Source organism: Erithacus rubecula (genome assembly GCF_903797595.1).
Source record: "Erithacus rubecula genome assembly, chromosome: 20".
In the NCBI taxonomy this organism is placed as follows: domain Eukaryota; kingdom Metazoa; phylum Chordata; class Aves; order Passeriformes; family Muscicapidae; genus Erithacus; species Erithacus rubecula.
Window position 1 is genome coordinate 7,363,077 of NC_136672.1, and position 71,647 is coordinate 7,434,723.

Below are 71,647 nucleotides of genomic sequence, written 5' to 3' on the forward strand. Positions count from 1 at the left end.
CTGCTCTTTTGAGGGGTGTCCTGCAGGCTGCAGCTCCCAGCCCCATCCCACACAGCACTTACAAGCTGAGACAAATTAAAATACCCCCCATTTCCAGGGTATTTTCCTTCCTCTGGGAAGCCAAACTTTGCTCTCTTTTAGCCTTGGTTTGTGTCAGCATCCAAACTGCAAACCATCCCCCTGCAGGACACGCTCACCTCAGGTGTCAAACTCCTAAATCCCCTGAACTGAGAAGTCCCTCCTGAATCTGAGCTGCCAGGGACAAGCAGTGTCCCTCCTGGAGCAGGTCTGGCAGCCACCCCCAAGGGATGGAGTTCCACAGAGCCTGGCCTGAGCTGCTGCTGGAGCACAACCTTGCAGAGCATGATGCTCTCCTGGTTTATTCCTGGGCTGGAGCAATCCTGCTGGGGCCATGCTTCCCACAGGATGCTAAAAGGTGCCACGTTAGGGGCAACATCTGTGGAGTTTTTGACACAGAGATCATGTTCAGCCCTTGTTTTTGCCCCAAGAAAAAATCAGGCTTATAGCTTCATTAACACAGACTAAAGGCAGAGCTTAACTCTGTGTGGGCTGGTGGCTTCATGTTGGAACCAATTCTGTTTCTTATTACATAAATCTTGAGTGATGGCACTGCAAGCAGTGTTTTCCATATTTTCACCAGTTTAATGAAAACCACAATTTGGTTCTACATCTTAAGAGATAACACTCTCTGTACTCGTGGCCAATATATTAATGTCTTCCAGAATTGTGCATCTCCCTCCAAAACCCTTGTAAGCTTTCCTTTATAGGTTATCCAGGGATCAAGGACTGAAAATCCATAAAATACACGGGCTGTGCAATATTTGCATTTAATTTAGCATGCCTTTTCTTATCACTAGGCAGTCTTGTTTCACTGAAAACCTCCATTTGTTATTTAGGGGATTAGGAACGTTCAACAAGAGAGGAGAAGGGGCTGTGGGACTTGAATTCAGTAAAACACAGAATTATAATTGTTCCTCCAGATTTACAGCAGACTAACATCAACCCCTGGTTCAGAGAAGGAATATAAATTAGTTGGTTAATAAGAACTAGATTCCAACCAGCTGGATTAGGATCCTGTAACATTCATGTATTCTCCCCTTGCCCTGTTAGTTGACTGCAGGCCACCCAGGGTAACAAAGACATATGACAGAAATATGGTGTATATTTATGTTGGCTCATCTTGCTGTAATCTCCTTCAGGGTATGACCTGATTTTAATAACTCAGACTTACTCTACCACTTTCTGGCTCATTTCCTTATGTGCTTATAGCTTATATAGTTCTTTTTGGTTTATTCTTTCAGCACATTTGGACAAAAAAAAATTAGAAAGAAACAAGAAAATAAAAGGAGAGAGGAAGAAGGAACCTGGCTACAAAAAATTTGTTAAAATCCATCTCTATCCTAAAAAAATGTATTAGCACAGATCACCTCCTGACAATGTTCCCCCAGAGCCAGTAAGAGCATTTTCAGAACAACTGGAAGATGTGAGCACTGCCATCTGTTCCACCCTCAGTGAACTGAGAACTATAAACATCTCCAAGGCTGGGTCATTTATCATTACAAGAAAGTATACAAAGAGGCAGGAGTTGAAGTAAAATCAGATTCATCGTGGGAAGAAATCTGATTGTAAAGGCATACCAAAATATCCTCCAATGTATCAGCCTGCCTAAAAGCTTGCAATGGCTTGTACATTCAGTTCTCTGGAGAAGAGACTGCTTAAATTAATTGAAACCTGCCTGTTTGCAATCTTTATGTACTTCTGATATTATTAGATTAATATGTGGCATTGATATAGTTATGCTGCTAGAGTACATTCAGAGCAATTATGAGCTTTAATGGGAATTTCAAATATGTTACTGAGATAAAGAGGAAGAAAAACTTACAGAGCCTCAGTTATTCAGGATGGAGCAGAGAGGTATTTGGGTGGAAATCTGCAATCAGTGATTTTACCTCAAGACCTTTTAGTTTCCCCATCTTGTGTTTCACACTGCTTGTTCTCCCTGTCTTAAAGCTCATCCCAAAGAGAGGAATGGGAACTGCCAGCCCAAGAAAGGGAAAAAGCAGCTGAGAGCAGATTGAAGGAGAGATCCTCAGGCACAGTTGTGCCTCCACGATGCGACAAAGGGTCCAAAGGAGCCAAACATCTTGAGGAAAGAAAACAAAAGGACTGGCCTCACGTGAACTTCAATCTTGTGCAGAAATTCCACTCTGGATCAAAGAGCTACAGTGAAAGTTAGTTGGAACCAGCACTTTCCTGCACAGAAGTTCAGCTTCAGCAAGTGGAAAACTTTTCCAGTTCTCATGAAAGTTTTGTCAAAGTCCCAGCCTGTTCTAGCCTAAGTCCAAAGGCATCTTTTGAGCAAAAAAAACCCCCAAAAACAAATGCAAGCCATGTTTGAACTGTTATCTGGGCAGGCAGGCAAGAACAGAGGAACATTGGGCAACAACCCCTTTAGCAACTGCTCTGCCAAAGTCTGGAAGTTAATTGTGGGCTGCAAAGAGCCAGGAAAGAAAGTGGCTGATCCACAGGGAGAGGTGGATGGGTCCCTGGGCTGAACTGGGAGGATGGGAAGCACAAGGGCACCTAGAGACAGAGTGATGAGCTGCTGAGAGTGTCTGCTGAGTTTGGTGCTGCTCCAGTGAGGAAAGGAGTCCTGGATGATGCTGAGGGAAGAAGATTCTGCAAACACTGAGGAGAGAACAGCAAGCAGAGACAGCTGAGTCTTGAGTTCCTCCTGTTGAGTCATTCCAGTACAAAAGGAGCACCTGGACACACCTGGGAGTTGTGTTCCATTGTGGGAAGAAATTTCACATTTCAGAACAGCAAGAGCTATACCAGCACTGAGTATTAACCACCCATGCTGCCCTCTGATGAGGATTTAATCATTTGGTTTATAAAGATGAGACATGATAGATTTACTACCTTCTCCCCACTGTTTATTATCTATTGACATGGTTCTCTTTGTAAATTTGAGTTTCCTATGCCTTGCTAGTGTTAGCACTGGAAAAGCAAAGTGCTTTTGGAATGATGTCAGTGAGCTCAGCTCGATGTGCTGTGAATCACTCTGGCTGCTGCTCTCAGTTCTTCTGAAGAGACTCAAAAAGTTATTGGAAATCCAAAGACTTTTGTCCAAAGCTGCAATTACTATCACATGGGTTTTCAAGGAGCTGCACAGAGGCTCTTTACAAAAAATAACTGACAAAAATCTTCCTTTATTCTTTGAAATAGGAGCACAGCTCAGGAAGGGATCCTCAGTGCTGCAGACACATAATTGTTCATACACATATTGTAAACTTCATCTTAGGGGGCAAAAACCCCAACCAACAGTTTATTACCCACACTCCTTGAATGAAAGAAATACTCTCTGATGGCTAGAGAGACCTTCTTCCAAGAACATTCCACCGGGAATATTTAAGGCCAGTCTACACTTATTTGTTCTTGTGCCAAAGTTGCCCTGTTTAAATAGTTGTTTCCCCTTGGTGCTTTACCCCTCCACAACATTTATTACCTTCCTGATACAATCCAGCAAGGATGGTTTGTACTCAGAAAGCTTTTACACCCTTCCCTTTGGTTTCTCTCCTGCCCCAGGGGTCACTGCTCCTGGTGGCTCACCCCAAGGTGACAGAGTGGCAACAACTGGATCAACTCACAGGTTACAAAGAGTTATTGAGCACCTTCCTATAATATCCTGTTTGTTCCCTGTTAACTTCTCTGAAAATGGATACAGGAAGGAATCTGACTTTTAATCACAAGGCTACCATTGTCACTACACCTCAGCTTCTGGAAGTCAGAGCAGTGAAAGAGCCCACGGAGGTAGAAATGCACATCTTAATCCAAACATCATTAAAACTTAATTTATACCTTCACAACAGTGACCACAACTGGAGACAGGACCTGATGGATCAGAATCCCAGCCCACAGCATCTCCCCAGGGTGCTGCAGGTGCTCAGGGCTCTGGCAGATGACACTTCAGGAGCCCAGAAAGTCATGTGTGTGTCATCCTTGCAAAAATCAGGTTACAAACATAAAGAAATGCCCGAAAAAAGTCACAGATTTGAATGTGAGTTCTGCCCACCTCAGGATCTGTGGATGTTTTCTCCTGAATGTTTTTGCTCAAGCTGAGGTTGGAAAGGAATCAGCTTGGCACGTTCACACTTGGTGTCTTTCTTTTGCAGTGATCCCATTGTTCTGAAACATAATGGGGCAAAGTTTTCTATAGTCCCACTGGGACTGTATCAAAATTGAAATCAGCACTGAAAAGTGTGCTGTGTAATGCTGCTGCCTGCTCTTAACACCATGATTTCAGCCAAGAAACAGTAAGTTATTCACATTTACACCCAGTGAACTGGAAGGTCTTTTATCCAGGCTCCACATTAAATTTCAGCTGCCAAAAATGGTCTCATTCTTATTCAGGTCAATACTTCTGACTTCTTAGGCTTGTACAGTTCCCAGGGCAGCTCAGGGCTGCAGCAGCTCTGAGGAGCTCTGTTCTCATGGTGTTTTACTTGACAGCATGTTGATTTTAGGACACTGCTTTCCTTCAGACTCCTTCAATCAATACCCAGTAAAGGACGATGGAAAACAAGCTAGTCAAAGGCATTGTATCCTCCCCAAAATTCTGAATTCTTATCAACATCCTCACCTTTGGCATTAAATCTTGAGGCTATACCTGATGTCCAAGTATTTTGAACTTTTCTCCTTACACCACACCCATGTGTTCAGCTGAGGTGGAACCACAGCAAGTCAGAATTAACAGCCATTCTTCAGTACCAGTGTTGAGCACAAACCCTCCTCACAGTGCCTCATTTTACAGATTGCATTTCTTTAGAAAAGCCACTGAGGAACCTTTTCCTGCCATTTTCACTGGTGACATTCACTCAAGGACTGAATTCATGCTGAGGAACAGAAGAGAACCAGGAGCCCGGGGAGGATGCTGGAAGAGTTCCCATTCAGGGCTCCTACCCTAATGAGAAAGGGTTCACAAACCTGAAGAGGCTGCAGGTGCTCTGGATCTAGAGGGACTTCAAATTAAAAGCTTAAAAATAGGGGAAAAAAGAGGGTCCATGGGAATCATGATAAATGATGAAAAATTAACAGACTGCTTCCCTCTGAGGAAATTATGTTTCTTCTCAGTGATCTGAGATGAGCTTCAGGAATATCCAAATGCCTCTTCCCTCAAGCAGGTAGGGACTGAAAGCTCCTGGATATGCCTCATGATGGTAAAATCCATTTCAGCACAGCATCTTCCCCCCAGCTTACACAGGCTATTTCCAGGCTCCTTTCCCTGTGCCCAGGGGCTCTGCTGGCAGCTCTGCTGCTGTGGCCAGCACAATTCCCTGCTGGGCCAAACCTGGGGGACATTTGGCACCTTGACACAAAGCACCAGCCAAAACTGAGCAAAACCCACATTCACACCAACCAAGGGCAGAAGGTGCTTTGCTTCCTTCCAAAGCCCAGCCAAGGTGGCATTTCAAACCAGCCTGATGTTGTGTGACACGCCTGCAAGGATGAAGAGCAGCACACCTGAGCTCACTGCTCCACAGGTATGGCTGCTGGCAACCCCAAAGCTGCACACTGAGGAATTTGGGGGACCTGTGCATGGTTCTGCACCTGTTTGTAAATGCAGCTAATCCAAAATTAGCCAGGAGAAGTGGAAGAATCATTTGTCAGCTCCTGGTCTCCTCAGCCATCTTGGAAAAAAATGTCACAGCTACATTGGCACTGCTGCTGCTGATTTAAATAGCAGCCACGGGCCAGGACCCGCTGCTGGGCGAGGGGCAGCCTGGAGTCCTGTCTCAGATGTCTCACCAACATGCCTGAGAAACTCCCTGAGACCACAGGCTCCAGTAGCAACCCCACAACAAACACAGTGCAGGGCCTGCAGCCACCCCTGGGGCTTGGGACAGGTCCTGGCAGGGCTCAGGAGAGGAGGGAGGTGGCAGAGCTCTGCTCCCTGCTGCTGCTGCCTCCTGGCACTCAGGTGACATGGAAACCACCACTTTGCCATCATTTCCTTTGCCCTTCAGTAAGCTGTTCAGTCTCTCAGTCCTGTTTTTTCATGGGTGACAGTAAAATCTCCTCCCCAAACTTTGCAGTGAGCTCCTTGAACAAGAGTAGGCTCCTGCTCACATTATTGCTGACGGTGGTGGCTGGGCCCTGGTGCTGCCCCCCTTTTGTAGGGCTCCACTGGAGTGTCCTGATGCACAAATGCATCCTCAGAGCACTGGGTTTGTGAAGCACAAGAAGCCCCAAGCAGCTCCTGCCTGCACACAGGCTGAGGAGGGGTTTCTGCACCAGCCCGTGTTCTGCCAAGCCTGCCTTTCCCACATGGAAATGCAGAGCTCCTAGGAGTGACTTGGACAATCATCCCCCCTCCACCTCTCATGCTGAGGGCAGGAGTTTGATTGCAGTGCTCCCAGCCCTTCCCCAGGAGAGCTGGAGCTCTTTCCAAAATGCAAGCTGAGCGTTCTGCCTGCACAGCTCCCCAGCTCTGCAGAGGACACTCCTAAAAACACACTGCTCATGTGGACCAAGAGAAACCACAGAGCTTCCCATTAGCTCATTGTGATCTGCACCCTGACCCTCTGCAGCTGCACCAGACACACCTTCAGCCTCCTCTGGAAGCAATTCTTGTGCCCAGTCCAGCTTTACTCACAGGAGTCATTTCTGCTCGTTCTGTTCCACCAGAATTAGTGGGGCTGCACACAGTGAAGGGCAGGACTTTAACGTGGGTTAACAGCAACAGGCACTTCATGGTTTAAGCTATCCCAGCAACCAACTATTTTCTTTTCATCTGTCAAGAAAACTTGACCAATAGCCAGGGATTTCCCCAGAAACACTTGGAAAAAACCCCAGAAATACAGATGATGTATAATTTTCAATACAAGAGTGAAACTATTACATAAAGGACTTCAGAGCCAATACAAGTCAACATCCTATAAGGTTCTCATATATCTTCCAAATTACACTCTGCTCTGGCCACACCAGTTCCAGTTTTGTGTTTGTGGTTTAAATGTTGGGGTTTTTTTTCCTTCCAAGACACTAGCTAAAGTAAGGGATTACCTACATTTTAATGAGAAGCAAATAATTTTGGTAGAAAAGCAATTGCTGAAATAAACATCTAGTCCTAGAATATCACCACTAAGCTAAATATGATGTTCCTCCTTAACAAGACCATTATATGTCATTTTAATACTGAATTTTTCCTGCTGTAATTTCACTTGTGCCATCTTGCCTCCATTGATTATTAATTCTCTAAACACACAGTAACTCAAGCTATTAGAGTTAGAAATTTACTTTGGGGGAGCTTTTAATGCTCTGAAGATAATGTGTGTTTATATCTGAAATCATGCCTTTATTTGGAACCCAGCTCTTCAAGCACATAATTATATAAATGGTTCTTGGCCAGGCAAAAAAAAAGAAAAATAAAAAATATTGTCTTCAGGATTTATCATCTGTGAGCAAAGATCCCCAGTCTGTTGTGCCTGTGTGAGGGGGAGCCTGCACAGGCAGCAGGGCAAGAAACACACACCCAGCTTGGGCTGGGGGTCAATATTTGGCTGTATTTATTCCCCATTCAGTGCCTTTTTTTCACACAGTTAAGGAGTCTTGGGAGAGACAACCACAGCATCACTGAGTGTGTCCCCTGGCCAACAGATCTGCCATCCTTGCTGTCCCAGGTCCTGCCAGCCCAGAACCCATCCCAACAAGCACTGGCAGCAGTGCTGTGGGATTTGATGTCAGCAGCCCAGCAGCCAGCCCTGTAGCACATGATATATATAATTCATTGTTCTCACAGACCCAGGAGAGGCCCAGGGCTGTGTGTACATCCAGATGGAACCACAACCCTTCCCCACTGCTATCTGCTGCACACTGTTTATCAGGGTTTACAGACCACTTCCTTTGCAAAACCCTTATTGAAATTTGCACAATAAACAATTTGCCCAATTCAGTTTAGGAAAACCTCAGCCCTTTTCCTTTTGAGGCAAAAGAAAAGAGATTTATTTATTACATAGAAGCAGGCTGGACTCTGGAGGGGCAGGGGGAGTCAGGCAAGAAGGTTTGAGGCTCTGGATGTGAGCACAGACTCTAAGAGGAGACACACCTACCCCAGGAGGCTGCAAGACCTCAAGAGACAGGAATACACAGCACCTACCCCCCAGGCTAGGCAGTAAAAGTCACCCAGATCACAGGTTAAAGCCACTTTGCTGCAGTGTGGCAGCAGCACATGTTTCCTGCAGGTCAGGAGTCACTCACAGTATGGGCTCAGCCACTCCCTTCGTGCTCAGCAGGAAAATCTGAGCTCCTGAAACCCCTGGCCCACGTTTGCTATAGCCACAGCTCTGCCCTCAGTTCAAGTTTTGGTCCCTGGATTTTTGTTTTGTTCCCAAGGAAGCTGTGGAAAGCATCCCCAGGGACACAGGGGCTGCCAAGAAATCATCTCTTATCAGATGTGGGTGGCACAGCAGGGAGCACAGACATTTTCTCCTTACTGGGTTGGACTTTCAAGTGTCCTCCACATCTTCCAGGTGCAAAACTCAGTGTGAATGCTGCATCCCACAGGAATTGGACTGCCCAGTGCATTAAGGATTTGAACACCAGGCACTACATGCCAAGCACCCTTCTGCATTCAGGGCAACACATGGGAGGCTGAGAGAGGAAGGAAGCAGGAAAATCTTCCTGAACAGAAAAGGAACATTTTTAACATCATTCCTCCAAGGAGAGGGACAAAGAGAAGCAAGGTAGTGCTTGCTCCTTGGGAGAAGATGCCCATTCAAATTAAGTTTTCTGAAAGCCACAGAGATATGAGGAGGACTGATGAAATCTGCTCCCAGCTGAGAGCTGCTGGGACCAAACTCCTGTCCCAGGTGAGCTGTTATGGGACAGTGATGCAAGTGCAGGAGCAGGGGGAGCTTTGAGCCTGCAGCAATTCCCAGGTGCAGAGGGTACAAAGGGGAGCAACAGCTTCTCTTATTCTTTTCATAAACAAAGGATTTTACCAGCCTGAAGCCTGAACAGTTCCCTCTCAATTTTTTAACATGAAAATCTCTCTGAAAATCCTCTGTTGGATTTTTGGTGGGATTTTTAGATTTCCTATCTGAAGCTGCTTATATTACATGGTACAGTGGGGAGAAGACACAGTAATCACCTGGGAACAGTAGCTTTGATTCCAAATAGCAATAATTTATTTTCCTCTTTGAACTGTCATCATCTGCAAGAGGCAGAAGGGCCAGGATGCCCTTCCCAGCCTGGTTTGGGCAGGAGCTCCCACCCTGCCTGGAGATTTTGAGTCTTTGCCCAGCCAAGCAGGGGGGATACTTTTGCTGGGGAAATGCTGACCTTTCTGCAGGGCAGGAATTCAAGGCAATGCTGTGAATATGAGAAGTGCAGCAGCACTTGGTATGAGATGCCACATTAATGATCCACATAACACCAGCAGAGGGGCTTTCATGTTAAAGAGCTCCACGCTGCTTTTAATGAACTTTACACCACTGGCAGATCTGGCAGGAAAAGCAGCCACAGCTGGAGAGGAAGGAGTTAATCAGGCAGCACCACACTGCAGAGAGAAGTCAGGGATGGGCACAGTGGCACCAGGCATGCATCAAGTGCAAAATCATTAGTGCTTCCAAAAAAGAATGAAAAAAAGAGAAAAATAATAAAAGAGGGCAGAGCACAGATTTCTGCTGGAGTGCTGGGTAGGAAGTATCACAGCTGGAGCTGGGATAGTCCAGTCTTGCAAAATTCTGTTTGTATTCTCTCAATGCAATGAATACTTGCTGGGCAAGCCAAATGCAATTAATTCATGGTAAGAGCTGGCAAGTACAATTCCAGGACCAGATTTCCACCCTTCCCCTTCATCCTGACACACACATTCTGCCTCCAAGAAATATACTCTCATCAGCAAAGAAAGTGAGGAGGAGTTCTGTGTTCTGGGTTCCAGCTCTGCCTTCCAGCCCTGAGCTCCAGCTTTCCCAGGGCCAGTCACTTTTTCTCTCTGCTCTGGCTGTGGTTAACTTCCTTTGGGGAAGGGGACAGCAATTACATTCACAATTAATCACAATTTTAAAGCACTTCTCCACTTTTCAGAAGAGAAATGGTGCAGATGGGGAAGTGTTAGAAGGGAACAGTAAAAGGCTGTGATTAAGCACCTGAAGGTCAGGGATGGTCTCAGCATGGAGGAGGGAAACTTCCTCCCCACTACCCCCATCTCTTCTTAATAGCACAAATTAAAAACAAAGACAGCTGCTCAGTCGGGAGTGACTTTAGTTTAAATCTTTCTGTTTCTTGCTCAATAACTCTTTCATTATAAGCTTCCTGCTGGGGAAGTTTGTGAGCCAAGGCTTGCTACTGAACACACAGCACTCCAGGGCTGCAGAGCACAAATGGTCAGAGCCTCCCTGTCCTCACCTTTCTCAGTCATTACAGTTTCTGGATCTGATAGGGCAAATCCACTACTAAAAAATAAACTATTTAGATACAAGCTGTTCTCTGAGCAGCTAATCCCATGCTGGAAAGTTCTCTAGGAGCTTGAGGAGGAGTCAAGAAAACAAGTGGTTCAGAGATTTGTGTGCAGTAAATTGTTCCCAATTCTGCACAGATTACATTCATAAAATAACTTTTCTAATTGAAACAGTTTGATCATTTATAAGCTAGTTCCAAAGTCCTTTGAACTTTGTAGGAAATTCCCAGGATCCTGGATGGGCTTTTGCTCAAGTTCTCCATTGTTTGCATGAAGAGAAAAATATTAACATTGATATAAGCTTGGAGGCCTTGCTAACAAATACTGGATCTGAACAAGGGAGGATGAAGAGAAATTAAACACAGTTAGAAAACTGATCTGGTCCACCAACAGAATGTTTAGAACTACTGTTAATGGCTCTGGAACACTTAAACCATTTATATTTGGCATGTAGATACAAAGTGAAGAGCATCCTACAGTGCCTCCAAAAAGCTTTTTCTGAAGCACTGCCCTCAGAAGTGACTTTACCAAAATCACTCCTGAGTGGCTGGGTGATGTAAGTTTACTGAGCAATGCTATTTTCTGTGTTACCACATCACTCCAGGGGCAGTGCACAGAGCCTGGACACCCCAGTGTGGGCTGTGACCTGATGGACACTGCAGCAGCTTTGTGACACCCAGACCCAAATATCCCCCTGGGCTGGGAGCAACCAGCTTTCAACCTCTCGAGCACCCCCAGCTCTGATTTTCCTTCTGCTGCACCATAATTAAAGTCAATGACCTCTTGTAAGCTTCAGACCTGTCCACACAAACTCTGTTTATTCAGACTTGTCAGCAGCTTTAGCAAACCATATTTAATTGGGCTGCCTCCATTCCCACCAGAACACTGTGGTCATTCTTTTCTCTTCAAACACCTCTCAACCTGCCCATTGCTGACAGCAGAGACCCCCCAGCCCTGCTCCCCCCAGCCCTGCAGGGTGAGCTCCATTCCAGCAGGTTCTCCACCTCCATCCCCAAAGCTGCCACTTGCTCTCACTGGGTTACTCATTTGGGGGATATTTATTTGCCCAAGGCTGGAATATCCCGTGTCTGCTGACATAAGTGATTGCTCAGCAGCAGAGGCTCTTTTCCCACACACAGAGTGTGCTTAGGCTCTTTTGGGGTTTGCTCAGACCTCACAGGCAGCTGGGTCTGTGAGACATCCATCAATCTTTCAGAGCAGTGGCTGACAAATTTGTTTTAATTCAAGCTTCTAACCAAAAAAAATCCTACTGCACTTCTACTGCAAAAGTTAAGATTTCCCCCCACCCCCTCCTAGAGTGAAACCTGAATACCAGGCCTGTTTCAAATGATAGAAAACATGAATGTTATGATTACAGAATTTAGCATGCACTACCTTCTATTCCACTGTGCAGCTACAAAAACACACAGGAGAAGGTAAAGGCAGTGCCAAACCCTAATGACTTGCAGTAGCCCTGCAGCAGAGGCAGATTTTTACTCCTACAGCAATGATCCCTTGGGAGGGTAACACACCCCCTGAGCTGAGCCTGAGCACAGCACCATTCCCAGGGCTTCATCCAGCAATTTCTTCCGTTTTCCAAAGGCCTAAGACAGAATGTAACTTTGAGCTGTAGAGCAACAGCCCAGTCAGTTTAATCTCTCATCTGAGAGGCAGAACATTCATTAAATGAGCTCGTAATGTGCTAATTCAGGGAATATCTTTTTTCCGAAAGGCTAGCGTTACAAAATAGTGTCACTAGGCACTACCAGGAAAACAATCCAGTCCTCTCTAAAGTTCAGCAGTGCTCATGACGACATTCCTGTCCCCAGACTGCCACCAAGATGTTCTCAGACAGCCCAGGCATATGGAAATCATAGCTCCCACAGAACAGCTGTGTTTTTTGGAAGTGACTTTGTATTTTTGGATGTTGTCTGCCACATGGAATCTAACATCTTCAACAGCAAATAAAGCTCTTCCTTTCATCCCCTGCCATGTTTCCTTCATGTAATAAAGGTGGTAGATGATTTTTTAACTCCACAATCACTTTTTCTTTCCCAGCCTTTCCTTAGAGCACAGGGACTGTATGACTGTGAGTGCCTTTGCAAGTTTCTGGTATTTCTAACAGGAATTGCACTGAGATTTTACCCAAAACTGGAAGGATTCTTCTTCCCACTGACCTCATCTACTGACTCACCCCCAAACAGTCACTCTAGATAGTAAGTTCCTTTCCCAAAACTGTGTGTTTCATAATGCCAGTTCCAGCACATGTTTGCCTGGCAAGCCCCACACGTTGTTTGTTACCATCATCAGGAGAGGTCCAGACACACTGAGACCCACCCTGGGCTCTGCCAGGCACAGCAGCAGCTCAGGAGGCTCAGGGGCTGCTCTTGGCCAACACTTCTGGTATATAGAGGGGTGATTACACATCCTGCAAGAGGGCAGAGGGAGGAGATGCCAGGCTGCAGAAACAGAAGGGGTGAAGGGCTGGGTTCACTTTCTTTATGGGCAAAAAATAGGAAGAAACTTTGCTTTTGCTTGGCATCTGCCCTTCCCCAGGCACTCCCTCCTTGTAAGAGGAGGCAAAGCATCCTGGAGACAACATTTGTCCCCAACACTGGGGCAGACAAGCACAGCAGCCTGTGGAGTCACAGAACATCAGCCAAAAAACAAACACTCTATTCACCCCTCCTGCCCTGCTTTGTGTGATAACCAAGTCCCTCCTTTCCTTCTCCAGTAAACAGTGCTCAAACAGCTACAAACAACTGGAGAGCTGTCCTTTAATCTGCTCAGGAACACACTTGATAAATAAACCCCCAACATTTCCATTTGCAGAACAGCCATCTGCACATGCTGCTGCGCTGGGTCTGCCATTCCATCTCAGCAGCCAGCTGCCTGCCCCTGGAAAGCAGCTGGATCTCCACAGCAGCCAAATGGACCAGCACCAAAGGCAGCTCATGGAGCACAGGGAATGCTGCTTCCTGACCCTGCTCTCAGCATCTGCCCCAGCCCTTCTGATCTGAGAAGCTGTGCCAGTGACTCCCAGATCCATTGGCATACGACCCTGATTAATTCAGTTCCTGCTGGTGACCATATTTACTCTCTGGTGTGCCAGGAATTGATGAAAAAGCATCTGACTCCAGACATACATCAGGATGTTCAGCTGCTCCAGGCTCAGCTCGTTTTTCCACTTCACCCAGATCCCTCAGGCAAACTGCAAATTGCAGATTTCACAGAAGGGCTTGAGGATCCAGATGCTCAAAACAGCACCAGGTTCCTAAGGGGCTTTAGCAAAAATATTCTAATTTTTAAATCCTTAAAGGCCTTATATGTACTTTAAAGTAGCTTTGAAAGTGGGAGATATGTTGGTGTAAGCAATTAAGGCAGTAAAGGCCTTCAATTCAAATGGACAGACCTAAAACATCAACATTTTCCCTCAAGATCTCCAGTAGCTGCCTTTGCTTTCCAGTTTCCTTACACTGAGAGCACTGCTCAAGATCACAAATTAATTAATAAATCTAGGTTTATATTGAAGTTCTGCAGATAATGCTGGAAAGATGCAAAAATAATTATATATATATATATATATGCACATTTTTAATAAAAATACACATAAAACAGACTGTTTGTTTTCTTGGGTAAGCCCTGTCTGGCATTGAAAATTTGCACATACATATCAATATATATGCAGGCTGCTGCTAGCCAGGAGGGAAACAAACAAGGAAGTAGTCAGGAATTGGGAATAGCAGGGTGTCTTTTAGTTATTTAAGGTATTAGCTGAACCAATGGCATGCTTTTCCTGTTTTAAATAGACACAATAAGATAGAGGTCAGCAGGGGAATTGGTTACATTTCTCTTTCCCACGTATAGGTATGGTGTGGAGGATGTAATCCTACCAGAACACTTTAAAGATACAGAATAACTTGGAGATTTTGGAAGCATCACAATGGTTTCCTCAGCCCAGAGCACAGGTACCAATTCCCTGGGAAAGCCAGAGTAATTTGGGCTTTCTGATACTAAACAGCAAAACTAAATCCTGTCATGCAGATAAGGGATCCCATAGGAAAAATTACTTAGTTTCGAAGCTAAATACCCTGTATACTTACCTTTATGAAAGAAAGCATCACATTGTAGGTAAAGAATACTTTCTCATCAGCTTTTCTGTGCTTTAGTAGATAATTGAATTAGAAACCAAGCTCCATGTGCATGAAGAGGCTTAATAAATACCAAAAACCCCAATAATTGCTTAGGCCAGGCAAGAAGATACTCAGTGACATTCTTCCAGATCTATTAACTTAATACAGACAGCACCCCAGCCACAGAACCCACCTTCATTTTAGTGACTTTCCTTCTCAATCTGTAATGAAACCCAATTTTTTTTCAGTTCACTGAACAATTATAGAAACAGCTTTTGCAGACAATGAGAAATAAAAGATATCACAGTCTTACAAATCTGCATATCCCCTTGGGATGTGTAAGAGCCTCCAGCTTACTGGGAGTTCAGGCTGACTTGAAATTACATTTATAATGCACTTGGGTACATTAGAAACCAATTAAGGACCTGGCAGCTGAAAGCAAGTCAGTTAATCACCAGTTCTAAGGTGCAAAGAAAGTAACACTTATTGTTGAAAATTACTTCTGAAGATTATCTGATTTCTTAAAGGAAGAATATGAAAGGTTGAGATTTGTATATATGTAAAAACAAACACAGGTACACATTAACATGCAGGCATGTAAATAAAACCCCAAAAGAATTTGTCTCATGGTGAATTGCAGAAGGACATTTACAATGGGCACTCTGAGTGCTGCTTCTGTAGCCTTCAACATGAAATCAAAGACAAATACCTAGCTGGAGTGTCAAGTATGTATCTTCTACCCAGGTCCCCTTTTCCAGTTTCCTTGCAGCCTCCAGAATCAATACCCTAAAGAACTCATTGTTAGCTCAGCAAAATGCAGAAACCTGCTGTCAGGAGCTCAGGGAAAAGCTATTACAGAAGCCAAAGCATAAGGTGGGATGTTATTGGAATGTTCCTGAATAAGCAACTTTAAGCAATCAATTTGTTCCACTTTTGTTTTGGAAAGAGAGTAATGAAATATTATTCTTAGGGCCCAAAATGAACAAGAGATCCATTGCCTCCTGTTGTTGTAAAAAGCCCTGCCTCTTGCAATATCTGCTTTAATGCCTTAATTCTGGTCCAGGGATTTCAAAATGCATATGGCTTTCCTCCAAACCTTCCTTGAAATAAGAGTGTATTTTGGTTTAGCTTAGAAAAAACGCTCTCATTGTGTGCAAACCCTTTCCCCAGCCTGCAGCAAAAATACGTCAAGAGAGACCAAGAGCTGTGAAACCTTCATTGCACAAACCACAGTGGCTGGAAAGACCCCTCATTGCATCTTTCTGCTTGTCCCCTGGAGCTGAAGGGCAGAGATTCAGGAATTTGCCCAGGGATTGGTTCAAAAACCACATGCCTTAGCTCAAGTTTGGTCCAGCAGAGCATCAGCACCCCAGCTCAGCCTTACCCGTCTCTGATTCTTTGCTTAATCCACAACAACAGCAGAAAGTCCCAAAGTTCAGCCTTTTCTGTGGCTTTTATCCCAATAAATGTATTCAATGGTTTCCAAATCAAATATGTAGGCCAGGGAATAAAGGGATTTGATACTGAGCTTAAGTGCTGTTCTTTGGATGCACTCAAATACTAGTTTTTGGAAAGGCTGCTTTTGCATTCATTGTGACACTACCAAGAACCTCTGGCATGGGAACAAACAAAAGGGCAATTTAAAGAATAATGGACCTCCAGTGACAAAGTCTCCATGCTGTGCTTTTCTGCTGGCAATTATTGAGGAAGTTTGTTTAGGATTTAGGCCCAAGGGTTCCTAGGAGAGGCTTGTAAACAGCCTGGAAGTTGAGTTTCCTGCTGGTGATAGGAAGATTGACAGCTCACAGCAACCTTTTGTGTGGCAATGACAACTGTGATTACTGTGCAACTCCCCTGCAATGTGATTAGATTGTAATCTGACTGTGGCTCTGCTGGATTTCTTGATGCCTTAATTGATGGCCCCAAACCAAATGACTTTCACCAGAAAGAAGAAAACCTGAAACTTGAATTCCTTGACACTGAGTAGGTTTAACACACTCAGTGTTTAACACTCCAGTGCCATTTCATGCTTGTGGCAAATGAACCTTCTTGCCTTATGTACTTTGTGTATAATTTATCAAAAACATGGAAAGATCCAGTGACAGATTCTGTTTGCTATTTTGATTGAGAGAATAGGTATAAATTTATTTTCTCAGTTCCATAAAGTTGCTGTGAAGATGAAACTCCTTTTAGAATTGAAAAGTAGTTGTCAACACTTAAACAACTCTGGGTGCAGCCTTGGGTTTATGGAAATCTGAAGGTTGGGTTATTATGACCAGTGCAACAAATATACCATTTGGTGCATTAAGAATAAAGTTAGCACTTATAAAGTAGTTTCCTTATATTACATAATTTTATAGGTGTGTTGCTCAGAGCACATTTCTAAATTTGGAGAATTAATCTTTACAGATCATCTACTTTAGTGGAGAGCAAGGCATAACAGGATGATTGGTTATACACACAGGGATAACATGTTTAATTGAACAGATGTGAAAGACAAACAACAAAACAAATACTGTCTGTAAAAATAACTCTGACAAAACTAAATCAGAATTAATTTAATCAGTTAGGAAAAAAGTGTCTCATGGAAAGTGTAGCTAATAAGCCCATCTTGGAAATGTTTAAATTATCCAGAAACTTGAGCCACAAACTTGTGTTTGGCAAACACCACCAAAATGTTCCAACATCATATGGTGAGACTGTGTTACATAAACACAGCCCATGCATGAGAAAGTTGCTTATTTATGCTTCATAAATCAAAAAATATGATGGAAATGCAGCAGTATTTAACAGATGCTATTAAAACATAAAGATTTTTTTTTGCAATTCTCCACAAGAAAAAGCAAACCCAGAGATGGGAGCTGAATCCCTCCTTGGGCCTACAATCACAATTTCCCTTCAAAAGAAAACAACACAGCTTTTTGGTTTTTTCCCTTTCTGGCATTGAGGTTGCTCAGTGATCACAGGGGAGGAGCCACAATGTGGCTGTTCATGTTCATTTACAAATGCACTTATAAACCTTCAAATGGGCTGATGCTTTACACGTGTCCTTCCTCCATGGGGAGCCTGGGGTCTCTCTGCACTTCAAGCCTTCCCTTAGCAGCTGCCAGCTCTGCTACAGGCCCCTCTCTAATTCTCTAATCTCTCATTCCATCATCACTTTAGGACATTTGTAATGCTTGACGGGACTTTAATATAAAACTTCCCAAGGCAGTTGTCAGATGGCCGTGGGTCCTGGCTGTGACATAATTCACATGTTCAGGAATGGAATTTCATGCTATGTGTGCTGCTGAACTGCAAGCTTTTGGTTCTGTCTTCATGGGATTTAATCTCTTCCATGCCAAAAAATTGCTTAATAGCATCTCATGTTCAGCTGAACTGCTGCACTAGTCCAAAGGGAAAACTTTGTTTCAAGGTGGATTTAAACTTTGCTGGAAAAAAGAAAAATTTAATTAGACTGCTTAATATAACATACACTGTTGCTCCTTGTGGGTGTGATGTGCAGGGGATGCAGGCTCCGCCCATGTCAATGAGCACACTGACAGCAAGGCAGATCAAAAATCACCTTCTGGGCTGTGCTCCACACACCCTGCAAAGACTGGAAGATCTAGAAAACTAAATACAAATCCCCAAACACTGTCATACCCACAGAATAAGCCTCCCACTGCCCACAAAGCCCATCCAAAAGCAGCTAAAAAGTGTGGTGAATGAGATGGAAACAGCAGCCTTGCCCCCAGGTGGTGTGCCAACATTGGGCTGGAGGATGAAGAGCAGCTCTCCAACTCCTGGGCTAAACCAACCACTGTTTGCAAGTTATTTGGAGAGCAAGCTGGGACTGCAGCTCCTCCCCCAAGCACTTCTCTGCTTCAGCCTCTCCAAATCATTCCTCAGCCCAACTGGATGTCTGCTGCCCCGTGAGCACTCTGCAGCTTTCTGCAACAGGGGCTGGCTCCCCAAACCCTGACGGACACAAAGCTGGGGAGACCAGCAGAGCATTTCCTCCTTTCAAAGGCAAATCTGCAGAGATGAGAGCTCTCCCAGTGCTCTGCAAAGCTGCTGCCAGTCTCATTTTCAGTGTTTAACAAAGGCTTCACTCTGGGGATAGAGCATTGTGCAGCAGAGGAGGTGACAGAGACGTCAAATCTCTCTGCCAGATGTGGGTGTCGTCACTCGCACCGAGACTCTTTTCTCTCTGTGCACTTGGCCCTGCCGCCTGCAACGTGCATTTCCCAGCTGGAGAGGCCTCACACACTCCTGTTACTGGGAAAAAAAGAAAACTGCCCAAAGGGAGAAAGTACAAAAGGTTTGCCTCTGCTACAGGAAACTGGAACTGCCAACAGTCTTGCTGAACTGAGTGCGTCGGCAGAATTAGGGTTTAGCAAGGTAGCAGCAGTGGGACAGAAATGCAGAGAAAGAATTCACCAAGTCAGGCTATTTTCTCTCAAAACAAAACAGAGTAGAGAAATAAAATTCAGGGATCAGAGCTCTTCACAGTCTGGAATTTCACTGCATGAAAAACTCCAAGTTTGTTCTCATTTTGTTACCTTCCCAAATAAGGATGCAAATCTCAGCCTTGGGAGTTTATCTGTGCAAGGATTTAGGTGCGGAAGTTTCATACTTGTGCATATTTCAGCAAGATGAAAATATTTCATGTTATCCTGCTCTTTCTGATTTTTTAAATACAATGTAGCTGAAAATTAAATGTGGTAATCCAATGATTAGAACTTCCTGTAAAAATGAGTAAGCAATAAAATTTAAATTTCTGTGAAATGTTCTGACTCAATGAGTTTTCCAGTGGAAGACTATTCCCTTGGGAGTTTCTGACCAGCTGTAACTGCAGCATTGAGAATGCATCTGTCACCCTAGGAAATTAAGGATTATAAGAACCACAGGAGCACAACTAAGTGCTTGTTATGAGGCTGAGGGATGCTCTCAGTGGTGGGAGCACCAGGGTGCTGAAATCTTCCTTTCTCATTTTTCGCAATTTTAAATCCTTCCTACATCTGAACACAGAGTATTGAATCATTGAATCGATGTGTGAGCAATAAAACCATGCAATTAGAAAGCAGATAGAACTCCAGTAGATGGCGCTCAAAAATATCCCAAATTTGTGTCCCTGCTGGGCTGTCAGGACCTCAGTGCAGCCTCATCACCATCACTCTGAGACATAGGGATGCTCAGAACTGCAGCACCTGTAACAAAGGTGGGATCACCAGCGGCTGGGAACACAGAACATACACCAAAAACGAGTAAGAGATCTGGGTCCTGTGGAAACACAGCAAATTTTGGAGAAGTGCTGAGAGCCAGGACAATTGTAGAACATGACTTTTCAGGCAGGGGAATGTCTGGTTGCCAGTCCCTGTGCAGTCCTGTTCAGTAATGACCAGTTCTGGGGTCACTTTAAAATTTTGTAACTCTGACTGGAAGGTGCCCATTGTATTTCAAAGGCTGTTGAGTAGTAATTCTTCCACAGAAACACAATTGGTTTTACCAGCACCAGGGGAATGTTTTTTATTGACCATTCTGACCAAAGACCAGAGTGAAAGTGGATCTGATTGAGTCCCTGGTTGGTGGCCCATGGGAAATGATCCAATGGCCAGTCCTTGCAGTCCCACAAAGCCAGAACTGCAGCAGCCCCTCCACACTGTGATGCTCTGGGGTGTCTGGACACACTTGGTGCAGAGCCCAGAGCTCCTGGCTGTCCTCTGCTTTGTGAAGAGGAAAACAAATCCCTTCACACAGCAAGGAAGAGAAGCCTCCCCAGGCTGCTTACCATGCTCCAGTCCTCCTCTGCAGTACTTATCTCTGCTTTAGCATCAGTGTAAGCAAAGCACACATGGGCACATGGATACTCCCTGATTTTTCCGTGCCATCCTGAGCTCCAGGCTTCATGCTTTCACTTCTGGTCATTCACAGACCAACTGCACTTTTCTGTGTCTGTAGCTCTAGTCCTGCTCAGCATGGAGCAGCCCAGGAAGAGGTGGCTGCTCAGAAAAGCCACATTAGCCCCACTGGTGTCAGCACACAGGGGCAGGACACAGCAAAGCAGGGACTGTGATGTGAATGCTTCTGACTATGATGGTTTGTGTCTTTCACAATATTTGGAGCTGATGGCAGCTGAGGCTACAGCACCTATCAAGCCTCAGCTGGTGCAATGGAGGAACTGAAAGGCTTTGCCAAGGGAGGAACAGCTTGTTCTCTAAGTTGTTGGGGTTTTTCTTATAGAAGACTAATGAGGTGTTGGTCCTAAATACATTTAGTCACTCATTTGCAAGAGCTTAAACATCAGCAGTAACTTTACCAGCCTTATGATCCTTCACATGAGTTATATTATTCACTTCAGCAGTTTTGCCTTTGGGGAAAAAGGGTGACAGGATGCTTTGCTTCAAGCCAGCATTTCATTAAACTACTGCTGTACTTTTGCTCCAGATTAGGAAACAATTTTCTTCCAGACCTCATCATTAGAGTTTCTTGGAAAAACTGTTTATAGAGAAATGGTTAAGAGATCAGGATGTCTCTTTACAAGTTCATTTTGCAATCCAGAGTGAAAAGTCCTTTGCTTGTATGCTAGCAGAGGTCGTTCTTTGAAACACCATCAGTTGGTAGGCAAATAATGAAATTATCTGGATAGAAGCAAAGCAGAAGTGGCAACAGATATGGTCATCCATAACACACCCCATGGATCCCAGGGAAATAAGTCTGTTCAGGGGAATCTCAGCTAATTCACACGGGGTCCTGCTTTGTCCTTTTTTACTGTGCGAAGCAGCAGATTCCTCTCTGCAGCGCAGCGAGGGGAGAGAACAAAGAGCAGCAGGCAGTGAGAATGTGACACCATCCCTTCCCACAGCTCCCTGGGCTGCAGCTCTGCTGGCTGGATGTTATTTTAGTGGCTGTGCCTCCCACCCTGCGTGTCCCAGGCCCGGGAGCTGTGGCTCTGGCGCCCGGTGCGCCCGAGGCTGTTCCATGCTCAGGAATGGGAGGGTCAGGGCCATCGACACACACCAGCATCCTGCTGCCTATTATTTCCTGCCAGTCCTGGCGTTGCACCAAGCCCTAACATGACAGGTGGATGGAGTTCACAAGGAAATAAAGTCATGGGCCAGTTTTCCAGGAAAGCTGTTAACTCTATTCACAAACTTGGGCTTGGGATGGAAAGGGAATGTGGCTGAGAAGAGGCAGTGAAGGGCTGCTCTGCTGTTATTCATGTTTTTGTCACAGATTATTCACTGGCATCTCTTGGTGCAGCTAAAAAATGTAAAGAAATTTTTACCTCTGCACAGAGCAGTCTGTGTAAATGCCTTTTAACTTAAAAAACCATGGGGCACTGCCTCTGCAAATCCCTCGTGGCCATTCGATGTCAGTCAGGCTGCAAAAGATGGGAAAAGAATCTGCATTTTGCTGAACTAAATGTTCCTGGGAAACAGAAAACAAATAGGAGGTGAGGATCCAAGACTGATGTTAACCTAGGGGCTTCAGGCATTTTGTAAGAATGAAACTCAGGATAAAGTCCAGGATGTATCAGAAACAAGATTTACATATTTTTAAAAGTCTCCATCAACAAGGCACGTTTACTATCCTTCCATTACTCTATGCAATGTCCAACATCTGCAGTTGTATGTTCTTCTCTTTCTTTCCTCTTTTCCTGTTTTTAAAGTTTTAGTCATTTTTTCTATTAGTATAGAAAGCACAGAAGAAGAGTTAAGAGGAAAAGCAATTAATCCAAAAGAACTGTTTTTCAGAATTGCCATGTTTGCTACAAATGCAAATTTTAGGATGCACAGAGTCAGGACAAAAGGACTCCAACTGGCTGATCACAAGAGGAAGGATTAGGTCCTGTGTCATGTTAATAGTGACATCAACAACCTGAATAAAAGCCAAAAATTCAAGTTGATTTTACAGTTTAATACCATTGTTCTCCACATGGTTTAGCCTGTAAGACTTAGTCTACACATAGATTTCTGCAAGAATTTATATTTTTCACATTATACAGTGCAATTCTTGATATGTAATGCACTTTAATATATAAAAGCCCTTCATGACTAGCAAATATTTATATTGATATAGCTAAAATGTCATACAAACTAGAGGCATCAAAGCTATTGGAAATATGAAAGTAAAATGATGTCTGTCAATGCTCAGAGGTACTGATAATATCTGTGCAAAATGATGGCTGCCAGTATTTGTCTGCTCTTCTTATTTTGCCACTGTAAAAACAAATTAGGTGAAACCTGCTAATAATATGCAACAACTTCCATCTCAGATATCAAAGGAGCAGTAACCCTGGATTTGACTCTGGCTAAGCAAAGCTGAGGCAGGAACAGGGGATATTCCAGAGGGCTTGTTCCTGGCCTGACTCTTCCGGATGCTGATGAGACTCTCAGGGCTCTCTTCGTTCCACCCTGAGCTGGTTCCTGTTCTGTGGAGCTGCAGTAATACTGTACATTTGGTGTTGGGTAACAGGAGCTCTCCCAAGTGTCCACAGCAGAGAAACTTAATTCTTGACACAAGTCCATGAAACTAACCTTTCTCTCTTTCTCTCTCTCTTTTTTTTTTTTTTTTTTTAATTGTGGTATTAGAGCCAGAGTCACGTACAAACCACAGCACGTGAAATGACTGGGGAATTGTAAATTGGGCGTTTTGACTTGAACAAAATCTAAGCATTGTCATCCCAATCTGATTATTATTTTAGAATACTGTCCCAGGCTATAACTGTCCTTGTGTACAATAGCAATACAGGGTGTAGTTACAGACATAATTTCCTGTGCTTAGGTTTTGAAATTATTATTTAAGATCACTGTAACATTTGCCCAGAGCACCAGCGCAATTCCTCCATTAGATAATTTTCTATCCTTGTGAGCACAGTTTGGCTTGTGCAGTGCTGCCAGGGCTTTCAGGAAGGGATAGACAAGCAATTGTGACAATAAAATTTGCATCAGCTCCCACCCAGCCTCTCCCAGAAGTGAAACACCATTTGTGGCATTCAAAGCCTTTTCACACCAGAAGGGAAGGTCACTTTGATCTCCACAGGGCTGCATCCTTCTGCTTCTCAGATTCCCATGGGAAACACCAAACAGCAACCATGGAGCTCCAGATGGTTTTGTATCAAAGGCTTGGTGCACTGCAGCACTCAGCACTCAGGCATGAAACTCCAAATCAATCCAGATTAGGTCATGGGGTTCCAAATTTGAAGCAGAAATTTTGGTTGGGCTTTAAGGGCTGAAAAGGATGTGTTGTTCCTGGGTGTGCAGAGAGACAGAGAGAGAGAGAGGATAATGATGAAAATATCTGAAATATACAGATTTTCAAGAAAAAAGCATAGACTGTGAGACATGGGTTGGGTGTCATCACTGGTCAATCAGGAAAGATGCTAGTACTGCTTCAGACTGGCCCAAAATCAATGCAAACAAATCATGGGGGAAAAGTCATTTTCTAAGGCCATGTGCACATTTAGCAATGAAACCTTTGAAAACATCTTAAACAGCACAAAAATCTCTGCCTGAACTGCTCACAACCTCTGCTTTGCTCCTGCAGGACACTGGGATCAAGTCCTGAGATTCTTCTCCATAAAACTACTGTTTTGCTCCTCTGAATAAAGGACAAACAAGCCTGACTTCCTGCACAGCCTTTCATTTGCTTTTTGGTGTGAAGATGTTTGTGCATGTACCTCAACTCTAAAGGACACCAACTCAGCTGCCCAACTCACCAGCTCAGGAGCTCAGCAGCCCCTCTCAGCCAGAACCATTCTGGTGGTGCTGTGGGACACCACGCTGTGCCAGGAGCTGTGCTGTGCCTGGAGCTTTGCTGTGCCTGGAGCTGTGCTGTGCCTGGACCTTTGCTGTGCCTGGACCTTTGCTGTGCCTGGAGCTGTGCTGTGCCTGGAGCTTTGCTGTGCCAGGAGCTTTGCTGTGCCAGGAGCTTTGCTGTGCCAGGAGCTTTGCTGTGCCTGGAGCTGTGCTGTGCCTGGAGCTGTGCTGTGCCTGGAGCTGTGCTGTGCCTGGAGCTTTGCTGTGCCAGGAGCTTTGCTGTGCCTGGACCTTTGCTGTGCCAGGAGCTGTGCTGTTCCTGGAGCTGTGCTGTGCCTGGAGCTTTGCTGTGCCTGGAGCTGTGCTGTGCCTGGAGCTGTGCTGTGCCTGGACCTTTGCTGTGCCAGGAGCTGTGCTGTGCCAGGAGCTGTGCTGTGCCTGGAGCTTTGCTGTGCCAGGAGCTGTGCTGTGCCTGGACCTTTGCTGTGCCTGGAGCTGTGCTGTGCCTGGAGCTGTGCTGTGCCAGGAGCTGTGCTGTGCCTGGAGCTGTGCTGTGCCTGGAGCTGTGCTGTGCCTGGAGCTTTGCTGTGCCTGGAGCTGTGCTGTGCCAGGAGCTGTGCTGTGCCTGGAGCTGTGCTGTGCCTGGAGCTGTGCTGTTCCTGGAGCTGTGCTGTGCCTGGAGCTTTGCTGTGCCTGGAGCTGTGCTGTGCCTGGAGCTGTGCTGTGCCTGGACCTTTGCTGTGCCAGGAGCTGTGCTGTGCCTGGAGCTTTGCTGTGCCAGGAGCTGTGCTGTGCCTGGAGCTTTGCTGTGCCAGGAGCTGTGCTGTGCCAGGACCTTTGCTGTGCCTGGAGCTGTGCTGTGCCTGGACCTTTGCTGTGCCTGGAGCTGTGCTGTGCCTGGACCTTTGCTGTGCCTGGAGCTGTGCTGTGCCTGGACCTTTGCTGTGCCAGGAGCTGTGCTGTGCCTGGACCTTTGCTGTGCCAGGGGATCACATCCAGGGTCACTGCAATGAGTCTGTCACTGCTCACAGGCCCAGGTGCCCCCACTTAGCAAGGCAGAGGGTGGTCCAGGAACTCTGCTGTGTCCTTGCCTGTGCACTGCAAAAGTCAAAGAGAGCAGAGATAAGGCGAGGGAAATTATCTTTAGTAGTAGCAGAGCAATTCTGATTCACTCTTACTTACCCTTCCTGAAGAAAAACTGCTCCAAAATCCAGATTGTCTCCATTCCACTGGGTTTGGCTTTTCTTTTTTGACTTTGAGCTGAGCCTCAGCTTGTACCTTCCACAGCAAGCTCAGCTGTATCACAGTGATGGCCAAAGGAGGACCCATGTGTGGGAAAGACTTTCTGGAGAGGGCAGTGGCAGATCCTGCTCAGAGCTCAGCCTAGGAATCATGGAGTGAAACTGCCACACGTAGTGGAAATCACTGCATCACTACAGCCCCTGCAGTTCTCTCCTCAGCAGCCCCCAAAATTCCACTGATGAAGAAAGAAATGGGGAGGGTGAAGAAGGAGTCAGAAAAACTATTGTGCTCCCAGGGAGGGAAAAAGATGAACAGCTCTATTTAGCTTATCCAGCTTTGCTGATGTCAATCACTTTTCTCATTTTAAACAGGAAAGGCACCACTTTAGTCCACCTGTTCCATTATTTATCATGCTATGCATTTCCCATGAATTGTCACTCATGCAAAACCTGTACATCGTAAGGGGACACCCTAATATTTTTAATGACCTTAAGCAAAGTGATTGACACTAGACACCGGTGTCAGATGTTGTGGTGACGCAACATGTTCTCCTAGCAGCAGGAAAGCTTCCTGCCCTGATTAAGTGAGGGCTATGGAAGTGCTAAAATGTGTTGTCAGCTTTCCTCTGATGCAAGTGATTTTATTATAGCGTCTGGTAACCACGGAGTGTGGCAACGCAAATACTGACCCCAAACATCCCCTCCTGCACATATAGCTCACTCTATTTAAAACACGAGGTGCAGCTTGCAAATCCAGGGATAAGTTATGGATGTAACAAGCTTAAAGCATGGAGGGCAGAGGAAATGGTGGCAAGCCAGAATTCCTGGGTGGGTTCAGCAGGAGAAGGGAAGGGATCCAGGCTGAGCTGCCTGGAAGCCCCTGCAGCACCTCTTTGGCAGGTGGGCTCTGCAGCAGCAGCACCAAAACTGTCCAGAGGCTCTGAGGGCAAAGAGAAGACACAGGCCTGTCTCACCTTGGTAGGGGAAAGCAAAAATCACACCCAGGCCTTTTGAGTCTGGAGAAATAAGGGGGGAAATAAAAGAGAGAAGAAACAGAAAGAGGGCTCCATGCAGCCTGTCTGCCTTCTCACACACCAGGGTGGAAACCTGTGACTCAGCTCAGCACCACTTGTCCTTCAAGAAGGAGAAATCATGTTCTGGTTTGCTTCAATTTGGGACAAGCCCCTCAATAATTCATTAACTGAGAAGAGCTGGAAGACTCTACAACACAGGAGTATCAGAATCAACACCTCAGCCACAAGCAGGGGACACCTGGCACCTGCTTTTCATGAAGATTTGTAATCCCAAAGCTCAGTCAGCAAACACTACACATAGCTTTGCTTCCACAAGTTATTATTAATAGTTATGTCTCAACCTGACTGTGACAGTGAGTGTCTGCAGAACTGTCTGCTATGATTTTTCAATAACAGGGCTGTTAATCAAGCTGCAGAGGGTTGGGCTATCAAACCAAAGTCCACAGGCTGCAGAGGTTTTTGTAAGAGATCAGCAGTACATGCGATCACAGTTATTGTCACGGGGGTTGTTCTACAAAAATGGAAATATAATGCAGTCAGAGTTGAACATACAAGCTATCTTGATTGCAATAAAGAAATATTTTCTAAAGGTCTAGCAGCACTGGATATTATTTTAATGAAATTTATTTTTTTAGTTTTATAGCAAAATAATCAAAAGTGCTAAATCTGACCACTTTAATTTACAAAAAGTCTCATGTTTTTAGCTATGATCATACCTCGTTATTTAGGTTAAACAACATAATTACACATTTCTACTGATTTCTATTCAATAGAGAAACAAAATCAATATTAGTTGGTTTAAAAAAGGGGGACAGTACCACAGGTATTGGGAAGGGGAAGTTACATAAAATATAAGAATCAGCTTATTAGCAATTTGCAATGTGTTCATATTGCTTTTTTTTTCTTTTTTTTTTTTTTTGAGCTACAGTTTAAGTCTCAGATACTCTGGCCATAAGCTTGTAGTCACTTCAAACGCTATGACTTCTCCCTTGGTCAAATGTCAGTTTTTAAGGAGACCTCTTGCATTTCAAGACAGTTCAAATTATTTTCTCAGTTCCCACAAGTTCTGTTTCCAACACAATCAGCATGTTGGAGAACACAATTAGGATGGCTGCAGCTACGTGACACAGTTTTCTGTGAAGGAAAAATGAGTTTTCCTCTGTCTTGGAAAGAATCACTACCAAGTCTGCAGTAAGAAATGCATTGAGAGCACACGCAGAGTTGTTACAAGTATTTCTTAAATCCATTCCATTTTCATTTCAGTTCATTTCCACAGTTAAATTAAAACCTGCAATGTCTCCAATAAATAGCCAAGTCGACTTACAAAGGTTCTTCCTTCTGCCCAGCCTCCTCTGGGCTGCCTTTAGCCAAACAAGGTTCTGTGGTTTGCCACCAGCGCTGTCTGGCTCTCCCGCCTCTTTGCCTTCTTGCTCTGCTGCCTGATCTTCCAGCACACGGCGCTGGAGGCCAGCAGGACGAGCCCTGAGGACAGCAGGACCAGCCCAAAGACGGAGATGATGGAGCCATGGGAGTTGAAGCTGTAGGCCACGGCGGTGACCACGACGCCGGCGATCAGGATGACCACGCCGAAGGGGACGGTGCAGCGGTAGCAGGAGAGCTCTGCTCCCCCCGTGGCTGCTGTCAGCTGGCACTCGCTGACCAGAGGGATGCTGCTGATCACACAGTCATTGTTGTTGCTCTTCTCTGTGCCTGCAGGATCGGGGTGCTTTGGGGTGCCCAGGATCTCTTTGATGGGTTCGTTTGTCATCTTGGCTGGCTTGGCTCGGCTCGTTCTTGGCTAGAGCAGGCTCTGCTCAGCACGTGCTGCACTGTGGAGAGAGGGGCAGCAATTCAAACAATAATCACCAGTTAGTTACAAGACAAATGGGGACACAGAAGTATCCCCTTGGGATCACAACCAGACCCCACAAGGATTTATGCACAAGATCAACAGTGACAAAAATGATTGTGAAGGATCTGAATCACTTCTTATAGTAAAAGTCAACAATATGTATGGAAATGCCAGAAAGAAGAGTCACAGACCAAGACAGACAACAACATTAAAGTGTTGTGGGTCAAATCCTATATTAAGTTACATCCTCAAGTCAGTATTTCTGGACACAATTTAAATTTCAATAGCATTACATTTTCTCACAAAGAGGTGAAGTTCACACACTCTTTTGATTTTTGCTCATATTTCTTCCACACAGTTCCTTTATACACCTAAACACATTACATAGATTTGCTCCACTGCACATCACAATAACATGAACAGTGAGCCTTTCTCAGTGCAAGTGCTGTTTAAGGGAAAAAATTCAAATGGTCATGAGAAGATGTAGATGTGGGGAGAGTGGGGATGCAGATTCCTGAACTCAGCTCAGCTCAAGGCTGGTGAACCTCAATTACAGCAACATCAGTGCCAAACTGAAGTTTGCTATTTACACTGGCTTAATGCAAAAGCAATGGGTCTCTTGTAAATCCATGAAATTACATCCCTATTGCTGTGTAGGAGGGAGATTTACCACCACATTCACTCATCTCAGATACAGCAGGTTGTTTTCCTCCTGTCTCCAGACTGCAAACACACTCTCAGTCCTGACAGCAGGCACAGTTTGACTGCATCTACACAGGAGGAAAATACCTTTTGGCTCTGGGAAGCCCAGGGAATAATCAGAGTCCACCTGGTCAGGGCAGGAGGAGCCCATGGCTCTCCACCATTCCAGGCTGCCAGGACAGAGCTCAGCCTTGTCTCCAGGGCTCTGTGATGTGGGGTCACTCTGGGGCTGCTGTGAGCTCTGCCAACACCCAGGCTGTCAGAGATGTGCTGTCCTGGACCCAGCTCACTGCACCCCAACACAGACTCCAGCTTCTCCACTGGGGAAATACTGGTTTTCCTGCTGTGAGCAGCTCCCAGGACTCCTCCACCACTCCAGTGTGGGCTGTGCCACTTTTGCTTTCGTGAGCAGCATGATAATGCAGCTCAGAGAACAAGGAAGAGTGTTGGCAATGCAGTAATGCTTTTATCACTTTTATCACCTTCACATCTGTGAGTAGGAAGTTAATTGCCAGATACTTGTATTCTCCTTTTCCTTTCCCACCACTCCACCCTTGTTGCTAAGATATATTTGCTCATTGTGGAGAGCCTCTGGTTTTATATCTCAGTACCTCCTATAATTGACCACGGGTTTTCCAACAAAGATTTCACTCTTTAAACAGGCACAAACAGGCTAAATGCTGGATATAGTCAGAATGTTTGTATACCAAAGTCCCCTTGAGCCCTCAAGAGAGAAGCAAAGCCCAGATCTGGTTTGCCAAAGCTTTTGCTGTGCTGCTGTGGGGTAGAGTGCTCAGCTCCCTGCTGTATCTGCTGTGCAGAGCTGCCAGTGGCTCAGCCCTGCCAGAGCAGCCTGTCCCTGCTGAGAACACACAACACACCCAGGCACACACACTGACAGCCCAACAGGCACACACTGAAAATCTCTGTGATCCTCAGGAACAGCTTTTTTACTGTGAGGGTAACTGAGCACTGGAACCTAGTGAAGTTTTGGAGTGTCTACCCTCTGAGATAATGAAAAGCCATCTGCACAGCATTGCCTAGGTGAGCCTGCTGAGGAACAGGGGGGTTAGACCATCTAACCTCCAAAAGTCCCTTCCACCCACAACCATTCAATGATCCTGTCTGTTTCTGTGAGAATACTCGGTATCTCCAAGGGCAGGAAAAGGATTTGTTCAGTGCCTATCAGACAAAGCAAATATATCTGTGCTGACACCTTAGATATCCTCAATTCTCCTAGGTTCAGTAGTATTCTTTGAATCATAATGCATGATTAAATGCTTTTTAAATCAGACAGAAAGAGCCCAGGGAAGCCATGGGCTTGCTCCTGAGTGCCATTGATCTGTTCCCATGTGGATCTGAGCCCAAGTTCTGCATTTTCAATAATGACTGACACAGCAGAGAGACTTACACTGGTGCCAATATGTTGCTGCATTACTTACCCATAAAATGTTGCAGAAGCTCAGCACAACATAATGATGTGGTCCCCAAATGTCACCTTTTTTTGATCTTACTATTCAATTAGTATAACATTTTATTATCAAATTAGAGGTAGAAAAAAATTAACTATTTTGCATATAAAAGGTCTATTGGCTCAAATACACTGTAATAACTATTAAAAAGTCCAAGTACTCTAACAGTCACTGAAATAGGGAAACTTCCAAATAACTTGCAAAAGCCCATAATAAGCATTATTATTCTGAAAAAAAAATTAAATTTTAATCAAAATGTATTTATTCCTGTCTCTAAAGTCTTTATCCCTCTGCTTCAGATGCATCTTCAATGAGCATTAAAACCTCCTAGATCTCTTGTACAGAGATTTATGAAGAAAGGAGATATATTTATGCAGTCAAATCTAACAGGAATTTAAAAAAATATATAATCTGTAATAATTAAGTCCCTGGTAAAATGCTTGTTGATTTCTGAGGAGCACAGTTTTTGTCTGGAATGGGATGTAAGAAGGCAGGCATTCATATAAAACAAATTGAAATACTATTAAATGAAATAAACAACAGAACCTATTTGAAGTGTGAGCAAAGGTATCCAGCCCTAGAAAAAAGTGCATTGGATCCTCATTGCCAGCAAAGTCACTTCTGACTTAAGCCAACAGGTGATTTGGTTCAAATTTCAGGGTAAGAAATTTAGGCAAAGATACCCAGCAACACCAGCATCCTCTCACTAATCACACCACAAGTACTATCTTAAGGAGCTGCTTTGACTTGGAGGAAGAATGTGCTTCTGTGGCTAACCCTGGATAAAGGGGAGTGAAAAATTTTAGCCACTATTAAGGGTAAGTTTAGATTTTTCAAAAAGACATGAAATCCATCAGCATGCACACCTACCAGATCCAGAAGAAACCCATGGTAACAGATCCTTGACTCAGAAAGCAGAGGAAGAGTGTTGGAGGTGTCTTGTATGACAATTCAAGGCACAAGGAGCTGCTCGAGCCTTTGAAGTGCCAGATGTTGCTGAATGATGAACAGGAGGTGGCAATACTCTAGCATGGAAGTTTCCTACAAGAAAAGTTGTTGGATATTTATCAGCTTCCTAAGAATAAAAGTCGTGAGTGTAAAGCTCCTGCTGTGGGCTGATTCTGCTCCTAACCTAACCAAAGCAGGAGATGTTCTCCCTCTGGCTCTCCTAGTGGCTTCTGCCTCTTTTCTTGGAAGCATTTCTGGCCCAATATAACATTTTCTTTTGATGATGTGACATCTCAATAGTGAGTATCATAACCTAGTCAAGTCGCCCAGAAAGAGCCAGGCAGGAAAAGGCAACTCACAAGAAATACTACAGATGAAAATCTTATTTAACTTAATTTCTACTGCTCACTTCACCTGTGTGAATAATGATTCAGAATACATGGGAGTTTGTCTCTTCTATGGGTCCAGTCTCTTTGAACAAATCACTCCATCTCCCTTCTCCTCAGATTTCCTAGCTGTGAACTGTGACAACACACCACTAAAAAAACCTGTTAAATCTCTTCCACTATAAGAAAACCTAAGTAATATAATCCCAAAAACTCTCCTCAGAATAAAAAAAGGCAGACTTACACAGTACAAGAACTCTGTGTAATAAACACAAAACCATTATATTTACTGTTGTCCATTTCTGTTACTGGATTTTTAAAAGCAAGATTTGTAACTCCAAGAGGGACAAGGCGGACTCTGCAGCAGGGCAGTGACGACTGCAGAAAGCAGAGCAATGGAAATTGTTATCAACTGCAGAAACAGCTGTGAAATCACCAGGCAGCTGGGTAGAAGTCATGAAGCAGCAGAGATTTGTGTTGCTAATCTTGTTTGACAATCCCTTTCTAGAAGTGCATGATCATGGGAGATCATTTCAACACAGAAGCAGGAGTCCTAAGTGGGGATGAGAGTAAATTCATGAGAGTAAGTTTGTATAGTGATAAACTTTAAGAGATTTTTTGGTTTTAAGTTATTTAGACCCTGCTAACATCTCACAAACGCAAACATTTACAGTCACAAACTGCTGCTGTTCTCCAGAAGATCCTTGGAACAAACCTGTGACACTGCCAAAGTATACTTAGCTGATTATTGAAGTTAGCTAATAATAAGGAAGTCTACTTATTTATCTCCTTGACTATATTCTTTTCCACACGACCTAACAATTAGTTTAACTCTTTGAAAAGTTTGGAGGGAAATGCAGGAAAAAAATCCTGACTTCAGGTAAATAATTCAGATTTCATTAAAACAAATGCAGACCTCTGAAATGTGTTCTCAGTCAACTCCCACTTGGATTACAACAAGGTTACATTTGTTTGAAAGCTCTTCCCAGCGCAATTCTGCCCCCTAAGCCACTCTGCCAGCATCTTGCTTGGAAAAGATTAATTGTTCTGTCAGTTATTTATTTGTATTTATCCCTGACTGCACACAGTTTAGGTATTTTTATTTTAAATCAATGCCTTTATCAAAAATTCTGACAGAGCAACTTCTTAGAGGTGAAATTTCTTCCCTTCTCCTCCCTCCCTCCCTACAAAACTGAGAAGCAGAAACATGAAATCTCTACACGAAGCTTCCAGCATTTTAACTCAGAATCATTTCAACGTGGTGCTCTCTCAGGAGGCTTCCCACATATGGAATATCTCTGTGCAAGGGCAAGGAGCCACTACAACCCTTTCCTCTTTTTCACATTTTACTCATAACCAGTGGGACACATTTGAGTTTTCTGCCTTCAAGCTCTGGACCAGATTCTATCTTACACAATATTTCAGACACCTTTTTTTTTGCATAGGTAAAATCCCAAAAAATCATAACGCTCACACTTCACACTATGGCTATACATTAAAGTGACTTTGGAAAATACCCTAAGGAGTCCTATCCTGAGAGGAGAGTGAGATCTCATTCAGAATTCAACAGACTATAGTAATCCTCAACACAATCCCACACCTCTGTCTCAGGTGAACAGTCCTGGAAATATACAACCAGAATTTGTACTTACAAGACTTACCATGCCCTGAGTTACAGAGGCAGGAGAAGAACACATTGCCTCCATACCAGCTGCCTCAGGATGCAGTAAGTTTCTCCCACCAAGTTTTTAAGTAAAATCATGAACAGATTTAAATTCTCGCACCTTTTTCGTTTTCCCGACATTAGCCGGGCCGTAGGATGGGAGCCAACCCAACTTCTCCTGTTATGTGCCAACTGCAAAACTTCCAAACGCGCCTGCTACACTCTACAAACACACCTGGGCTAAACCCCTCCGTGCCACGCCGTCCCGGAGCAGCTGTGCAAGAGAGCAGAGAGGCGAGCGGGCAGGGAAAGCCTTGTACAGCCCCCCGGTACCGGAGAGCGCTGCGAGGGGAAACCCCTGTGCACCTACAGCCCCCCGGTACCGAGAGCGCTGCGAGGGGAAACCCCTGTGCACCTACAGCCCCCCGGTACCGGAGAATGCTCCGAGGGGAAACCCCTGTGCACGTACAGCCCCCCGGTACCGAGAGCGCTGCGAGGGGAAACCGCTGTGCACCTACAGCCCCCCGGTACCGAGAGCGCACCGAGGGGAAACCCCTGTGCACCTACAGCCCCCCGGTACCGGAGAATGCTCCGAGGGGAAACCCCTGTGCACGTACAGCCCCCCGGTACCGGAGAATGCTCCGAGGGGAAACCCCTGTGCACCTACAGCCCCCCGGTACCGAGAGCGCACCGAGGGGAAACCCCTGTGCACCTACAGCCCCCCGGTACCGGAGAATGCTCCGAGGGGAAACCCCTGTGCACCTACAGCCCCCCGGTACCGAGAGCACTGCGAGGGGAAACCCTTGTGCACCTACAGCCCCCCGGTACCGGAGAATGCTCCGAGGGGAAACCCCTGTGCACCTACAGCCCCCCGGTACCGGAGAATGCTCCGAGGGGAAACCCCTGTGCACCTACAGCCCCCCGGTACCGGAGAATGCTCCGAGGGGAAACCCCTGTGCACCTACAGCCCCCCGGTACCGAGAGCACTGCGAGGGGAAACCCTTGTGCACCTACAGCCCCCCGGTACCGGAGAATGCTCCGAGGGGAAACCCCTGTGCACCTACAGCCCCCCGGTACCGGAGAATGCTCCGAGGGGAAACCCCTGTGCACCTACAGCCCCCCGGTACCGGAGAATGCTCCGAGGGGAAACCCCTGTGCACATACAGCCCCCCGGTACCGGAGAATGCTCCGAGGGGAAACCCCTGTGCACCTACAGCCCCCCGGTACCGGAGAATGCTCCGAGGGGAAACCCCTGTGCACATACAGCCCCCCGGTACCGAGAGCGCTGCGAGGGGAAACCCCTGTGCACCTACAGCCCCCCGGTACCGGAGAGCGCTCCGAGGGGAAACCCCTGTGCACCTACAGCCCCCCGGTACCGAGAGCGCACCGAGGGGAAACCCCTGTGCACCTACAGCCCCCCGGTACCGGAGAATGCTCCGAGGGGAAACCCCTGTGCACCTACAGCCCCCCGGTACCGGAGAATGCTCCGAGGGGAAACCCCTGTGCACCTACAGCCCCCCGGTACCGAGAGCGCACCGAGGGGAAACCCCTGTGCACCTACAGCCCCCCGGTACCGACAGCGCTGCGAGGGGAAACCGCTGTGCACCTACAGCCCCCCGGTACCGAGAGCGCTCCGCGGGACGCCCGACCTGCGCCCGGGGAGCGGCTCCGACTGCCGAGCCCCCGCGATTGCTGAGAGCGGGGAGAGAGATCCCTGTGCCGGAGCGGAGGGAGCAGCGGGACCCCGGCGTGCCCGAGCAGCCCCGGGGAGCCAGACACCGGGAGCCGGGCACCGGGAGCCAGACACCAGGAGCCGGGCACCCGGAGCCGGAGCTCCGCGGGCACCGGGAGCCGGCGGAGGCGCGGCCGCGGGTTGTGCGGCTCCGGGGCTGCCATCGAGCTGAGCCGTGCCGTGCCGAGCTGAGCCAGTCCATGGCACAGGCTGGGCCAGTGTGCCATAGCACGGGCCAGTGTGCCGCAGCATGGGCTAGTGCGCCGAGCCAGCCGCGCCTAGCGAAGCCGAGCCGTGCCTTACCTCCCGGCCGCCGGGCGGGACTGCGGCGGCCACCAGCCCGCAGCCAGCATAAGAGGGGATGCAGCTCGCCCGCACAAGGGACTGTAAACAAAGTTCTCGGTGAGAGAGAGACAATCAAGGGACCGGAGCAAATTCAGCGGCGGGCGGGGCGGCGGCGGGACGGTCCCGTTGGGCGGGGGGGCCGGGGAGGGTGTCCGGCAGTGCCGGGATGGGCTGGGCTGGCCACGGGGCCCGGCCTCTGCCTCCGCCCCGCACTGCCCGCAGCCCGGCAATGGACAGTGCACACTGCCCGGCAATGGACACTGCACTGCCCGCAGCCCGGCAATGGACACTGCACACTGCCCGGCAATGGACACTGCCCACAGCCCGGCAATGGACAGTGCACACTGCCCGGCAATGGACACTGCACTGCCCGCAGCCCGGCAATGGACACTGCACACTGCCCGGCAATGGACACTGCCCACAGCCCGGCAATGGACAGTGCACACTGCCCGGCAATGGACACTGCACTGCCCACAGCCCGGCAATGGACACTGCACACTGCCCGGCAATGGACACTGCCCACAGCCCGGCAATGGACAGTGCACACTCCCCGGCAATGGACACTGCACTGCCCGCAGCCCGGCAATGGACACTGCACACTGCACAGCAATGGACACTGCCCACAGCCCGGTACAGGGACACTGCACACTGCCCGGCAATGGACACTGCCCACAGCCCGGCAATGGACACTGCATTGCCCACTGCCCGGCAATGGACACTGCACACTGCCCGGCAATGGACACTGCCCACAGCCCGGCAATGGACACTGCCCGCAGCCCGGCTCGGGGATGCGCACGGCGGGGACAGAGCGAGGGGAGGCTCTGCATCACGCCCTGTCCGCGGCAGGACACACACACACGGGGCGAGGGTGGGTCCTTCACCCCTCTGCCCTCCTGCAGCCCTTATTCCCTCCCGCAGCCCCTCTGCCCTCCTGCAGCCCTTATTCCCTCCCGCAGCCCCTCTGTCCTCCCGTTCCCAGCCCATCTGTGTTCGGTCCATCCCGGCTGCAGCACTGTGGGTGAGGGTCAGTGCCTGTCCTGAGCTCGCTGGGGTGTCAGACGTGCTGGGGTCACAGTCCCTGTCGAAATCCAGATGAACCCCTAGCTCAACTGTTCCAAAATAAAGGAGGAGAAACATAGCTTCAGATGGCATTCTTAAAGGATAAAGTTTTATGTATCATTTAGAAATATTTTAACTGGCTTTTCTAAGCTTTAATTGTGCATTTCTGCAGCACATCAAATACTACAGGGGTTTGGAGTGGATGAGTGTGGGTGTGTGTTAATTTTTTACCATGATTTCTGTTATTTCAGACAAAAAGCAGACAAATTATGCTTTTAAGTCTTGTAAAAGGACATGTTTGAATTTTGTAGTTAAGCTCATCCAAAGTTTATATTTAAAAGACACTATTTTATCAATGATTGATAAAAGAACAGTGCACCAGATGTATTTAATCAACCACTCTGTCTCTGAAAGCATGCATGTACTTTTGACTCCCTTTCCAGGGTGAAATCCTGGCCTTACAGAAATTAATGGCAAAACTTCCATCAACTTCACAGGGGCCAGGATTTCATCCTGTGCATCATTAAGAACTGCCCAGTGATGGAGATCCTGCCAAGGGTTCATCTCCTCCAGACAAATGAACCAGGTTCTGGAAAAGCTCCACAGCTTTATGCAAGAAACTGTCAATTTTTCCCCCCCATTTGTTTTGATGTATTTTGTTCAAATACATCAACATTTGAACAAAAATGACAAACAAATTGGATCTGAGGGGAACTTCATTAGGCAGGATCTCTAGGACCATTGTCTGGCCCTTCCCAATGCAGGCAGCTGTGTCTGTAATATCTTTATTAGACTTGACAACTTCCATCTCAAAAAAAAACCAGGTTTCCTACTCCTCCTGTTGGAGACTACAAGTCTTACTCTGTTGATATCTAGGATCCTGGTTTTTGGCTGCATGGATTCATAACAATTATACATGGACGAGTAAGTGTTTGGCTGTAGCAGATATTCTTTCTTTTGGCTATTAACCCTCTAATGCCCTAAGAGGGGGAAATTAAACTCTCCCAGGCTTATTTTCAATCATTTTTTTCAGATGTCTTGCCAACTTCTTCCATGGAAGTCCAAGTACTTTCCTGGCCAACTAGAAATACTACCATTTCATTATTTTCTTCTGATTGTTCAGGATGTCTGGTTTTTTCTCCACTATCAGTTTCATTTTTCACTTTATATCAGAAATTCTTGCTGTTAGCACATGTGTGCATGACCTAAATTTCACCTCATTCCTATTACATCAGTTCCTCTCTAGTCCTTCCAGTCTAGTATTTGGTCCTCCTATGTTGACAGAGAACCTCCCTCCCAGGCTTACACCATCCACAGCTCCACTAGTACATTCTTATTTTTCCATGCCAACTTCATTACTGGAAGTATTACATAAAATACTGAAAGCTTTACATAAGATATCTCACGAAACTGATTTTAGGAGCTATTCTAATACACATAAACAAGCACCAAAGCTGGGCTTAGAATTCACATTTCTGTACAAATAAATGCCCTAACAACAGGCTAAAAAGTCAGTCTCCTAGACCTCATGCAATTCTTATTTTTTGCTGTGAAGCATGAAAGCTGCAATGAAAAGTGATGGCAATGACATCTCTTGTGCTGAGAGATCAGTGGGCTCTCCCCTAGAAGGATGAGTTTGTAGCACTCAGGCACTGAAGGGTTTAAAACACCTTGGGCACCAGCCCTTGCTGGCCTTTTAAAAACAGGGATGACTGATTACCTCTGCTTTCTCAGGTCCTGACCACAGCTCTCCAAGGATATAAGGAGAGAAGGACCAGACACACCCGGAGCAGCACGTTCAGCACCTGTAGAAATTCAGTGCAGACAGCTGAGGAAACTTCAGGGCTGAGCAACAGCTGCAGTGAGGGGTTACAGGTTCACAGCTTTGGACTGCCAGGCTTCAGTGATACATAGCTCCCCTTCAGGACTTGCCCTAAATGACAAAATCTCCTCCCTGGAGCCTAAACACAGCTGCTGAGAGGGAAGTGCAGCCCCAAAGCTGGGCTGATAAGCAAGAGGCGTGTGTGGTTCTACTGAGAGAGGAGTTTGCTCCTAAATTGAGCAATGCTGTTGCTCTGCCGACTGAAACACACTTGCAGTACTTCATGGCTTCCTTTGAGTTTCTAACAGTCTCCTGGGCCTTAACAGCACAGCAAACAGTGACTCACTAATCTGGCAAAGTACAGCCATTGTAGGCTCCCTATTCAATTAGCTCTTCTTGCCTTTTCCTTAACCCTCCACTGACTTTTCCTTTTATTTTATCCCTAAGCCCACACATGGACACAACACGTCCATTTACTGCATTTCATGAAACTTGTAGCCAGCACCATTTCAACATGTTTAATATGTTATAAATTGTCCTTACCATGACATGCAGTGTATGTGTTTTGTGATGAGGAATGGAGTCCAAAAGGACCCCAAATGCAGTTAAGCTAGAGAAGCAAATAATTTCACATGAAATGCTGTAGCTCCCCTCTCATTAACACAGTTTACAGCCCAGTTGGTTGACAGCCATGCAAAGCAGCCACTCTGTGGGTAGTCAGGCTCATGGAATGGATGTGCTTATAACAACTGTGAGAAACCTCATTGGTGGCTGGGAATATGGAAAGGAATTTTCTTTGAACTCCATTAGATCCTACTAGTACTTTGGTCAACATCACTTATCCTGCTGTGCATGTGAACTTTGTTATTGTCTTCCTTGACTTTCACTTAATCTTCCTGCAGTGCTGAAGAAGACAGGATATCTGGAACTGAAAACAATTATTCTTATCTCCTACTGCTTTCATAATTACATGAAGTTCTCATTTGAAGAGCTGCATTCCTTGTGTGGACATGTGCTTTTAATTAGCAGAGGGATGCATCACACCACAGGAAGCCAATTCCTCAACCTTGCATAATTTGGTTACAGAACCTCTGAATCTTTGGCCACCGTGGCAGCTTTCTGGCCAGCTTGGGGGAAGCCTGGGAGCAAACTCCAGGCACTGTAATTTCACCATAACCAACATTTTTATTAGAGACTATTGTAGTAGGATGCAGCAGATTCAGCTGAGATTTAAATTCAAAATAGGAATGATCTCTTTTCATGGTTTTCCACCTGAGTAACCCAAAGAATTTTCAGGGCTAAAAGACAGGAAGGGAAATGCAGATAAAAAGCTGGAAAGACTTGTCCAAGCTAGTGGATAGTGTCAAGAGACATTTTAATTTAATTTGCTGCCCTTCTCAGTAGGTAGGGTATAAAGAACATACACAGCTCCCTCTGAGAATGGTTTGTTTAATAAACATGGAGCATTTCAGCCAGCTGTTATTGACTCTCCAACAGTAGAAAAAAAATTATGAGTTTTAAACTAAGCTACATAGGCCATTGGCTGAATTACTTCCTGTCTGATGAGTCTTTCTTTGTCCTACTTCATTACAATTCTTATGACTAAATCTATACAGAAAATCTATCTAAAATACTGCACAAGGTTAAAACACACAGCTTTTCTCCTACATAATAGATGACTTCTCTGAAATTTACTGTAAGTCAAGTGTCTGACTTAAAGGGCAGTTAAAAAAGAAAAAAAAAAAAATTAGTGGTGAAATCCCTTCTTTCCTAGACTGAAGTTTAAAATTACCCCTCTTTCCTCAGGGCCAGGTAAACAGGTTGCACCTCTTTATCTCCAGTTTATTTGCACTGGGAGTGTGTTACTGTGGAAAAACTGTGGCTAAAAGATCTAAATCAAAAGTAAACATGGCAAAATGAAATTGATGGGTTCTGATATCAGCATAATAAACTAACTACCAAAGGTAAAAAATACTTAGTATCAAAAGGCAGAAAAACTGCAGAACTCCAGTTACTCTCTGAATCCTCTTCTATTTGGGTGGAACTCTGTTGATACAGGAACATAGTTTGTAGTTAAGTTCAACTCTATGAAGAAGGCATTATAAACCAGTATTTAATGACCACCTGACAGCTCAAGCACTGCATGTCTTGTGCTAGTTCTTTGCAAAAATCACTCTAGGTGACCCTACATACTCAGAAATAAAAATATATATTTTATATATAAAATATATAAAGGTTTTGATATAGCAGACAGGCTATATTTTCTGTGTATTCTAAAAATGTTGAAAAAACAGATTTCCCTTTGACAAGAGAGGAGAATATAGACTGCCTTACACATGCATGGCTGTGATAGGAGATGCTGTTGTTACTTCTCAGCTTTTTGGAGGAAGAATCATCTTGCAAACTGCAAAAGTCATGAAACAATTTGTGAGAAAGGCTTTTACATTATGTAGTCAATAAAGCAGTAGCAGGAGCTTATGATTGCTTTGGCTGTGTATACTAGAAATAAAAATGTACATATTGTAGAAATGGTAGGTCAAGATTATTCAGCAGCTTTGCAAAGTTTTTGGAATTCACTGAGTAAAATGGAATTACAGTGGGACACAAATGTCTGCACAGCAGTTGAATCCATCAAAATTCCACATCTTTAGTTCATCTTCAAGAATTTCTCAAAGTGCACCAGTGCCACACAGAGACAGATAGAGGAAAACACAATATAGCTGGGAACATTCTCCCACATATGGACTCCCATATCCAAAACAAACACTGAAAATCACTGGGGCCTGAAAACATCAATGTAGTATTCATTGCTGGTTTCACTTCTGGCCACATACAATTTTCTGATGCAGGAGTTGTCCAGTTTCCTGGTTTTGTTCTGTGCCACAGAATTCATTGGATTACCCAGCACTGACTTCAGTAACAGAAGGGTGAGGTGTTGGGGGGAATTCATACAGATTATTCCCCTTCTAAAAAACAGATGAAAGATTTAGGTACATTAATGCACTGATAGCTCAAATCAGCAAGTTGCCCTGAGGTATATTTCCCACTCAGAGCAGAAGCAGCTAAATGGAATCATAAAATCACAGAATGTTTGGATTGGAAGGATCCTTAGAGATCATCCCATCTCCTTCCAACCCTTTGCCATGGGCAGGGACACCTTCCACTAAACCAGGTGCTCAGAGCCCAGTCCAACCTTAAACACCACCATGGATAAAAGCTAAACTTTCCCATTCCAGAAAGTCTGGCTGAAAACCAGGTATTTTAACTGCTGCACTATAGGGTAACTAACCTGAAGCCTGAGATCCACTAAATATATAACTCAAGTTATGGGCACTCTTGAAACTCCCCCTCATTGCCCCAGAATAGTAACCCTCTATTTTCACTCAGATGCTATTTAGGTCCCTGATTCATGTGTGGGACTGGATTTTGCTGTATCCAGGCTGCCTTTGGGGTCTTGTTCCCAGACCCAGTTGCCCCAGCACAGCTGCTGTCCCACAGTGTTGGGACAGAGCAGTAGAAAATCAGTTCTGAACTCATCCCAGCCTACAGCCACTACCCAGCAGTGAAGATTCTAAAGGACTTGGGTTCAAACTTCAGATGCTATCCCAAAGCTAAAGGCAATACAGGGAAATACAAGTGATAAATAATAACACTTGCATAAACATACATGAAAACAGAAAATGAACGCTCAGAACAGCTTGTGCTTTCTTAGTAATCACCACTCCTTATTACCAAGAAAAAAGTCACATAATAATGCCTTTTTTGAAAGCTTTTGTCCCTAGAGTGGCCTTGTGAGATAAACCTCTTTTTCCATTAAAGTGCAGGGAAAAGAGGGAGTGGTCAGGCAGCTGAAGCCAACTTACTGATGCCACATAGACAATCATACAATGCACTGACCCTAAAATAAAAGGCAGCATGGAGCTGTGATCACTTCAGTCCTTTTGCACAAACAAGGAGACCGTGTAATCTCACAGGCATGTATCCTGCTGCATGTTAAAAATCAGTTCTTGTCTCACAACTCCTTTTTCATACTGGGTCAAAGTCACCTCTGTGCAAACAAGAGCCACAAGTTCTTTCAGTTTCACTGAGCCTGTTTCAGAGAAAGAAAGGGACTTAAAAGTGAGACAGCAAGCTGATAAAAGCTTTGCAAAAGTAAAGGAATATTTCTGCAAGAAAAACTAAATTAGTCTCACCTCCAGGCCATTGCCTCATGTTCCATTTAAAAGACCAGCTTCACTCAAGGTAACTTAGCCATGAAATTACTCAGAAGGGATCAGCCATAAGAAATGTATTACCTTGATATTTGGAGAACCAACTGGGCTCACTGAGAGCATGGCATTTTGATTAATGTTTAAAGAAATAGCAAAAATAAGCCAAAATATTTATACCTATTGTATAAATATTAGTAATAACAATAACAACAACAATAATAATAATAATAATACATGTAATATTACTACCCAAAAAAAGAAATAAAAAAAAAAAGAACTGAAATGTTTGCCTAGCAGTCTCAGTGGGGAAGTGAGAGCTGGTAAGATATCAGCAGATATTTATTATCATTACTGACATAATTTTACAAAGATGGTATGGGTCAAGTTTTGGCATCAAATTTACATACTGGGAGGAAGTTTGTGGATACAATCTTGCCCTTTGCCAAAATGTTTTCCCCAGAAGTTTTCTGGACTGTGCAAGGATGAGGGTCAGCCTGTATGTCCAACCCAGTCAGCCAAAAATCCTCATGCTCTGCTTGCAAAGCAATTGACTGGAACTGGAAAGGACAGCTGACATAAGTGAACTTTATGTCAAAGAGCTCAGCCACTCGGCAGGGAATTTAGAAACACTACATTATTCCAGCCTTGCACAGAGCTTACCACCAAATGCATTGGGTGGTGCTGCCAGTCAGTAGGTTCGATGATGTCTCACTGCTTGTTTTATTCTGAAGACACAGTGCTCAGCAGGAAAATCTCACAGGAATTAGGAGAATGAAGCTGTGATGAAAACAGATTTGCAAATCTTGGGAGAAAACCTGCTATAGTCAATTTTGAAGACCTTGATGTTTAGGCTGAGGGTGATAGGTGGTGTCACTGCAGAGCCTGAGCACGATGCAAAATGTGTCCATGCCGTGGATCCCCGTGCAATGATTCCTCCTGCCCGGGAGCTCATCCCAGTGGAAGGTTTACTGTCCCCTTCCATCCTGTCCATCCTGTGCCACACTCACCTGCCAGCTGTATGGCACTCACAGGAACCTTATATGCACAGTCCATAAGGAAAACTGCCTTTCTAAACGTTAAGACATACAAAAATACACAAAAAACAGTGCCCACAGGGCTCAATCTGTGTCCGTGGGGAACACCCCAAAGGAAGGCCCTGACGGTCGCACCCACCAACCCGCCGCCGTTCCGGCAGCAGCGCCGGCAGCGCGGGGAGCGCAGGGCAGGGCAGGGCAGGGCAGGGCAGGGCAGGGCAAGGCAGGGCAGGGCAAGGCAGGGCAAGGCAAGGCAAGGCAGCGCAGGGATGTGCCGAGCCCCGGCGCCATCCCCGGCCCGCGGGGCGGAGCGGGGCGGGCCGGGCCGCGCGGGGGCTGTGCCGGCCCGGGCTGGGCCCGCCCGGCCGCGCCGGGGATGGCGGGGCCGCCGGAGCTGGAGGGATCGGGGGGGATGGAAGGGCCGCCGGAGCTGGAGGAGCCCTTATCGCGGCGGTTCTCGGAGGAGCAGTTTCGGGCCGCCTGCCGGGAGCTGGACCAGCCGGCGCCGGTGGCGGGGACGCCCTGGCAGCTCCTGGTGGAGACCATGGGCGTGCGGATCTACCGGCTGTACCACGAGGTGGGCGGGCTCGGCAGCGCGGCCCGGGCGGCCGGGGGCGGCGGCGACCGGGATGGGGGCGATGGAGGCGGGGAGGGGGCGGTGGAGGCGGCAGTGACCGGGATGGGGGCGGCGGTGACCGGGATGTGCCGGGATGGTGCCGGCAGTGATCGGGATGGGGGCGGCAGTGACCGGGATGGTGCCGGGGATGCGGGGCCCTCACGGCCCTGCCCGCATCGCCGGTTTCCCGCACGGCCTGGGCTCGGTGTCCGCTGGCTCGCCGAAAGCCGCTTTCCGGGTAATGCCATTAAATGCTGACGGGAAAGCTGCCGGGCCGCAGTGACCCTGCACCGTGCCGGGATGCAGCTGGATGGGAATTCCCGGGGTGTTCATGTGCCACCTCCTGAGCCTCGGGAATTACCGGGGTGTTCATGTGCCACCTGCCCAAACTCGGGAATTCCCGGGGTGTTCATGTGCCACCTCCCCAAACTCGGGAATTACCGGGGTGTTCATGTGCCACCTCCCCAAACTCGGGAATTCCCGGGGTGTTCCATGTGCCACCTCCCCAAACTCGGGAATTCCCGGGGTGTTACGTGTGCCACCCTCCCCAAACTCGTAATTCCCGGGGTGTTCCATGTGCCTTTTCCCCAGCCTGTCAGGATTTGTGCTGGGGAACAAAAATGTCCCTAAACATCTGTTCCCGAGCCCCTGTGTCACACATCCTGCTCTCCTGGAGTCCTCCCCCCTTCCTACCACTCTCCAGAACTCCCTTCACACTTATTTCCCACCGTTCAGCCTCTAAAATCAGGAGGTGGTTCAGAAACAGTTGGATTGAAATTTTCTCCCCTCTTGGCAGGACTAACTTCTTTAAAAAACTTCAGCAGTTTAGGAACTGACTTGTGATTGACAGTGCTTTTATTCTGACATAGATTTATTATTCAATAGTGACTTCTAATTCCATATATATATATATATATATATATATATATATATATCCATCATAGTTTCCTTCTGGACTTCATGCTTTTCTTTGCATGACAGTTTTATGTTTGTATTCTGAGAAATCATTTCAGACATGGTTATGTTAGGAAAAAGCCAGCAAGCATACAGGACTATGCTAAAGGTACAATGGGGTGGAGAAAGCCCTTAAAGAAAACAACATTATTTCATATACCTTGGAATTTTCTTCAGTGATAATAGTCCCTGTTTGCAGTGGATGTGGTGACTGGCAATGGCACAACAAACTTATCAGGAGGTGCACACAGCACAGGCAGGTTGGGGTGCCTGCCATGCAGGAATTGGTGTGGTGCTGGGGCTGTTCCTGCTGCAGTGGAGGAAGCAGAGGCTTTAGGATCAGAGCTCAACCCAGACCTGTAGATGCATCATGCAGTGAATGAAGGCCAAGGGATTTTGGGAAGCTGGAGGCTGGATTTAGCCAGCCCTGGCTCACTGCAGTGGCTGTGCTGCTGTTGTAATGGCAGCTGGTGGGATGGAAAGTGGGTCAGGCTTCTCCTCATCATCCTCTTGTGCTTTTATGCAGAAGGACTGTAGAGCTATAAGGACTATTTGAAACTAGAAAAACCCATTTACAGGTCTGTCTCTTTTTTTAATGTAGTGTATGATGCCCCTAGTTTAGTCTGGATGGACAGACTACATAGGATGCAAGGGACCTTTTCAATCTTCTAATTCTCCTGGAAATAAATCTCCTGTTTTGACTTTCAGTTGCTTCAGATTGCTGCAAGAGAAGATGAATGTAGTCTATTAGAAGGATCTTTGCTTAAAGTTGTAACTGGAAAAATTAGCTTTTAGCACTTACTGAACTGCACCTCCCCTGTAGCAGCAGTAGTCCAGGAAGCTGAAAGCAGCAATTATTCTTCCTGTTGCCTTCTCTTTTTGCCTTGCCTTTCCAACTTCTCTGCAGGCTGCAGAAATAGATCTGGGCCTTCCTGCTCAGTGCTGTATTCCAGCCAAGCTGATTGACTCTCCTGAGGACAGGCCTCAGAAAAACTGAAACATTTCACTCTTGTTTCAAGTTTCTTACTGTAAATTGCTGCTTTTCTTGTGAGAATAAAAATGTTGATGCCTCTTACAAAGATGATGAGTGCATAGACAGGTGTTGAATAGTTCAAGTTTGAATCTGGTGATTGGTGCTTCAGTGCAGCCACAGGGAAGATGAGTAGCTTAAGCTTCTTGCTCACATTACTATTTTCAAATTTTCATATTTTAAAGTTAATTTGTGAGGACAAAGAAAAGAAGAAAATCCATCTATTCACTAACAGAATGTTGTATAATCCTTCTCTTCCTTTCCTTGGAAATGCTTGGATTTGATTTTTACACTGTATATTTTAAATGCTCTCAGTGTTTTAATTTAGTCCTGAACTCATACTAACAATGGTACAAGCATTGCTCTATAGGCACAGATGGAATTACCATATGTTGAAAGTAAAACAGGAGATATCCTGCACCCCACCCCTTTAGTGCATGCAGCTTTCTGAAAGAAAATAGCTGATAAATATTCAAGGCAGATATAAGAGTGCATTGTATATAAACATGGACATTATAAAGCATTCTTGTATCCCATTCTGATGTATGAGCATAACTAACTTGCCACAAGAATTTAATGCTTCTGGTAAACCTCAGTGTGGGCAGGATTTAGTCCACACTGACCACTGGAGATGAAAAGGGGTCTGTGTTTGGGAAGAAAGATGCTCCCCCTGGAGCTCCTGATGAAGTAAAGGGGTATTGGTGTAGGGGAAGGAACAGCCATTGTGCAGGGCAGGTCAGCCTGGTTGGATTTAAACTTTCATGTATGGATCAAAAAGTCCAGAGGTTAAAGACTGAGTCTTGCATTGTTTTTTGAACACTTGCTTTCACAGCTCTTGAGCATATTTGTAATTTGTGCCCCACCTAACTTCCTTCAGCTGTTCTCCCTGATGTGGAGTGCTTCCTTTTCCTGTGTGACTTTTCCTCTCTTCATTTCGTTTCCACAGCAATCAGGACTTTATGAATATAAAATCTTTGGTGGTCTTGCTGACATTCCCCCAAAATTGTGTGCAGATGTGTACATGGACTTGGATTTCAGAAAAAAGTGGGATCAGTATGTTAAAGGTAAGCTCACCTAGGCTGTGTAAAAGCAAGCTGGAGTCCACATTGATTGTTGCCACTAAAACTTTCCTGAAAGATATTTTGAAGTTACTGCCTCCAAAGACTTTGGGTCAGACTTAGATATATTTTGGGATAAGGTTGCACTCTGCAAATACACAAGTAAACACTGATTTGGAATTGCTAATGTCTCAACAGCATTTATCTTTCCTCCGGAATGAATTCTTTCCATGTTGGTTAAAGCATATGATCAGCATTACTGGTTGTGCTGGAACACCTTGTAACTTATGGCTGTAATGCTTGTGTTAAATTTTAGTAGATGTCTTGGGGAGAAATGGAGGTAATACCTTTGTGCATATGGCAGTGAAGCAGTGCTTCCTGGAATAGCAGGTTGGAAGGGACTTCTGGGATCATCTGTCCAAACTTCCTTGGTGAGAGCACAGCCAAAACAAGATGCCCCAGCACCCTGTTTAGCTGAGTCTAAAATGTGCCCTTGGGGAGATTATTTCAAAGGCTGATTGTTCTCATTGTGAAAATTCTTCCTCAGGTTTCCACCAGTTTGATGCATGATGGAATATCTTTTCCTGAGAGCATGGTTGTTCTTGGCACCTTTTACAGTCAGGAATGGGTGTATCGAGAGAATACACAGTAACTTCAGGCTTTTACAGAGAAAGGAATAACTAATTTAGTTAAGTTTATTTAATATTGTCTTTGTAGAAGGGCGTGGAACCTGGATATCCATATGATTTTAAAAATATCTTAAGTCAGCAGTAACAAGGTAAGGGTTCAGCTGATGTAGTTATCCAGTAATCCATTTATTTTTAAAATGGGCAGCCTTTTCTTTTTAAGCCTGTGCTTGAAGTCAGAGCAGGCTAATAGAATTGAAAATTGGTCAAAGTGTTTTGCTGAACAAAGAGCTGTGTTAAAAACAGAAGAATTGTTAAATGTGCTTGTTGGGTTTAGGACAGTGAATGATTGCTGATAATGCCAGTGGCTGTATTGATACAGAGACTCATAAATTTAACTCATGTGAGTCTTGGTCAAATTTAAGGAGTAGTGTCTTCATTAAGATGTGTTAATTGTCAAAATGGTCAGTACCTTTCGTGTAGCAAGAGCCATTGTGCCAGAGTGGGACTCAGCATTATTGTTATTGGATGTAAAAATATTCTGCTGCGTTACTTTGGTAGTCTTTAAGTGCATTTAGGAGAAATGAATGCTTCTTAAATAAACACTTTTTTTTTTTTTTTAATTCCTTCATAGAGAAAAGAAAGGAAGCCGCTGGGGGAAGCTACACCCTTAAACTAAAAACTAGATAATGTTGCAGAGCTGACATTTATATCCTTGCTGACCATGGTTTGTTCATCTGTTAATTTATACTTGTGCTGGTGCTTTAAATCCAGCATGTCACAGAAATTAACTCTTAAAGGGCATAAATACAATGTAATGCTTTCCTTCCTACTTAAAAATTGATACAAGCCCACCCATTTTTTAGGACAGTACATATGATGAAATAGTTCTAGCAGTGTTTTAAATGTAACCCCAGCTCAGCCTGAGCTTTTCCTTTCACATTTAGGAAGAAACCCCAGCAAACTTCCATTGAGAGCCTTCTTGCTCTTGGTGTTGCTGTTAATATTTTTTGGTGCTCTTACAGCCATGCAAGTGGCAGTCCAAAGGAGAGTTCTCTGTTGAACTGCTGGCATTGAAATAAAAACCTGACCAGAGCAGAAGTAGCTGCCTTTTTAGCTGAAATGGCAACTGTTCCTGAATGCTTCCAAATATCCCTGAGATGTGGGCATCCTGAGGGCTGGTTTGTGCTGCAGCTGCCAATTCTGCAGGGAAGTTGTGACTAAACTGTAGAGTAGTGGCTGAGGTACCACGTGCTTCTGTGGCATGATGCAAAATAGTTGGGCCTGAGCAAAACTGAAACTTGCTACTCCTGATTCCAGCACCTTTCTGATCCAGATCAGACTTCCCAACAATTTAACAGTAATAACTGGCTGTTGAAGCAGTAATGCATATACACTGTTATATACACTATTATTGTGGATAGAATGGACTTGTAATCTCTTGTAGTGATGCTGAATGAAATCAGTTTATTGATTACAATACACCGTATTTTGGTTTGAAATGAATGCAGGTGGGATGTGGTTTACCTACTGTGTGTTTTTCCTGTGTTTGCAAAGATAAGTAAATGAGGTAGCTAATAGCAGTTGTACTAGGGTCTTTAAAACAGTGTCATGCTGCCTTTGAAAAAGGAAATCTCTGTGGTTAGAAGTGAAAGTGACTAATCCAATGCTCCAGTGACCTCTGGTGGGAAACATAAATGCTGTGGGTTATTACAACACCAGGTGCATCCAGCAGTGCTCCAGCTGGAGAAAAGGAGAAGCTGCTTCTGTGGGTGACACTGATCTGCAGGGCATACTAACAGCCTGGCTTGGAATATATTAAATATACTATATAGGGAAAGAATCTCTCATCTGGGGAGCTGGTCTTGCTTTGTCAATGAGATTATCAGTTTATTCTGGCCTCACTTTCAAAAACCTGGCTCTGGAGGATATAGAGCACCTCAGGCACAAGTGTGCTCTGCAGGAAGAGCCCTCTCACTGTTAAGGTGAACCAGCTCTTGGGATCACACTCTTTACTCCAGGCCCAGCTGGAGTTCACCCTGGCTCAGCCCCATGGCATGGCATTGCCCTCACAGGGACAGTTGCTGCCTCAGGGAAAGAAGCTGGACTGTAGATTGGTTTTCAAACTCAATTATGTGTTTTGATTAGAACTAATTTTTCTCCTTCGTTCCAGACTACTCTTTGACTGAGTCACTGCCATGTTTTAGGCACTATTCTTATGTTGCTTTTTTTTTCTGCTGCCTTCTGATTTGAGTTTCCAGGCAAACTGAAGGTGTTGTAATGAAGGCTCATAAACTGCTCAAGATTCTACTTTGCTGTTGCATGTATATATGGCTGTGAAATTCCTGACTACTTTTCCAAAATTCATTAATCCCTCATGACCATTCAGGTCAAGAAAGCTGTACTCATTCTAGTTGCATGTTAACTCAGTATAATTTACAAGGGTAATGACATTCCTGTGAAAAAGGCATGTGACTTAATTGTGCAGAACATGCACAGGTGAGGAAAAAGCTTTGAGACAGAAAGGCTTTGAATGAGCAAATTGTTGGAAAAGGAATTTGACTCTGTATCCCCCAGAATTGTTCTGATTTTATGTTCTGGGGTTTGGGGGGTTTTTTGTTGGTTTTTTTTTTTTTTTTTTTTTTTCCCACCAATTAATCCAATAGCCACAGAAAAACAGGCCACCTATTTTTGTGTATTTGATTCCTGAACAGTCATGGTACAGAATTTCTTAATGTCTCTTACTGCTAAAATTCTACATACATATCAATTTTGACATCAGGGTTGCATGTAAAATGTGTTCATGTCAGAAATCTGAGCAGTTCTTGATGCCATCTGTATTTCTGTTGCAGTAGAAATTAAAATACCTAACAGTCTTCTTCTTTCAACTGTAGAACTGTATGAGGAAACACATGATGGTGAAAAAGTAATCTACTGGGAAGTGAAGTACCCTTTTCCTCTCTCAAACAGAGATGTATCCTTTCATGCTTTTGTTTTACTTGCAGTTTTTGCCACTTGGTCATCCAGGAATCCCAACAATTAGCTGATTCCACCTCTCTGCACTCTGATCTAAGAACTTGCAGTCCCTGTGTTACATGAATATTTACAGCACCAAGAGTGTGGGTTCCTCTTCCCACACAGACCTGAATTACTGCTCTGCAGCATTGAATCCTGTAGGGACATGAGAAATAACTTGAAGGAGCTGCTGTTTGTGATGGAGTTCACTTGTCAGCTCCTCATCCTTCAGGCTGCCATTGTTTTGACATGTCTCCTCAGCTTGCCGTGCAGTATGTCTATATTCGGGAACGCCGGGAGATGGATGTGGATGGCAGGAAGATCTGGGTTGTGTTAGCAGAAAGTGTGGCTGTTCCTCAGTGCCCTGAAAAGCCTGGTATTATCAGAGTTAAAAGCTATAAACAAAGCCTGGTAATTGAAAGTGATGGCAAGGCTGGATGTAAAGGTAAGAGGTCAAGAAAAGGTGTGATGAGTCACGCAGCCAGGGAATGTATGTGTTAGCAAAACACACACAGAGGGGACTGGCAGATTAAGCCAAGGGTTACTTTAAAGTGAATGAAACCTTTGGAAATGTCTGGTGCAGTGCACTAGTGTAAAGAATCTTTATTTAACAGCTGGGCTGGGTGATTAAGAATAATCTACTGACCACTTTCTTCTGCCTTCCCATCCCACCCCCAGTCTGCAATTTCTTTTCCTTGCAGACAGTTCAGCTGGGGAGACTGCTGCAATTTTCTTAACTCAGCAATGATTCAAGTATTGTGTTTGACAGGTGTATAGATTAAAGGGTTTGCCTTGAGCTTGACTTCTCTCTGAGATCAATCTGTTAAAGACAGTCTTATTTTATAAGACAGGGTGCCAAAAATGGATTGCAATAATCTAAATTTCTGTTGTGGCTCTGTCAGCTTCCCAGAGGTTAACAGGGAATGCCTGTATTTACTTCACATTTCACTTCAGGACAAGTTGACTTTTTTGTGCAGAATTTAGAGTAGAACTGTTGTAGTTGGTGCTTCAGTGATGCACACTGACAATTTCTGTAACTTCTCTCTCCTCTCCAGTCTATATGTACTATTTTGATAATCCTGGTGGCATGATTCCATCCTGGCTGGTCAACTGGGCTGCCAAGGTAAGGAAGGGTTACAGACAATGATCTTTGGTTAATCTGTTTCAAACAACAAATTCACTGCAGTCATTTGGACAGAATTAATTTTTTTTAAACAGATATATCCACCTTCCCAGCTTTTACACTGTCCCATATTTACAGTCTCGCTATTATATGCTGTCATAATAGTTTTCATTAATTTAAATATTTTAATTAGTGTCAAATTCCTTTGGTTTGTCAACTAGGCAGGTAAATTTCTGCAGTAAACCCCAAATAATCTGTGTTTCAGAACATATATGAATAGTCTCAAGATAAGCAAATTTCAATAATGCAGTTTGTTCCTGCAGTATTCAAGGAATGATTTGATGCTATGTACCAGATCTTAGACTTGTATCTTAGATAATTGTATATTAGATCTTAGAACTGTTTGAAGGCCTTGATCTATATAATGGGAATTGTCATCTTGCTTATAATTTTTTTTTATTTTGTTATGCAAGAATAACTTTTCTGCCTTTCTCTTTACAGAGTGGTGTGCCTGCTTTCTTGAAGGATATACAAAAAGCTTGCCTTAATTATTCTAAGAGCACATAGGTATTGAAATTGATCTTAATTATTTAATTCCTAGATCTCTGCTCTTACAGGAGCAGCTGTAATATGTTACACTGGATAAAATCTACCTCTAATATTGGAAAAAAATATTTTAGTTGAGTTATGCATTGAGTCTTACTAGATATTTTTTCCATCTCTAACTGAAGAGCTGGCCACTGGGAAGGTAACACCAACATCAGCTGCAGCTTTTGAAAGTACTCAAGTTTATTCTTGTTCCCCATGCATTGCTTATGCTGGTTGTCAGGTGTTCAGCTAGAGGAGTTCTGTGATGGATATGTTACATCCTTGCACAAAAGACAACAATCTTGCTAGAAAAATGTCTGAACTTGGACTGCAAATTGTCTGCATGTGTAATGCCTGGATCTGCCTTTGTTACCTTGCAGGGTGGCTTCCTCCTGAAACTCAGTAATGGAATTTGCATTGCACAGGAGGAAATGCTTTTGCTACCCAACTTTGTCATTCTTAAACTCTCTGCCTGATATAAACCTAAAAAAAAGCTGAGGGATGAGGTAAATTACCAGAATGTGCAGTAGGAACTGGAAGTTTGTGATGCTAGGCTCCCTTAAATCCAGATGTAAAAAGATTGATCTTAAAGCCTTGCACTCACAGCTCCACACTTCTGTATGAAAAGGAAAAACCCTTAGCTGTGTCCAGCTAGAGGAAAAAGGAGGTGACTTCTTGCATGTCTGATTTAGGGGAACAAGTTTTATATTCAGAGTCAATAGCCTCACCTGTAAAGCAGCTTGGATACCAGCTTGAAACTGGAAGTAATTTTTAACTGGGTGCCTGCCACTGAATGTGGATGAGCTTGATGTGGCAATTGGACTTGCTTGCATTTTTAAATTTCAGGCTGATATAAAGAATGGATAGTGGTACACTAAGAGCTTAACTGAGCAGAAAATTAAATTTCCAGTATGATTTTTAGGGGGTGGGGTGGGGTGGGGTGGGGTGGGGTGGGGGGGACATAATTCTCAGGGATTTCAGATAATCATTGCATAATAACATCGTTCCTAAATCTAATCCTATTTCTGAATGTCTGGTAATGGAGTAACTTTGTCTTGTTAAAAATAATTGGAATTATTGCCTTTATGCCTTGTGTGAATATATGCTTCCAATAAATCATTATTTTGTCCATGAGTGTTCTTGTTCTATCTCTTAGGTTTAAGAGTGCCATGCTGGGCAGGCTGATACCATGAGCTGTCTTACTTTTAAAGGATTTTTAAATAATAAGTTGGATTAGAACTAAGCAGGATTCTTGTGTTCTGCCAGCAGTTCAGGCATTTTTCAATGTCTTTGACTTGGAGACTGTCACTGGATTGAATATTACAGTGTTACACAACATGATACAACAGAATTTTCAAAAGAGACTATCTGAGGCTGAATCTTGCTGGAACAATGATGCAAACTAAATAATTTGCAGTTCTTTCTGAACAAAACTGACCTCTGTGCCACAATAGTTCAAAACTTACCTGTAATTGTAAACCTACCTTAAAATTGGAGTTGAAATGTTTACAAGCAACATGTACCTAGTGAGCTGAGTATGTGCACAGAGATGAATCATGTACAAAAGAGGTCATGTTTTCATTCTTTTTCTCCAGGCAATCTGTAATTCTGTTTAGTCTTCAAGGAAATGAAAGCTGGAGAAAGACTGAAAGCATTTTATAATTATGAATTCACTTTGTCTTAGTTACTTGTCACCAAGACAGAGTGTCCATGTGTGTGCAGTGTGCTGAGATACTGAGGCTGAGGCTGAATGGCTCCATTGTCAATCCCATCAATTTGATTTCCTACAGACCCTGCACTGAGTGTGTAGAATACACAGCCTTTGCTCCCATATCCATACTGAAACCATTGCACAAGCAGCTTCTTGTGCTGCACACAACTTTCTGAATTAAACCACATATGATTAAACACAGATACTAAAATCAACTTTTCCACTGTTTACAAGCAACTAAGCAATGATGTGAGATGAAGGAACATCAGATCTTGTCTTTAGTTTCCTGTGGGCTTTTAAAGTAACATAAATATGTAGAGACACCTCAGTTTACATCTGGGTTACTACACCTATTTTATTACTAGTTCAGCTTTGTGTGATGCAGCTCCAGCTCTAGTGGAAGATTGTGACTAGAAAGAGTTGATATGTTCAGTCTTTGGATGTAAAGACATTCTTAAACCATTGTAGAACATTATTAATGACTGATTAAATATTGATCTTCCATAAATGATACATGTGTCATGTGAGCCTCTCTGGATAGCTTCAGCAGGAATTTACCTGCAGTGAAAGCTGCTCAGTCACCATGCATTATGAATTCTTGTTCACAGTGTTATAAAGCATGAAACCCCCTTCCCATCCTATTTGTTAATGTAGACCCTTTGTTGGGTTTTTTTTCATACCACTCTTGCTTACAACTGCAAGCTTTGGAGTCCTGCTCAATAAGGTAAATGAAACTGGTGTTAAAGCATCCTACTAATTCTTTGTAACTGCAAAGGAACATATTAATTAGGGTTACATGTGCACACATAAAGAGAACATAATCTTTCTGTTAGCTCAGCATTCCCTGTTCTTTGAGAACTTAACCATAAACAATTATTTTCACTTGGAATCTGAATGATAAATGTGTCTTGGAGTCCTGCTGTGAGACAGGAACATTTTAAATTTTCCACTGGAAACCTTCATTTCCAAAGTAAGGACTTCATCCTGTGAATAAGTGTTTCAGTGGAACCTGCTGTAATAATTGTGTTGAAAAGCCTTGAACATACATATTCATTTTAGTTTGTGAAAAATTTCCTACCTCCCAGCTGTGAAACAGGTTAAACTGAAAGCTGTTCCTGCAGTGTAAGTACGAGTACCAGTTAATTAAGATTTAAGTGAGTTTGCTTTTGTCTGTACTCTAGATTTCCTGCAGATTCTAATATTTTTCTAAGGCTATTTCAGCACTGGAGGCAAAAGAGATTCTATGGTGACCAGTAAGAATCAGGTTTTTGCTCCAAGCTTAATTATCTTATTATTCTTCATCCATGCTAAAAACCCATGAGCATTAATCATGTTCTTCCTAGAATGACAAGTTTGGGATTGAAGCAGTTCTGCACACCTAAGTTCCCTCTGTGCTGGATGTGCTGGGAGCAGAGTCCTGCTGTGGAGTCACAAGGCTCACTGCATTTCTGCCTGAGCTTGTCTTGGAAGGTTTTAAGTCTTTCCCTGTTTTAGTCACTCAGAGCCATGGGGGGTTTGACTTTTATTATTCCTGGTGCATATATATGTCTTCCAAAGCATGATAAAAATTGTGTGTAATTGCCTGGAAATGGATATTTCATTTTCAGCTGCAACTTGGAGTTATAGTTTACAAGTGGATTTTAAATATTATTTTTATTGAGACCAGGCTGCTGTGCATTTTAAAGTTAATGTGTTTTCTCAGCATGGAAGCCATATAATCGATTTGTACATTTGAGTGGATCTCACAAGAAGCCAAAATTGCCTGGCCAACCATTTACCCTGTGAAAGGCTCATGATGCTGTTCAACTATTCAAATGAAAACAAACAGTAAGAACATGCCTTCAGCAGGAAATTACTGTGTCACTAGAAGTGCCTGTTATCTCAGAGTGTGAGGTGGGTATGTGAAAGAGTACATTGCCTTCCACTCATTTTTTTCTTGTAACATGGGAATAAACTGACCCTTGATAACAATTAAGGTGTGGCTCTGGGAACCACGAAATTGAGAGTATTACCACTGAATAATTCACTTGAGCTTGATTGATTCACTGCAATGAGAGTCAGGCATTTAGAAAAATACCTTAAATCCATTTGAAACAAGTTAGAGAATAAGAATAAAGAAGTAATCTGAGGATCTTTGAATGTGCTTCAGCAAAGCCAGGCCTGGAAGTACCTGCCAGGTCACCAAATGCAATTATAGGTGTCACATAATATATGTCCTTCCGTCACAAAAAGAATGTTTCACAATTTTGTGTTTAACCCATCCTCTCTTTGACTTGCAATTCTGTATGCTCAATATCTTTGTCAGCAAGCTTGTTGTGAAAATATGATGTGTAGAGAACTTGTATTCTGCCCTTCATCCCTATTATTTGTTTGTTTGGTTTTGGTTTTGTTTTTTCTAATGGCCAGTAGATATCAGAAAAAATAAAGGTTTTTTTTTTCTCAGTGATGATAATCAGCAATGAAACAAGTTGCTTTGAGAGACTCTGAAATCTCTGGTTTTGGAGATACTCAAAGCTGAGGTGGACAAGGCCCTGGGCAATTTTTCTGACCTTGAAATTAGAGCCAGATTCAAATTTGGTGCTGCTCTGGTCTGTGGGTTTGACTGGATGATGAAATGATCCTATATGTCCCTTCCAAGCTGAATTGTTACAAGTTTTTAAATATTAATAAATCTAGGAGATTACAGTGTGTATCCTTCTGAGAATGCAGCATTATTTTTTCCCAAATGCTGTTATTTAACAGACTGACTTCAACTGAGATAAAATGAGGTGCACAAGTGTATGAAAAACCTACAACCAAGATCTGTATTAGAAACAGGTACACAGACATTTTTGGCAAGATGCTTGTTGTAGGCTGCTTTTTTGCTTTAGTTTCTTATTTTAGCTAAAATTATCAGTATGAGGTTGGTGAGAAATCTGGGAAATTTAAATTAAATGAGCATTCAGAAATTACTTTCTGAATCTTTGTTAGTGAAACAATATTACAATAAGCATTATATTACATTACATTACATGGGCAACAGCATATTGAGTGTAAGCATGGTGAGTAAATTTGGAAAAGGACAGCAAGGGCAGACAAACTGAGGCTGATCTGCACACTCCCAGAAATGTTACTGGTGCCATTTGTTATTGCTCATTTCCTGTTGCATCCAGCAGCTGCAGATCATATCTGAAAGGTTAAAAGCTGGGAAAGGGCCAACTGGGCAAGGTTGAGATGTAATCAAAAGAAAAGATGAAATGCAGATTTAGAATATCCAAGCATTCCATGATGATCCTGTAAGTTTATTTTAACTATCAAGACAGTATTTTTAAAGACATCATGATAAGCCAAATAGACTCACAAAATTTTAGTTTTATACATGCTGAGACTCTTTTGCCAGATAGGAATATATATTCAATCACATTTAATGAAAATTAAATTCACATTAAAGGATATTTGCTGTTAGGAAGCACCAGATTTGGTGCTTAGTACCAGCCCAAATTCAATATTTAGCAACAGAAGGAGAACAAATCTTTGTGTTGATCCCATTTCCAATCAACATTTACTGCTGAATGCAATGTCCTTTACTGTCACATGTCTTCCCCTTTCCCTTCCCCTTTCAATACTGTGTCAACATTTGGGATGAGCCCAAATCCTGAGTGTGATTTGACCTTCTGACATCTTAGCCCACTGAGCTGCCAGCCTGGCTCTGCTTCCTGCTCCAGAGAGTGAGCACAAACATCACTCCCAAGCATCATCTTCTGCCCATCTATTATTTTTATATCTGTTGCTGCTTGTGCATTTTAATGTATTATAAAAATCTTGCATGGGTTCTTGGTTGCCTTCCCAAAGTATGTATTTGGATCTGTGGATGTGGTTTTTATGTGGGAATAGGAATTGTGTCTTTTAGAATTTGTAACTGTTGAAATTAAGAAAAATAAGGGGGAAGGATAAAAATCAGACTGAAAAGACAGTAATAAATATGAAATTATGTTGGTCAGTGTTAAGCAGGGCAAAAGCATTCTGAAAACAAACTGGTTTTTGTTTAAAATTATACAATCAAGTAAATTCACTATATTTTATAATAAAATCTTCCATTTAAACAACAGGGCAGATTTTCAGGAGCATTAGTATCTTTTTTTACTTAGCAGAGACATATTTTGAAATATGCAAGTTGCTTGTTTTGATTTTCTGGACCAAATAATGAAGGAACACAAATTCTTGCCAGAGTCCCAGGAAATGAGATTGTCTTCTGATTTAAACTGGAGAACTGTGTTAGGTTAGCACAGTGGCACTAACACCAAGTTCTTAGGGCATTCTAGATAGGATAGCTTTGATTTTTGCTGTTTCCTGTTTTCTCCTGATATTTTGAAAGGTAAAAAAACTCCCAAACCAATCTGCATTGCTCCAGAGGCTCCAACTCATGTATTATTTTGTTTGGGAATAAATTTGTTGCTTACAGCTGCAAACAAATAGGAAAACAAAAAAGATTTCTTCTAAACTCCATAGAATGGCAGTTTCAATAAAACACCTTCAGTGGTTTCCCAGCAGAGATCAAAGGAATGAAATCCCATTGGGCTTGGACAGTGGGGTCTATTTTTGGTAGTGAAACACCCACAGAGTTCCTCTGCTTTACTGGGGATATCAGAGGAAATTGCAAATGCTGTAGGAGCTTAATCTGATGTCACAGGTTTTGGGTGGGCTAAAAGGACAAATACTGAGCCTTCCACTTTGGATTCATCTCTGTTAGTTACTGTTTGTCAAGAAAAATTGTGGTTTTGTCTACCTCACCTGCATTGTCCCACAAACAGCAATTAGTTTTCTTCAAGTATTGGACACATCTGTAATATGATAGACTACATGAATAAAAAAGTTTTAATTTTTCACTTGATTTTAAAACATACATCAAGAAATAGTTTTTGGGTTTGTTTCAAATACAAATACAAAATATTTAAGCTTTTCCCACCTCATTTTCCTCCCACTTTTCAATTATTAATTGTTAAAAATAAAGTGGAGCTAGAGAAAGATGCTAAGAAAAATATAGCACCAAGGAAAAGAAATCTTCAGATTTGGACAGAAAATGGGCACAATGCTCCAATTGTCATTGCAAAATAAGGAAAATAGTATTTTTATTTTTGTGAAATATTTTAACATTTTTCAACTACTATCAGCTTTTTCCACTGCTGTAGAGCAGTTAATAGTCTGGATAAAACAGAGGCAAAGTATTAAACCTGCAGAAACAAATATCCCCCTCCTCCTCTCACAGCTGTGTGGCATGGGAGGCACTTGAAAGTCATCCCCTCTCACACTGCTTAGGAGTTTTAACACTGGCTCTGCTCCATATCTCTACTCCCCTCTCAGCAGATCCTTGGAAGGATCCTGCCTCTTTCCCCTGGATAAATCCTGCCTGTGTTGAAGAGTGGCTGTACAGGGCAGCACAGTCCATGTACAGAAATATCCACTCTTCAAAGTGCTGGGGATGCTGCCTCACAAGGGAGAAAACTCAGAGTGAATTGAACAGCACAGTTTGGGAACCAAAGGGGAACTGCAGGATAGAAATAAATATATTTAATATTATCCTAAATTTGGCTTCAGGAGTTACCCAGAGAGCCGACCATGTCTGCACCAGAAATATGATAGTTCCTTAATGGACTTTAGACAGTAGATACTGATAATTTGAGGATGCTGACAAACAAAACTGCTGTGTTCTGATCCAGTGGGTGATGTTCTAAATTGGCAGCTCGTTGTCTTACATCCTCAGCTGGTGAGTCAGCTGGCAGCAGGATCACTGACTATGGAATGTGGCAGAGGGGAAGGAAAGCAAAAATACTCCAGCACAGAAAGGCATGCATGGGAAGTAACTGAGGGCAAAGCAGCACCTGGAAAAGGGCAGTAAATAGAGCTTAGTAGTGAGGAAAGACTACAGGAAACTGGGTACCCAAACACAGAGAGCCAGGAAGAAATATCAAAGCATTTGCAAAAGGCCACAGGTACTGTGTGATAAACAAGGGCACCACTGGGCACACAGGGCTCACTGGTCTGTGCAGGGACAACAGGAGCAATGCAGACACAGAACCTTTTTTTTTTTTTTTTTTTTTTTTTTTTTTTTAATCTGAGAAATCACATCAGCATTTGGTTTCCTTTTTCCTGATACTTTCCTGATGTTTCACATAGCTTTGGAAAAACACCGGGAAAAAAATTGAAAGAACAAATTTTATTTAGATATAAAAATATAAGTGTTTTCCTAATTCATGCTATCCAGAGACTAAAGCATTTCATGAGGTCATTGGTTAGAGGCAGACAAACTACAGGGCTCACTCAGGGTCAGTGACAAACAACTTGTTTTATTGCTCAGAACTTTTTATAGCAGGTTTGAATTTCCCGGGCTGGGGCAGAGATTGGTTGGGATCTCAGACTGCCCAGCTCTCTGACCAGTGATGTGTCTGCAGCTTAGGATCAGATGGAATTGGCTGTTTAGGTTTGAATCCAATCTATCCTCCCCTTATCCAGGGACTAGTTTTACTTCCAGGCTGGTTGAGTTTGGGGGTCTGATATTTGAAATTTATTGAATTTATTTATTGAAAGCTGCAGGTCAGCTGCAGCTGTGACACAGCTGTGACATAACATCACATGTCACCACATAGTTCATGGCAGCAGCATTTAAAGATTGGCCTCTGAAGAGATTTGCACTTTGAGAACCCTATCTGTGAAAAGTCAGAGAAAAAAAAGGAACCAGTGTAAAATTGTAGGGGTTTACTGGTTCTGTTGATAAAATATTGGTTCTTCCTGAAGGAGTGTGGGGTAATAAAGTGCAAAGAACAGGATAGAATCCCCATTATGGCTGAAATGAAATGAGCGAGTAATCAGTAGTAGTTGCAATGAAAACTTGCTTTAGTTTATTTCAATGTGCTTCCATCAACATGTGAATTATTTACACACTAAAGACAGAATATGAGAAAGAGTGCTTCACTCAGCCAAAGGCACAACAAGAAGTGAAACTCAAATTTTCTGAATCAGCCACTACAAAACCATGCAAGACACTTTGACTTTCTCATGAGATAAACAGCATATGGTCAACTCTACAATGCTCTTTTGGGTTAAACCTCACTCAAGATCATCCACGTTCACTCACACAAACCTTTATTAGTCAAAACTTTGCCCCAGCAAAGAAGTCTGCTCAATCAAGAGGTGTTTTGGGGAAAGCAAAGACAAAAGTTTCTCTCTGATAAAATGGCTTGGATATTCATGAAATCATAGCTCTATCTTCCATCTATCATCTCAATAGCAGCACATTACCAGAAGGAGCTTCTGCAAGCAAACCAAGCAAGTATTTAACAGTTCACAGGCTGTTCCACATCTGTTTTGGACAATGAGAACTGAGCTTCTTGTACTGTTACCTCAATTCAGACCCAAGGAAAAACCCTCAGTGTAAGACCAACTGAAACTCCATTTTTGTACACTGTCCTTGACGTAATTTACATTTATCTTATATTCAGTGCAATTTCACGATGGCAGATTTGTCTAAATGTGATGGGCATAGAGCACTTTGATTTTGCTGGTGTCTGAACTAACAGCATCTCCAGTTTTCTTGGCAGACACAGAAAGAGCCTTAATCAGGTGGCCCTTGCTGGGCAGGGGTCTGTCTGCAGCCTGAGAAATGGGGTGTGTGAACACCTCAGACCAGCTTCAGACCGAAAAGAAGCTCAGAGAAGAAATGTGTGTGTATTTTGCAGTTGCCAGTTGTGGTTTCCATTTCCCAGTCGGGTGGTTCCCCTGGAAGTGCAATATGGCACTGCCCTCTAGTGCTGTGCTTAGCATCGGCCAAAAAACTCAGAATTGTGTTACAGCACGTGGAAGGATTAGGTTAAAATACTGCATTTCCTGTCCACTGCTCTCTGTATTTTAGGATTCTGCAGAGTGATGTGATGGCTTTTGGTCAGGCCCTGTGATCTGTTTGCTGCTTATGTGGAGTGAAGTAAGAATGCAACAATGAAAAACTCCGATATCAGGCAAGAGGCATGAAAGACAATATGCTAAAAAAGTGAGACAATATCAGAGAGACAGGTTGTTCAGTGAGCCCATAATCCCCAGGCAGGGTGGGGTTGTCTTTCCTTCCATTAAACAAAACCCCCAGAATTCTCAGGTGGTTTACAGGTGGTTTCCCATCAAGGTTTTCCTGAGATCATATGGGAAAAATTTGTCAACTTTCAAGACTAAAGCAATTTCTTGGTCAATATTATGTACCTCTACTCATAATGAAAAGAATTAAAGTTTTGCTTTATGAGACCAGCTTCTGGATGCTGATAAAACACTTGGTGGGAAATTATTCTGAACCACAAAAAAAAAAAAAAAAAAAGGCTACCAAAGGAAAAACACATTGGAACTGCACAGAGTTTGAGCACAGTTAGGTAGGATGTGATTAAAATAACCTTGGCTGAGTATCTGAGTATCTCATGTTTATTGATGGCTGTAATTGTTGCTGCTGCAGTAGGAGGAAAGTTGAAATTTTAAAAAAACATATTCATGCTGAAATAGTTCAAAACTTGCTTGAAAACTTATCAGAGTCCACAAGACTTCTGATTTGAATTTTGGGCCAGTACTTAAAATGTGTAAAGAGAACTTCAAGCATGGCTCATGACTGGCATGAATAGTGTAGAGTTAAAATATCTGCAGGGGAAGACTCATGAAAAAGTCTTTTCTGCATTTCTCCCATTTAAAACCCATTTCTTTTTCTCCAAGTAGAGATGCTTCTCAGGAACTGGAAAAATTCAGATAATTATTCACTCAATTTGGACAGTATTGGGAAAACTTCCTCAGCTATAGTGTTCTTTTTTAAAGTATATTCTATAGCAAGGTGATAAACTGAATGTAAACAACATAAGCATCATTCAAAATCCACTGAAATCTTTAAGTATTCTCTTTTTACTTCAGTCGTCATCTGAATAAGCCCTGCAGGCAAAATTATAAGTTTAAATTAAAATTTAAAGTTTTTTCAAGGATTCAAAGGATTTTTTGGTTTTTGTTTTCAAACATGACTCAAAGTAAAACTGAAACAAATTACATTTTCTCTCACCTCTTTCATTTGGATCAAACCTATGAGTTTTTATTTATGCTTTCCTTTTAACTGAAGCAACTAAATAGTTACTTCATGGTTTGTTCCCCTAGGATGAAGTAGTTTGATAAATTCTGTATCATACCAAAACATGATCTTGCAAAACTGCTTTCTTTTATTGACAAAGGATGAAATGTCACACCAGCTGCTGCCAAATGCAGTCACTCTTATTTTCATAAGACATTTGTGACAATCTCTTAGTATAATCAGTTTTATATAATTTATGTAGCTGTCTTCATTTCTCTGTTTGGTGAAAATACACCATAAGGAGTAATACTTTTTGTCATTTTTTTTTCCAGTTCTTTGCATTACATAGCTTGGAACTAGAGTAGGAATAACACTTCAGAGTTATTTCTAGGGGAGCACAGAGGAAAGCAACACATTGTTATAGTTCAAAGCAAATCTTTTTCTATTTTTAGACACTTCTACATTTCAACATTTAAGAACCCTACAATAACATCAAGCTGAGTACACTTCAGCCCAACTTCACCCTATACCAAATGGAATGCTAAAAGTAGTAAAACCCAAGTCAAATTTGTAACATTTGTTTCTTGAATTTAATAAAGATACCGAACAGCAGTGCTGGTGAGATCTGCAACAGCCCTCTGGTGTTACAAGAAGCAGACTACAGATGAAATCTTCATTTCCTTTTGCCCTGATAACATTTTATGACCTTTATAAAACAACAGAAGCAGTGGAATGTTGTCATTTTGCACCGTTATGTGTAAGAGAAGCCCAGAATCAATCCTGTCTTGGATTTACTGTTCAGCCTGTAAGTCATCCTCACTGCTGCAATGATTGCAGAACTAATCATTCACCTCTGTGTTACCACCATAGATACAGCAGGGATGTACCTAAAAACCATCTTCTTGAGCAAAGGCCAGCCTGCAAGCTTGGCTGCTCCCTCCCCTTTCTGCTCCCTCTCCCATCTCTGGGTATATTCAAATCCTCATTCAGGCTCTTCTGATACATTTTCCAGCACCACTGTCAGGTCCTGTCTCCCAGCATCTGGCACAGATGGATGATCAATAACATTGGCTGGGAAAGAGCTTTTTATTACTGGAATTCCTGGTGCAGTGCAGCCCCATTCAGTCACTAACTCAAACCAGGCACAGAAATCACCTGACTTGGCAAAGAACTGAAAAGAGCACCTAAAATCCTGCCCATCAGCTGGTTCTTTTATTTGCAATGTATCTAAAGCCAAGGCAATATTAAATGGAATTATTTCCTACTGAAGAGAAACTATTTGTTTTTTCTAATCTGCAATCAAAACAGGCTTGACATGCATTAGTATAAGAATATTGCTTTCAAGTCAAACATTTTCCTATTGTTGCAACAATAGCAATAGAATAAGAAATTGAGTGACAGATAGGGATCTGCTAATGATGGATCTGAAGCTGTTTTTGGGGGTTTTTTTGCTATATGATTTAAAATTCAGATTAAAAAGGTACAATCAAATACTATTAGAATTTCAGGACAATACTTAGAGGGTTATATTGATAGAATGTGTTCTTGTCTGTCTTCCAAACTGTTATTCAGATCAATCTGACTCTTCTCTGGACCATTGATATTCTCCTCCCTAGAGAGACTGCTGGAGGTGAACTGGTGCACTCTATCCCCCAATATTCTTTGTATCTCCAGCCTCACGTTGTCCCATGTCCATTTTATGAATGCAGAGGTTTCTAAGGGCTGCCAGGAGACATAAGAGCTGTGGGGAAAGTGTTTTCTGTGCACAGATCATATGGATGCTGCTTTATTACAGTGGGAATGTGGCAGTGTTGGCTTTCAAGCTGTTTCTCAGCCAAGTCTACAAAATAATGATGACATACTCAGTAGTCACAGAAAAACTGTTCAGTTGTTCTCAGAATCTCTGCTGGGTATAGATATTTGTTTGGCTCTCTTACACCTTTGAATGTTGCTTCTACACAACCCCCCATGCCACCTTTGTGAGTGACTTGTACTTCACGTTATTTAATTTCTCTGTGGCATTCAGCACCAGACAAAAAGGGAATTCTCCCTCTCTCCATTCCTGGTCAATTTTAATAATTTCTGTGGGCCCTTGGCCACTGTGCAGTAACAGATGCTGTGAGTCATGAAACTGGACTGCACTGAGACTCTAAAATATAATCCTGATGAATATTGAAACAGCTAAATGCCCACAAAACAAAACAATAAAACCAAACTGACTAAACCCCCAACATTATGGCCTGTGAGACAATCTTAAGGCTGTTGTAAATCACCACTACCTGCTCTGAGTCCCATGTAACTCTGACAATGTCAGTCATCTGAGACTGGTCCTCCTCATGCAGCAATGTGAAGAATATTATGGTTTAACACAGCTTTAAAAAATGGCAATTCTCATTCTGACTGCCCTTCTCCATTTTTAACAGGACAATGAGGAAGGAATAGACTTATTCCATGCTTTTAAATATTTTCCTTCAATCCCCTCTTCTTGAAAAGAAATAGGAATCATAAAGGCAGTTTTAATTTCCACTCTTTCTTTTGAAAGATAACTCTCATCTTCAATGAAAATAGAAATAAGCATTTGAAGATGGATCTTTCTTCTGAGAAAATATCATTAGAAAGCAGTTTCTTCAAGGAGGATTCAGTGAATGACATTCATCTGTTTGAAGACAGAGGATCTTTTAGCATAATTAGAATGGGCTCATTTTACAGCTGAGTACTTTGTGTCTCTGCCCTCCCACCTTTGGGTATTGTGTTTCACCATGCTGTTCAAAGGCTGCCTAGGAAACATTGAGGCCCAGTTGGAGACCTTGCATGTCTCAATCGTTCCCTTTTGAACCATTTGTAGTTCTGGATCATTGCAAAGAACGTGCTTTAGATAAGCAAAATTTATTTATGAAACAAATGGGCAAATCCTTGTTTAATCAGTCAATGTTCTTCCTACTTCACATCCCCTCCAGATTTGAATCACTGAATAATTTCTTGCTTCAAATTCTAAATACTGAAGTCTATAGCTCCTTGTAGAAAAAAATGCTTGTATATTTTCTTCCAGAAATTACTGGAAGTATGAGTTTGGTCTTTGTAATATTGCACGTGAAGTATCCCTTTAATGTGTTTTAAATTGCACAATACCATACAAATACAAATTCTGTCTGTATAACTCCAGTCAGAAACTGCAGATATTGCAATAAACTGTTGGAGGTGGTATTTTAAATAGACCAAGAAAGTGTTATTTCAACTACAAGTCTGATTAATTAATTCTAACATTTTCCAGGTTAGACATTCCCTCCAATTCTTATAAATAATTTGCCCATCTAAAGATCTTTCAGAAACAACATTACTTTCAATCAAAACAGTCCAACTGATTTTCACTACATCTTTATTGTGAAACTGAACAGAAATAGCTGCCAGGGGACTTGAATCTGTTCTGGTGAAGTTTACACTTTTCAAATAGTATACAGATATATGAGCAGGAGTTCAAAGAATCTACTTGTCCCATAGAAAGTTTTATGCCTTGTTTTCCATTTTTATACCAGAAATCAAGGCTATTCAGTGTCAGGAAGTTTTCCTACACTGAAAGTGTTGAGCTGTAGGACTTCACCAAGGGCATGCACAACTCACAGAGTATGAGGTGGTGAGGGGTGTATTCCTGGTATCAAAGGCACTGCAGCTAAGGATACCAGAGTTTAAGTTCCTTCCTTCCAATATGAGTACAGACTGATACTCCAGATCTTGATTCCTCATCTGGGAAATGAAAAGCCATCTTTTGTTCCTTCAGATGGAGTCAGTACATGAGCCAGAAAGCCTGTTCCCAATTTCAGTAATATGAAGCACTAAATAACTACTGTGTTGCAAGAAGATGAGTTTTCCTGTCTCATAACTAGCCTGGAAGCTATTACTGAAGCTCTACTTCATTAATAACAAGAATGATATTCTGTGTTAGAACCTGAAATGTTTTCAAATCTACCCTCTGCCCCATGAAACTTCAAGATTAGGTCTAGCACAAACAAAAGACTACTGCTACAAAGCATGGAGAAGTGCAGGAGCCCCAGCTGGTGAGCATTTCATTTATCAGCATTCACCAGTTAAAGGCCCTTTTTGTCAGCAAGTAGGAAAAACTAATAGCTTTGACTTCAGGAGGGCAGACAGGCTGTAGACAGGCACTGTGCAGATCCCCAGACCGCCCCTGTTCTTGCCCTCAACACTCCTATTATTCCCTGGCAAGTGCTGCCAGTTGGCTTGGCAACCATGGGCATATTTGAACAGCTGAATTCTTCCCTCAGTTACACTTGGCACAGCCACGGGCTTCAGGGGAGCTGCAGGGAGAAACTGAGGGCAGAACTTGGCTCCCAGCACCCACCACAAACCAGGCCAAGGCCACCGGTTGCATTTTTACTCTTAATACTTTAATCCATAGCATTAGTGAAAGGAACCTAAAGCATGCTCTGCATCACCTGGCCTGAGAAGGCCCTGGGTGCAGGCATAAGAAAATGCTGTGCACAGAGCTGTGTCCATGTCCACTTCTGTGACAAGCTCATTTCTGTGACACAAACCCATTTCTGTGACACAAGCCCATTTCTGTGACAAGCCCATTTCTGTGGCACAAACCCATTTCTGTGACAAGCCCATTTCTGTGACACAAGTCCATTTCTGTGACAGAAGCCCACTTCCATGGCACAAACCCATTTCTGTGGCACAAGTCCATTTCTGTGACAAGCCCATTTCTGTGATAGGAGCCCATTTCTGTGACTCAAACCCATTTCTGTAGCACAAGCCCATTTCTGTGGCACAAGCCCATTTCTGTGACAAGCCCATTTCTCCTACCTGCAGCATGGGCTCTGTGTCACTCACTCTGCACAGGTCACACCGAGCTCAGCCAGTGGCCAGAGCTGCCCTTGAAATGCTGCTTTGTTTTAATCACATGTTTTTATTTCATGAAACAGACCTAAGTATCCTGAAACTAAAGGAGTGTTTTTTCATGCTGCTATAATTTGTGAAATAATGAGACATTTTGGTCTGTTAACTCCTCTTAAGTCTCACCACAATGTTATGCTTTGACTTCATTTGTGGTTGCAAAATATTTACTTTTCTCTTTAGCAGATTATATGAAGCTGTGTATTTTGTCTTGGGAGATATATACATATATTTATATATATTTAATCTTAGTAGAAGCTGTTAGTAAAGCTACTTTTGTGCTCTGATCTGGTTTTGCATCCTCTTCAAAAATATTTACCAGGATAATGTGGATTTATTTGCTGATGTGATCTTTTCTCAAAAAACCCAAAAGGTTGACATACTAATAATGTGGTTTTTTTTCATCATGCAGGTCATATATACACAAATAATTTCTCACTTGTATGGGGAAAAAAATCCCCAAACAATTATTTAGTAATATTAAACCTTCTCTCATTGAAGATTATAAATGGAAGGTGGCATTTTTAAAATTGCCAGAGGGAGTTAGGATATTAAGCCGTCTAAAAAGTCAGAGTGAGTTTTACTAGGTCAAACTCCAGAATAGAGGAAGCAGTACTGTCTACTTAGGATATAAACAACAGAATACCTGAGCTTACTTGCTTTCCTTTTCCATCAAAAACCTGATCATCACTCACTTATCAACTGAGCTGCTCTCCAAGCAGGATTCAGAGTGAAGATCTGATGCAAATCTGAGCAGGTACAGCATTCAGGACACTTCTGAGTCCTCATTTGAGCTACCTGTAGTTACACTGCTGCTTATCCAATAAGACTGTGAAAAAATTAACAATTTAATTAAATGTTTGTAAGAGGTTATGATATTCTTAGCTGTGTATCTAGCCATAATTTTATCACTAGAATTCTGCCCTGACACCTTCAGTGACAATTCAAATCTGATTTCCTCAGTGTCTGGGAATCCCCTTTATGTGAGTTTTCCATGGTAATTAGAGACCATCTCAGCCAGTTCCTGTCTCTCTTCATGCCCTATCAGCTCAATGCCTTGATGTCTCCATCAGTGTCATTATCTTGGGGACTTCTCTGATTTCCCTACAGAGTCCCTGCATTTTCACAGGTAGCTTTTCCCATTGATGGTATTTTCCTTGCTTATACTGAAATGCAGTTTAATGTTCTCACCATACTGAATGTTGCTGACTCCTGTCAGGATCTTAATTTTTCATGGCTTGTCAGTCCGTAGGTGATCTGCAATTCCTGTCCTAGTTTACATTTTCTTTCTGCCTGACCTGAAACTCTAGAGTTAAAAAAGAAGATGATTTTCAGAAGTCTTTAGGCACCCAAAGAATGGCACCTTTTTACATTAAAAACATACTTAAAGAAATAAGGTATCTAATTCCTGTTGGCTACCAATGGAAAAGTACTTAAAATAATTAATAACTTCTAACAGTTAAATTAGCTGCTTCCAAGTGTTGTAAAGTCCCTAAAACCACTTTTGAAGATAATAGCCTTTCCTTTTATCTTGTGCATTCTTTTCAGTTGTGGAAACAGAGAAAGGACCCAGAAATAAACATGAATTATATATGCTTTAAAGTCTCCCTGTATTGGAGAAGCAGGATAAAGGATGGGTTTGTTGTATTTTCTGTTTCTGGACCTGTGCTGTCTTTGAACCCCAATTCCAGCTATTGACAATCTGTACCTGAGTATCTTTATATTAAACATCTATATTAAGAAAGAGACTCCTAAAAAAGATAATAAATTCAAACTGGGCCTAAACTCCACTTTTTTTGGTATTTTGGTTTGGTTTTTTTTCCCAGAAATTAGAGATAACATAACTGCTTGACCTTTGCTTTCATTCTTAAGTGTTTTTAAGGCAATTTGGGGAAAGGAGGGAGAAGAGGGAGGAGTGAAAAGTAATTTTTAGTTTTTCCACAAAACACATCTTGGAGAAAGATTAATTAATTCAGGGAATAACAGATGCATATGTCTTCCAAATGTCTCGGGGTTTTTTGAATTTGGAAGGGAAAATGTGTTTTATTGTTGTCTCTGATACCTACTGCATTCTCCTAGTAGAGTCCCAGGATTTCTGAGACTTATTTTGCACAAGAGCCACAAAGTTTGGATTCAATGGGACAATCTGACACTGCTCTTGCACCTCCAGAGGATAAAAGTCAGTTTTGTTGAGAAACCTCAATCTGGTGATTATAAAGCAAAAATTAAAATCTACACTAAAGAACTTGAATACAAGCACTGAGGTGATCCTAAAATAATCACTCACGTTTTTATCAAAGCCTTTGGGGTCTAGCCAGGGATGAAATCCTACACAATAATACACATCTAGTCAAAACATGCCCAAAAAATTCTGAGCTAAGTGAAGCAAAGCACTACATATTCATCCTGCTTTTCAAAGAGTTTAGCCAAGGTTTCTTTTTTTTCAGGGTTAATTTTCTTGGATGCAAAGAACAGCAGATGCATCTAAAAGTTTTACCATGCATTGCTTTGTCAGTGTACTCCAGAGGGCAGCATGGTAATACTGCTGAGATGGTCTATCAAGTCATACAAGATTTCTCTGATTTTTTATATTTAAAATAAACCTCAAATTATTTACCAAGATTTTTACACAGAGAAGCTATCAAATATATGGAAGCAACATCAGAAGAAAGACTATATTGACTTCTTAGGTAACTGTATAAAGGGATTTATAAAGAGATGAAGTTGAAATTAAAAATATTAAAATAATATTAAATAAAAATGGCTTTCATTGTCTTTAAAAAAATGTTTATTTTTTGATGATTTTCCTGATCAGCCTTTGTTTTGGATGAGAAAAATGTTAATATCCTAACTGCAAGTATAATAAATTCTGTATTAAGTGCTTGCTTCAAAGTCAAATATATATATGAAACCTCTGCTTCATAGTAAATTCCATAATTTTTAATATCTAGGTATGGTAATTAAAAAAAAATTCAAACTTCTTGAGAAGTTTTACTTCACAAAATATTCACTGTGCTCCTGGTGCTTCTAGATAATGCAATCTAAGAAATTATTTATTCTGGTGATTTATATTTAAGATAGATCTTAATGGAAATCAAAG

The 71,647-nt window shown here is 43.3% G+C and overlaps 2 protein-coding genes and 1 long non-coding RNA gene across 8 annotated transcripts; 1 reads left to right on the top strand and 2 right to left on the bottom strand.

The window, feature by feature from the left end:
- Positions 1-10,908: 10,908 nt before the first annotated feature.
- Positions 10,909-17,181, bottom strand: LOC306810471. Its single transcript, XR_013776464.1, has 3 exons — positions 14,927-17,181; positions 13,627-13,762; positions 10,909-12,908 (listed from the first exon to the last, which is right to left on the bottom strand). It is a non-coding gene; the product is annotated as an uncharacterized lncRNA (long non-coding RNA).
- A 5,963-nt stretch (positions 17,182-23,144) lies between these two features.
- On the bottom strand, positions 23,145-28,444 carry TMEM100 (transmembrane protein 100). 6 transcript variants are annotated; one of them, XM_079323647.1, is made up of 3 exons: positions 26,693-28,444; positions 25,328-25,454; positions 23,145-24,409 (listed from the first exon to the last, which is right to left on the bottom strand). In XM_079323647.1, the coding sequence occupies exon 1, from the start codon at positions 28,397-28,399 to the stop codon at positions 27,995-27,997; it is 405 nt and encodes a 134-aa protein (XP_079179773.1). In that variant the 5' UTR covers positions 28,400-28,444; the 3' UTR covers positions 23,145-24,409; positions 25,328-25,454; positions 26,693-27,994. The 6 variants fall into 6 exon arrangements, with proteins under 6 accessions (XP_079179773.1, XP_079179770.1, XP_079179772.1 ...); XM_079323644.1 differs by having other exon boundaries at positions 25,328-26,537; XM_079323646.1 differs by having other exon boundaries at positions 25,539-28,444.
- A 15,731-nt stretch (positions 28,445-44,175) lies between these two features.
- PCTP (phosphatidylcholine transfer protein) lies at positions 44,176-53,017 on the top strand. The gene is made up of 6 exons (XM_079323640.1): positions 44,176-44,434; positions 47,404-47,521; positions 51,036-51,115; positions 51,430-51,601; positions 52,212-52,279; positions 52,781-53,017. The coding sequence occupies exons 1-6, from the start codon at positions 44,234-44,236 to the stop codon at positions 52,844-52,846; spliced, it is 705 nt and encodes a 234-aa protein (XP_079179766.1). The 5' UTR covers positions 44,176-44,233; the 3' UTR covers positions 52,847-53,017.
- The last annotated feature ends 18,630 nt before the right edge of the window (positions 53,018-71,647 follow it).

What these genes read in the sequence shown, in the direction of transcription:
- PCTP (XM_079323640.1), top strand. Translation starts at nt 44,234, where the DNA reads ATGGCGGGGCCGCCGGAGCTGGAGGGATCGGGGGGGATGGAAGGGCCG. An exon ending in TCTACCGGCTGTACCACGAG is followed by an intron (nt 44,435 to 47,403) that starts GTGGGCGGGCTC and finishes TCGTTTCCACAG; the next exon opens with CAATCAGGACTTTATGAATA. An exon ending in GTGGGATCAGTATGTTAAAG is followed by an intron (nt 47,522 to 51,035) that starts GTAAGCTCACCT and finishes TTTCAACTGTAG; the next exon opens with AACTGTATGAGGAAACACAT.
- TMEM100 (XM_079323648.1), bottom strand. Translation starts at nt 28,399, where the DNA reads ATGACAAACGAACCCATCAAAGAGATCCTGGGCACCCCAAAGCACCCC.